The sequence below is a fragment of the Lemur catta genome, chromosome 14 (assembly GCF_020740605.2).
Source record: "Lemur catta isolate mLemCat1 chromosome 14, mLemCat1.pri, whole genome shotgun sequence".
NCBI lineage: Eukaryota > Metazoa > Chordata > Mammalia > Primates > Lemuridae > Lemur > Lemur catta.
Window position 1 is genome coordinate 48,804,541 of NC_059141.1, and position 71,211 is coordinate 48,875,751.

The 71,211-nt window shown below is 41.8% G+C and overlaps 2 protein-coding genes across 7 annotated transcripts; one reads left to right on the forward strand and one right to left on the reverse strand.

Moving 5' to 3' along the window:
- The first annotated feature begins 2,814 nt into the window (after positions 1 to 2,814).
- SGPL1 (sphingosine-1-phosphate lyase 1) lies at positions 2,815 to 59,585 on the forward strand. Of its 5 annotated transcripts, none has more exons than XM_045567993.1 (15): positions 2,815 to 2,948; positions 3,696 to 3,766; positions 26,415 to 26,580; positions 32,314 to 32,381; positions 36,817 to 36,964; positions 40,119 to 40,195; positions 41,604 to 41,732; positions 48,283 to 48,371; positions 50,091 to 50,196; positions 51,038 to 51,136; positions 51,816 to 51,965; positions 53,306 to 53,544; positions 54,704 to 54,850; positions 56,253 to 56,373; positions 56,926 to 59,585. In XM_045567993.1, exons 2-15 carry the CDS (start codon positions 3,740 to 3,742, stop codon positions 57,064 to 57,066), a joined length of 1,707 nt encoding a protein of 568 aa, XP_045423949.1. In that variant the 5' UTR covers positions 2,815 to 2,948; positions 3,696 to 3,739; the 3' UTR covers positions 57,067 to 59,585. The 5 variants fall into 5 exon arrangements, with proteins under 5 accessions (XP_045423949.1, XP_045423951.1, XP_045423952.1 ...); XM_045567995.1 differs by having other exon boundaries at positions 2,815 to 2,940; XM_045567996.1 differs by lacking the exons at positions 2,815 to 2,948; positions 3,696 to 3,766 and adding an exon at positions 5,572 to 5,592.
- A 3,051-nt stretch (positions 59,586 to 62,636) lies between these two features.
- Positions 62,637 to 67,592, reverse strand: PCBD1 (pterin-4 alpha-carbinolamine dehydratase 1). 2 transcript variants are annotated; one of them, XM_045568351.1, is made up of 4 exons: positions 67,490 to 67,592; positions 64,667 to 64,798; positions 64,018 to 64,098; positions 62,637 to 63,171 (listed from the first exon to the last, which is right to left on the reverse strand). In XM_045568351.1, the coding sequence occupies exons 1-4, from the start codon at positions 67,490 to 67,492 to the stop codon at positions 63,073 to 63,075; spliced, it is 315 nt and encodes a 104-aa protein (XP_045424307.1). In that variant the 5' UTR covers positions 67,493 to 67,592; the 3' UTR covers positions 62,637 to 63,072. The 2 variants fall into 2 exon arrangements, with proteins under 2 accessions (XP_045424307.1, XP_045424308.1); XM_045568352.1 differs by lacking the exon at positions 67,490 to 67,592 and adding an exon at positions 65,134 to 65,285.
- Between the last annotated feature and the right edge of the window lie 3,619 nt (positions 67,593 to 71,211).

Here is a 71,211-nt window from a genome sequence, read left to right on the forward strand (position 1 = left end):
TTGTTTTAACAATGCAGATGCAAGCACTGCAGAGAAATCCTCTCAGCCTAAATTAAAGAAACCACAGAGGAAAAAAATCCCAGACATCTTTCTCCACACTACCCCCCTCCAAGTCCTCTGTTATCAGCAGGAATTTCAGCACCGAGCTGGGTCCCATAGCCATTTCCAACCCCTCCCAATCTTTGTTTATCCTGGAAGGTGCCATGATATGGTGCCAAAGGACAACATAGGGAGCATTAGTTCATTCCCTCGCCCCACCCGCATCCATTTTCTTCATCAACTTCCTTAAATCATCCCAAACAAACACACAACATTAATAAAGCCATTGTGCTTTCTGGCTGGGCGTGGCAGTGCATACCTGCAGTCCCAGCTACTTAGGAGGCTGAGGCAGGAGAATTGCTTGAGCCCAGGTGTACGAAGCTGCAGTGAGCCATGGATCACGCCTGTGAATAGCTACTGCACTCTAGCCCGGGTAATGCAGGGAGACTCTGTCCTAAAAAAAAAAAAAGAGAGAGCCCATCTCCCCCCCGCCCCCCAAAAGAAACCATTGTGCCTTCTCTGTATACAGGTGTCTAGGGAATTACTCCTCAAGCTTTATTGTGCATATATTAATATATCACCTGAGGATCTTCTTGTTAAAATGTAGATTCTGATTCAGGAGATCTGGAGTGGGGTTCTAAGAACCTGTAGTTCTAACAAGCTCCCAGGAGATGTCAATGCTGCTCTCAGGAAACCGCACTTTGAGTATAGAAGCTCCATACAACCCCTCCTCTGCCTCCACCAGCCAGCTAAGTGCCTCCTGATGTTGTTCTGTGGTCAGAGGGAATATGGGGTAGGGGAGAAAGGCAGCCTGAAGTCTCTCTCCCTCTCTCTCTCTCACACACACACACTCACACACACCCCACAGCCTCATGAACTCAGAGTTGCAAGCCCAGACCCTTGTTCCAGTCTGAGCTCTGCTGGGACATGCAAGAGTCACATCCTTCTTTGGGCCTCTGTTTCTTCGTATGTATTCTCTGGGCTTGAGCTGGCAAATAGCTGAAGGCCCCTCTAGCTCTCACATTCTTTGATTGTAATTAACCAACAAGCATATTTGAGATCCTCCCTACCAAGTGCAAAGCCTCGGCTTCCCATCCAAACTCCATCCCGTCCTGCTTGTGTGTCTTTGGGAGGATCATTATCTTCTCTGGTCTTAGTGCCCTTGTTTACAAGTTGGGAGATGATGAGAGTCACCTGACCTGGGCAAGCGAGGACATAAATAGGGCCTGTATGAAAGGTACAGGCAAAGTAAGGATCAGTTGATATGGTTGAGTCGAATTGTGCATCTGGGAAGAACGAACAGACTGCACGCTGTGTGTCAGAGTGCTGGGAGGAATCAGATGTGACCCTGCCCTGCAGTCATGGGGTGCACAGATTCTAGATTAAAGGATGGGGGGTGGCAACTAAGAAGGGGTGTGTGTGTGCAGTTCCTAGGATCTGAAGAATTAAAGGAGATAAAGAATGTGGAGGGCACGCCTGAAATCCTAAAGTGTCAATAACTCTTGATAAGTAGGCATTGGCAGGAGGCTCCAGAACATTTTCTGACCCTTCAACACTGAGAAGCATGCTTGCTGGGGAACAGCAGTGAGGGTGGCCAGGATATGGGGGTGTCAGGGCCTGATTCAGGGGCTCCAGATGGTAGAGATGTCTGGGAGCTCTGATCGGGAGGTGAGGAAGTCCAAAGGAAGTTTGACTCCTTCAGGGCCTTAACCATCCTGGCAGGAAATTGGGAAGTGCTGATGGACCGTGCACAGGAGGACAGCTTGATAACAAGGAATCTCATCCCAAAAGCACTGTGTGAGGATAACCATGGTAGTGATGATGATGCCCTAATTCTAGTGTCATGACAATATTTTGCAAGGAGTAGAATTGGGTACCCTCATTAGTGTCACTTTTGTTTGAAAGATTTCAAGATTCCATCTAGGTGTCACTTAAAAAGTACATTGAAAAAATACTGTATTCAGGTCACTTATCAGTTAGTCACCGCGCTGCCTTCGGCTTTCACCAAATCAGTGTTGTGACATCACGGATTCCATGGCAAGTCATGGAAAACCTGAGATTTAGGGTTTTCATCTGGAAATGAAGGTGACCTTTGAGATCCTGGTGGGCCCTTTCACTTGAATAACAGAGAATTCCCAACATTGCTGGTGAAAATAAAGTAGTAGTGCATTGTCACCCGACACCTGCAGTTTCTGCTCCCCAATTTGGGGGTGGGGTGTGGAGAGGATGTGGATGGTATTTTCATTAAGTGAGCTGTCATACCGCCTTTCTTCAGGCTCCACGGACCTCGATGGAAAAACCAAGTTTCTGAACCCAGGAAGGAGCCAAAGGGCAAATAAATTTTAAGGGTCACCCAATAAAATCTCAAATCCCGCCTCTGGAGACCCATCTGGGTGGTTGTTTTGGATCAATTTGTACAATGATCTGCAGGCCGACTCTCTCACAGGCTCCAAGTGACCAAATGTGACCAGAAAGTTGGTTTTGTAAAAGGTAACCGGAAAGAGAAGTTGGTGACCCAGCGCAGACAGCAGCTCAACACCGGACAGGATGAGACACGCACAGGGGGGCCTGACTGCCGCCCCAGGCCGGGTCAGTAAGAGGGCGCGCATGCGCCGTGTGTGTGTGAGTGTGTGTAGGGGGGGCGGTGGAGGCGTGCGCGCGGCCGGCGACAGCGGGGCCGCGCACGCCGGGGTTTGGGAGCCTGGCCGGCGCCGCCGGAGCCATTTCCAGGAGGGGAGGGGCGGGGCCACCGGGGGCCGGGCCTCCAATCTCGGCTGCGGCAGGAGGAACCCGAACCCTGCGGCCGGCGAGTCGGTCGCGCGCGGAGGGAGGGACGCGGGAGGTGGAGCCGGGCCGGCGAGCCGGGGTGCCTGAGGAAAGGAGCGGGGAGCTGGTTCCGACGTGAGGAGGTGGAAGGGCCGCCCGGGGCTCCGGAGGAGCGGGGAGGGTCGGAGCTGGGGAGCGGAGGACAGGGGTCCGGGACCGGGAGGGTCGGGCGGGAGTCGGCGCCCCGGCGTGAGGAGAGGGCGAGGGCCAGGCGGGGTCAGGGGTGAGCAGATGCGGCCGGCGGTGCGGCCTGGGGCGGGCTCGGGCCGAGGGGGCGGGGCCTCGCCCGAGGTCGGAGGAGCGCGAGGCTCGCGAGTGCACGGAGGGAGGCCGCGGAGCGAGAGGGAGGCGGGCCTGGAAGCCCACTCCCACGGCGGGGTCGGAGTGGGCTCGGTCAGCCGGGACTTGCTGATCGTCCAGACGCAAGGGCAGGGTCCCGAGGAGGGAGCGGTGGAGACGAGAGCGAGGCCAGTCTCTCTCGAAGGGGAGTCCGGGGGAGGCCGGACCCGGGTCAGGTTGAGTGGGCTGGGCTGGAGGCTCGGACCCCGCTCTGGGGCGGGCCGGGCGTTCCCCGCAGTGTCTCCCGGGGTGGAATGCTTTGTGGGAGTCTGGGTCTGGATTCGTTTCATCAGCTGTGGGAGGGATACCTAGTTGCAGCCGGATTCCGATTCGCTGGGTTGGCTTGTAGGGGTTGAGTGTGATAGCTGCGAGTGAAATCTGAGCCTTCAAAGGAGGGAGAGAACCATAATTTGGCTGCTCTGGCGAACCGAGGCGGGCCGGCGAGACAGTTTAAAGCTTTAGAAGTAAACAAACCTGGTTACCTTTTACAGACACTGAAAAAGGGGAGGGCCGAAGGAACGGCTGGAAGAGGAAGATGCCCAGTACAGACCTTCTGACGTTGGTGAGTTTTTTCCAGACATCCTCCTGGCTAGAAGGCACCTGTCCCCTAAGTTTTATTTTTAGTCCAAAGGATCAGAATGAGTAGATTTCACCGCTGATGCTTACTTTTGGTAGCTTTGCACGTCTGCCACCTTTTATTTTGGATTACTGATCAGGATGAATAAATGACTGAATTAAATATATGAATACAGTATATGTAGGACTTAAACATTATTGAAGAAACGTTTTCAAAATTCCTTTTTTTTTTTTTCCTTCCCTGTGTTGCCAGGGCTAGAGTGCAGTGGGGCCATCACAGCACACTGCAGCCTGGAACTCGCTGCCTGCCTCAGGCAATCCTCCTGCCTCGGCCTCTGGAGTAGCTAGGACTGCACAGTCTTGTGCCACCTCCCCTGGCTTTGTTTTTCAAAATTCTTGCAGTTGGTTTTAATCTCTCCTTTCCCATACTACCAGAGCACTTTTAAAACCTCTATTATGTTTTATCAGGGTCTTTATTAAGTGCTCGTCTCCCAGACTAGAGTATGATTCCCTGGAAGGCAGATATCATGTCTTATTTGTTTAGAGATGAATAAACAGCTATCATGGTGCTCTGATTATAGTAAATGATTAACAAATGCTTGTTGGATTGAACTAGTCTGAATTTAAGTTCTTTTGCTGGGCTGAGAAGTATGCCTGCTTTGGTAGAGGCTGTTTTCTCCTCCCCTCCTGAGATCTTTCTGTGCTGTTTGTTCACCGAGCAGGGAGAATAGCATTGTCAAATGAGTGTTTACCAAAATGACATTTTATTCTTGAGACATTTGTGATTCTGTATGGGCTCTTCAGTGTGAGAATTGTGGCGAGCCCGTAGCTTTCGATTAGCAATATGGAAGAAGTGTTTGGGTTTAGTTTTGTTTAATAAGTTATTTCTGTGAGTCTGGTATATCTCTTTGTGCAAAATCAGTGATTAAAAAACAATTCCTTTCTCTTTCCTTATCTTACTATCCCCAGAGAGTTGGTTGTTGTCACAGGGAAATTGGCAAAAATTAGTAGTGATATTTTCTCATGCCTGGTGCTGCCTTCTTATAGTGGCAAAACCTGTCAGGTCTGTAGGAGGAATAAAGGAGAGGGAAACTAAGTTGTAATCCATTCTGATTTGAGGCGGGCAACAAGAATAATTTTAGGTTTTGTGTGAGAAACATAGATAAATACTTGGTTTATCCACAGATCCCAATGAAAAGTTTACCTAAAATAGTTTCTTGCCTCAAATTTGATGGATTTTCAGTGGATAAATAGCCGTATATAATTTTAAATTATTGTTACAAGAGCACTATGATCGAAACATTGGAGACTATGAATAAACAAAAGAAACAAATTCCCCAACCCCACTCCAATAATTCTATCACCCAGAGGTAACTACTCCTAGCATCTTGGAGGGTTAATGCAGAATGACTTGTAACAATTGGAAGTTTCTGTTTTTCCTCTTATAGCTCAGTATGTTTATGTAAATTATAGATTCCTGTATGTGTGTTGGATATTTCTTCATGCACAGAGGTGTGCTTATTCTTGGGCTTATGGGTTTACTTGAACAGTCTGAGCAGTTATTACTTTTATTCAGAATATGAACTTTGAAATCAGTTTTGTTTTGAGGTATTTCTCTAGCTGTTGCTACTACCTTTCACTTCTCACTTGATAATCTAGAATATTTAGGAGTGTTACTTTGCTTGTTGCTCTATAGATATGAGTGGCCCTTGGCAATTATTTCTGAAGATGACATTACATGTTACATGAAGCGCTTTCACTAGAAAAGTTGTCACCCTTCCTTGACTACAATGTGCTATTTGGGGCTAAATGGTAAGAAACCAATGACCAGGGCTGGGTTTTCAATGGGACACTAAACTGTCATGATCTGAGTTCAGGGTGTTTCTTTAACTATTTTATGTGGTGTGTAAGAGGAGTTCTTGGCCTTCCAACTGAGAAGAAGGCTTTCTGTTCTTTCTGTTCTCTAAATAACCTCAGTGCAGTGTAACATCTCATATAGTCTCAGAATCAGAAATAATCTTAGAAATCATATGCTGCAACTTCTTATGTTGTACACAGGTTTTTAAAAATGTTTCTGATACATGAATATCCAGTCACACATCCTTTCTGCTAGTGGAATAATTTGAACAAAAGCTAGGAAACAATGCAGGATAGACTCAGGAATAATTATTTAACTCTGGCAGCTAACATTGAGCATATGTTACATGTTAGGTGTAGGAATAGATACTCTACATACTCAGTTTTCACAAAAACCCTTTGGAAAATATGCTAGTATCTTCCTTTTATAGATAAAAAACTCGACTTATAGAGGGTAACCACAGCAATTAAGTGGTGGAGCCCTCCCTCTTACCTACTTTGTGACACTGCCTCTGGCAGGGGACAGAGGTTGCTGACCATTGCAATTGATGGGACAGGGTTTGTATGGAGCAGGAGGGGTGGGTGGCCCCTCATCTGAGGTGTACTTTGAAAGTGGGGGAAGAAAATCGTTTGTCTCCTAGTGTAGTCTTGTCTGAAAATATGTGTTTTATTATAAAATGTTCTTGTTTATTTTCCCTTATGTTACATTTAGAGAATTATATTGAAATTAAAAAAAGTTTGTAGCTCTAATGTGGCAGTGTTTTAATTTCACTTCAGAATAGTAAAAGGGCATTCATTACAAGATATTTGTAACAAGAAGAAGGCATTGGGTTATGGAGTTGAAAACCACCTGTGTGGACAGCATGTCATGAGGGAAAACTTGAAGATCATCTGGAGTCTTTTGATAACAAATTTCGAATCCAGACTGAGGAGCTCCGGCTGTCAGCCCTCAGTGCATTCCTTAATTTTGTCCACATTTGGTTAGGGTATTTAGCTGGCCTTTTCCCCTTTGCTCCTATCGGACATGTCATGGACTGTAATACTTTCTACCTAGGTCTCAGAGAGAGTGAAGTGAGTGCATGTGTTCCTCTGCTGAGAGTTGTGGTGCTTTCAGAGGGAATTCAAGTCTGAGGATTTTGTAGCCGACTTTCTCCACTGTGGTAACCATTCATTTTTATCCATGTTGTCATCCTCAGTCCCAGGGGGTGGGATCACTTTGCAAGTTGCCAAATACTTGTAGTTTTTAAGGAAAAGGTGCTTTATAAAGCCAAGTCTACCCCGTAGGTGGCTTTTCTCTTTCCCATCCAAAGATGATGAATAAATTAACTGGTATTCATAGATGAATCAAAGTTAGCATGTATAGGCTAGCAGTGCTGGATGGGGTTTGAGTGATACTTGTTTATCTAGGGCAGTGTTTCTCAACCAGGGGTGATTTTGCCCCACAGGGATATTAGGCAATGTCAAGAGACATTTTTGGTTGTCATAGCTGAGGAGTGCTGCTGGCATCTGGTGGGTAGGTGTCCAGCTAACATCCTATGATGCACATAGTCCTCCACAACCAAGAGTTATCTGGCCTAGAACGTCAGTAGTGCTGAAGTTGAGAAACCCTGTTCTAAAGTTCTTTAACATAGATAATTGGGTATCTTTGGAGTCTGTGCTTTCATATGGGTGGGGAATGAGTCATTCCTTGCAGTTTAATGGTTCTCTTGCAGTGTTACTTGGCATTATTTTGCCCAGGGATCAAGTCCTGCTGCTCTGGAATATGTATTAGGGCGTGGACAGCATGCCCTTCTGCAGCAGAGCAAAATTCTTAAGAAATGCTTTGCTTTGCAGTATTTCTATGGTCCTCTTTTCTTGTTTTGAAAGCAGCAAGCCTCTCTCAGTTTTGTTTTTTGGGTTCAGAAATCTAATCTTTCCAGGCCTTTGAGCTTTGTCTTTGACCCTGGAATCTTTTTGAGGGATGCTTTGTTTCTCAATAAACTGAAATACTGACATTAAAAGCTCATTTCTATTATTTCCACCTTTTGTCTTGTTTGTAGGATTAGCTAGAAGAAAGTGAAAATTCATTGGGACTGGTAGGTAGGACATTTAAAATTTTGTTGACATTTGAGTGACCATTATAGGATGAGCACTGTATTTGGCATTCTCCCAATCTTATAAATGAAAAAGTAATTTCTCCAGCCTTTGATCTAATGAAAAGGGGAGTTATAAATAGATAAAATCCAAATCCTAGTATTTGGCTTAGTTTTGCAGTTTGTGTCAGGAATTTTTAGTAACATTTACCTTCTTAATTAGGTTTTGCCCAATCTAATATTACATACAGTTTGTACACCTTGCTGGGAGAATTGAGAATCAGCCAGGGGTTAAGAATTTTCCATAGAGAATTGATTTGTAGTGAGTCATTATGTGTAAATATATGGAACCCAATTATCATGCTGTGGGGTGAGGGGAGCCATCTGGGAGGATGGAATAGTGAAGGCTGAAAGTCATTCGTTGGATATGTCAGTCATCTCCTGGTACACTTCACCAGTGTAATTGAGGAGATCTAGGGCCTATTTACAAAGGCTGGGCAGGGCTAAGGAAAACCAACAGGGGATGGTGAAACATCTCAGGGCTGGCCACAGGGGATTCGTTATTACTCTTAGGCCTGAGGGGGGGGGGGTGGGAGTGGTTTCTGGAATGCTGAGAGAGTTCTGCTGAAGCAGGGGGGACCCTGTAGGAACGTAGCCACTGCCCACCAGTGGCCAGCAGGAAGGGAATCAAAGGGAATGAATACTTCAAATCTCTTTCCACCCTCTGATCTCCTGCTGGAGACTTCCCTTGGTCCAGCCCAACTGGAGACCAGAGGTTAAGGAAGTCTGGTTGATTTAATTCATAGAGGGCAGGCTCCTGAGGCACACTGCAGAGTTAGGGAAGGTTGTATGGAGGATCTGGAGGAGAAAGGGAGAATACCCAGCATGCCAAAGTTGAGGTCAAGTTAGTTTTAAAAGGCACAAATGAAGAGAGCATTCAAGCAGAATCTTGAAGATGGTTAGGGTATTGATTTTTATAGAAAAGAAATGTTCTCACTGATACAGTAACAGAAGGATAGATTCAGAGGCAAAGAGTTGCCACAGCTTTGGCAAGCCCAGAGCTGCTTTGTTCTAGTAGTAGCCTTAGAATCTTAATTGCTTGAAGGGCATTTAGAAGCCCTGTAGTCTAGCTTTCTTGCTGGCTAGGAATCGCTTCCACAATGCCCGGTCAGGAGTGCATGCTGAATACTTCTCAGGGAGTTCTTTCCACCGTTGGACCGCTTGAATTTTTAGAAAGTTTTTCATTTGTCCAAATCAATGAACGGATCAGTTAGAATTAGGTTTGACTATATGTAACGGAAAAACTAAAGTAATAGAGATTTTTAAAAGATATAAATGTATTTCTTTCTTTCTTTTTTTTGCTTTTTTTGAGACAGGGTCTCACTCTGTTGCCCAGGCTAGAGTGCAGTGGCATCACCGTATAGTAGCTTCCAGTAACCTCAAACTCCCAGGCTCAAGCAATCCTACAGGTGCAGTGCCACCACGCCTGGTGAATTTTTCTTTTTTTTTTCTTTACCCCTGGCCTCAAGCAGTCTTCCTGCCTTTGCTGCCCAAAGTGCTAGGATTAGATTACAGGTGTAAGCTACTACACCTGTCCATATTTCTTTAAGTGAAATGTGGAGTAGACAGTTCCTCACTACCTATGAGGTTCATGTTTCATTCAGCAGGAAGAGGGAAGGGACGAAAAGGGCTTGCCCTCCTTTTTAATTAAAATGCTTTTGGAATTTATTATATGTACAGAAGAGTATATAAAGCACATATCTACATTTTAAAGAATCATAATAATGAAAACAACCATACCAGGTTAGGAAATAGAACATTTACCCCCAAACCCATATGCCCTATCCTGTTATAGACATCCCCTTCCCTTCCCTCTGGGGATAAACACTATCCTGATTTTTAGAATAGTTATTCCCTTGCTGGTTTTTTTTTTTTTTTTTCCCTCAATAGTGTTACCACCTATGTATGCATCCCTAAGTTTAGTTTTGTTTTTTAACTTGATGTAAATGGATTTATATGTATTTTTTGTGATTTTCCTTTGTTGCTCAGTATTTGTGAGATTCTTCCTTGTTGCATGTAGTTTAGTTCATTCATTTTCATTGCTGTATGGTACATTGTATTACTAAACTGCAATTTATTTATCCATTTTACTTATAAGAAACATTTGTGTTGTTTCCAATTCAGGGCTTTTTTGAACATTAGCACTACAAAATTTCTTGTATATAACAAGTGATCACAGGTGCAAGAGTTCTTCCGGGATTTATACCTAGGAGTGGAATTTGAGGATTGTAAAGGGCATACATCTCTAACTTCACCATACACTGCCAAAATTTTCTAAAGAGGCCTATACAATTTACACTACAGTCAACAGTACATGGGAGTTCTTGTTTCTACCCAACTTGACAGACATGGTATTTATAAGGCTTTTTGTACTTTGCCAGTCTGGTAGGTGGGTAAATCTAATTGTGGTTTCCCTATGCATTCTCTGATTACTAATGAGGTTAAGTATCCTTTTAACTGTTTGATGACCATTAACATCCTGTTTTGTGGCTGCCTCTTCAAGTCATATGCCTTATCAATTTTTTATCTTTTTCTCCTTGTTCTGTTAGCTTGTGTTGTGTATTTGCCGAGGTTTTGTTACTAGGTACATACAGATTTAAAATTGTTACATCTTATCTGGTAAGTTGAGCTTTTTATCTAGTGCTTTTTAACTTATATTATAATGTAGCTACCTTAGCTTTTTGTCATGAAATAGGCAAACCACAAATGTTTGATGAATGAATGAATTGCCTGTTGTATAGGCAGAAGCTGCAGAACAATCCTCCTAGTCCATTATTCTGGCACAGTCATTTATACATCAGTGATTTGTTCTGTTATACCATGAAGTGAATAAATCACTTTTTTTAATAAATCACTTTTGAATTAAAAAGAATCATAGGGCTTTCTTTTTTGAGGTATAGTTTGCATGCAGTAAAGGGCACAAACCTTAATTGTACAGGTCAATAAATGTTTACATATGGGTACACTGTGCTCACTACCTAGATCAAGATATAAGAAATTTCTAGCATTCCAGGAAGCTTCTCATGTTCCTTCCCAGTTGATATGTGCCAAAGGTAATCATTCTTTTCACCATAGATTTGTTTTGCTGATTTTGAACTTTATATAAATGGAAACACAGTATATTTTCTCTTCTGTGAGTGGCTGTTTTGCTCAACATTGTGTCTGTGAGATTCAGCCATGCTCTTATGTAGCAATAGTTTTTTTTCTTATTGCTGTAGTAGTATAATACAATGTTTAAATATTTCAATTGATTTATTCATTCTATAGTTGGTGAACATTTATGTTTCTAGTTTTTTGGCTATTACGGGTGACACAGCTACATTCTTGAACATATCTTTTGGTAAACATAAAACATAAATAAGTCCAGTGTAAGGCAGGAGGGTCATTTGAGTCCAGGAATTTGAATCCAGCCTGGGTAACTTAGCAAACTCCATTTCTAAAAACAAAAGACAAAACATAAATAAAATTGCTATGTCGCAATGTGTACTGCCAAACAGGTTTCCAAAGTGGTTGTACCAATTTATACTCCCATAGGGTTTTTCATAATAGATAACTTGTGGATTTAGCTTTGGGCAGCAAATGTTAAATTTCTTTTATCTGCACACTACACATTGGCAAGAGCACTGGGATCTCTTTCCTGAAGCTGTGTAGTCACTTTAAAAAATGTGAAATGCCCTTCCTTTTTTGTCATTTCCCAGAGAGTGAAGCCTACTGCATTCTTACTTCTCTGTAGTCTGTAAATATTGATAAACATTTGATGGGAAAAAAGTTTGGTTCTTTTTGAGTATTAAAAGGGCCCTGTTAAAGGCAGAATTTAGTTATAAAACAACATTTATAGTAGTTAATTCCGTTGCTAAAATCATAATAGTCTGTAACTCTTCAGAATCTAAGTAGCTGTTGTGATATATTTACACTTTATGCTCAGTATTGGAGAGACCGTGTTCTTTGGAGTCTTTCTCTGAAGAATTTAAGTTCATTCTTTTGAACTGCATTTTGGCAGGTGGGTCTAAAAAGGAATAGATCAGTTCTGTATTGAGTTCCAGTCTTAATGGCACAGAGTCTTTGAGACAATTGAGACAAATAGAAAATTCTATTTTCAAATTCTATTAGAAAGGGATTTAGGGCAACTGTGAGAATGCCATGGTAGGCCTGCTTCTTGTCCGGCTATTGGGCTAGGGTAGAAGAAAGCCTGGGACTATATTACACAGCCCTTTTTGAAATCATTTTCAAATGCCTTCCTAAGAGTCTTCGCCATAGCAGTCAACAGCAGTCTATTTGGATGACTGAAAACATAAGTTTATGATCTGTAAACACAGTAGGTAACTGATTTAATCTTGTTCTGTAGGTAGATAAGAGGGCACTGCAACCTTCTGATTGATTTAGTAGATTGTTGAAGGTTAAGAGTTGACTTAACATCTTTCTTACAAAACTGAGGAGCAGCTCATTACAAGATGTATTTTATTTCTACCATCTGTAAGAAAATACAACATGGGCATGGATATCAAGCAACTTACAGCCTCTCCCATCTCCTTTGTGACTTTGCTTGGACTTTGGGAAGGTTGCTTTTCCTTGCTATTTACTCAAGAGGAGAGGAAAATACATTTATTATCACAGAATTCAGATTCACTAAATATTAATAAATATTATCTGAATTGTCTATTACTTTATCTCATTTAATATTCACAACCACCCTGTGAGTGGATAGTGTTATCTTTTTTTCCTTGAAAACTTTGTTAAATTGTAGCAATGGCATCTATAATATTTTTGCAAATGAGCAAAATCCAGTTGCAAAGAAGTGCCAAAGGTCACACAGCTTCTAAGTGAGAGCTAAAATTTTTTGATTACCAATATAGACTTTCTAGGACACCACAGCTGCCTTTCTGTAGACCCATTAACATGACTCTCAGAGAGTCCACAGGAGTAGTGATGATGTGTCAGTTTATGGGAATTCTCAAAGGTGACTATCCTTTTCTGATATCTGGGTAGTTGCTGTAGTATATGCTTGGAATTGCCAAAGAAAAAATAGTGTTTTTTAAGAGTTTCATTATTTTAATTCTGTTTATAAATTCTTTAAAAATACACCTTTAGACAAGTTATGCTTAAATATTTATGATTGCTTTCATTTGGAATCCAGAGCTTTACTCTCTAATTCTGGAATTGAAGTTGCTGCTATCTTTGGCCCATTTAGAAGCTTTTTTAAAAGGCCTTTTTTTTTTTTTTTTTAAAGAAAACCTATGAATCCAAAGAATCTTTGGTGATTGGTCTTAGCTGAGAGAACATTTGGTGAACACAAATGGAAATAGAATTGCTAGGTCATGATGCATTTTTAAGTGTACGACACATTGTTTTTTTGTGTGTTAAGAATTGTTCAGCCATCACCAAAATCAATTTTAGAACATTTTCCAAAGAAACACAGTGCTCAGCAGTCACTTCCTTATTTCCCTCCAGTCTTTAGTTCTAGGCAATTCTCAGTCTACTCTCTGTAGATCTGCTTAGGACAGTAAATGAAATCATACAGTATGTGCTCTTTCATGATTAACTTTTTTCACTTATAATGTTTTCAAGTTTCATCACTGTTGTAGTGTGGATCAGAACTGCACTTTTTATTGCAGTTTAGGGCCTTTCCTACAGAATCTTAAGTAATGGATATATCCAGTAGTGTCTCTTTTGTTCTTGCCTACAGGAGATACAGGGATCTTGGGTTTACTTCACGTATAATAGGACCCTTTGTAATGCTAAAACTACTTCTCTGATTCATTGTAGAGCAGAGGTTATTAACTGGACAATATGGAGCCCAGTGACTGGCTTTCAGGATGTCTTGAACTCTTTGACTCTGTAATTATTTACGAAATTTTATGTTTGCAAGCATTTTTGCGATTGGAGGGAGTTTGGGGAACTGTGAAGATCTCTAGCTTTTGTTAAAAGATAATTTTAACAGGCCAGGCACAGTGGCTCACGCCTGTAATCCTAGCACTTTGGGAGGCCGAGGCGGATGGATCGCTCGAGGTCAGGAGTTCGAGACCAGCCTGAGCAAGAGCAAGACCCCGTCTCTACTAAAAATAGAAAGAAGTTATATGGACATCTAAAAATATATATAGAAAAAAAATTAGCCGGGCATGGTGGCGCATGCCTGTAGTCCCAGCTATTCAGGAGGCTGAGGCAGAAGGATTGCTTGAGCCCAGGAGTTTGAGGTTGCTGTGAGCTAGGCTAACGCCACGGCACTCTGGCCAGGGTGACAGAGCAAGACTCTGTCTCAAAAAAAAAAAAAAAAAAAAAAGATAATTTTAACAAAATAAAATCCTGACTCTTGTACAGATATAAAACGAACACACGTGAAAGATCATAATGAGGAAACCAGGCAGCTATTGTAACTGGTTCAAAGGACAAGTCCAAAGAACAGATACGTGTATAGATCAGGAATATTGAAATTAATGTACAAGTGGAGGCAAAACTACTTTCTTTCCTACGGGGAGGGAGGTCAGTTGAACCTTTACTGGACCTCACAGAATTTGCATATTTATAGATGAAGATTAGTTTGCATTGCTATCTACTTTTAGAATTGTAGATAGCTTCCTTATAATCAGAATCAGGTAACCTGGAGGGGTGTCCTAGATAATGTGTAATTTTCCATTGGAAGCATACATTTCCCTCTGCACTTTAAACATATTATCAAAAAGGCTGAAACTCTTCCAAATATTAATTTTAAATTAAATTCGCTCAGCTGTTTACTTCAGTTTTTAAAAGCAGCTCCTTGGTGATTTCAAAGGTAGACTTTCCAAAGGGTGTTTATATAGGTTAAGGGTCAGTCAGAGACCCAGGCATAAAACAGGTCCCTGTTTCATTCTTTATGTTAGAAATCTCTAGAGAAGTAGCTTTTGCAATTTGGTTAAGCTGAGTTGCCAGCCGTGAGAAGGGAGGTCAAACATGCCTAAGTATGCCCTGTTCCTTTTGGAGTTATTTTTTTAACAATAAGATACAAAATCATTAATAAACCTAAGACCGTGTAAGACAAAGGTTAAACCATACCTGCAGGTCATCAATTTACTTAACAGATCACTTAAGTCTTGGAATATGTATGGTGTCTTGTCTCTGATTAACAGACTTGCTTAACTTAAAACATTCCAAGCCTTTAGACAAAGCTTCATTTCTTTAACCAATTACAAATCAAAGAATCTTTAACCCACCCATAACCTGTAATCCCCTGCTTTGAGTGTCCTGCCTTTTTGGGCCAAACCAGTGGATGCCTACTTATGCGTAATTCCTGTCTCCCTAAAATGTATAAAACCAAGCTGTGACCTAACCATGGCAAGACCTCTTGCTCAAGACTTTTTGGGCATGGCTCTCTGGGCCATGGTTGCATATATTCTTCTCAGGATAAACCTCTTTAAATTATTTTACAGACTTTAGGTTCTTTTCTGTTGGCAGGTTATACTTCTCAGTATATATTATATTCAGTATTTCTCATCTCTTATAGCAGTGTGACTATTATAGGGAAAGGATTTCTACAAATGGTTATAAATTTGGAAAGTCTAGGTATCTTAACTCCATGACAATGATGGATAATCCTATTAACATAGTAAGATAAGTATGAGAAGGGAGAAGCTCAGATTACTTCTCCAATTGTGATATGCTTAGGGAAGTCAAGACTTCTCCTTTCTGTGTGAAGAATATGGAATTATTTGACTAGATCTTGTAATCCAAGAAATTCTTCTAGTCTTCAAAGGATGATGATCTTCATTTATACTTTGGAATACCTTTGTATATGTGCACAGTAAGTTATTTAGCTAGTAATTGTCAGAGACTCTGGAAGTTCATAGCAAATTTAGCAACATACCATGTACAAATTTGCATATAAGTTTTCTTCCCTTGCCTCCTTGCCTTATTCTGAGAGTGTATTTGCCTACAAAATCTGTAATTGCTCTTACCTCTATCCCTCAGCATGTTCCTCTGATTATTAGACGTAGGTTTGTGTTTTACTTTTCTAAGTTCCTGCTCGTACTTTTTTTTGATGTATTTCAGAAAAGAGGTGCTCAGAATTGTTACATGACAGAATCAGCATCTGTCTTTATGTGATGCCTTGTCCTGACTACAAGTGAATAAAATAACCATTTAGCAATGCTGAAGGCTGTCATCTTTTATGAGCTTAGAAGCTTTGATTTTCTGTGAATGCACTCCTCATGATTTGGGAACATTTCATGTACATCTTTTTGTGGCCAGGATTGTTTTGTACCTCAGGGATGGAAAGGTGCTTTGCCTGAATACTCCAGGGCTAAGTCTATAGCAGTTAGACTTCGTAGTGCTGTGGAACAGTACTAAGCATACAACATCTGACTCTTGACAAGGCGTGGCTGGAAGGGGAAATGTGCAGTGTTAAGCTTTTGAAATGAACTTCTTAAGATCTGGATCACTTGACTCACACAGTGGGATTTTGGGTGAAGTATATGGTTTGCTCTTTATCTTCTAAGAAACGATGATTCAGCCTCTTCAAACAATTCTGTATCATAGTCATTACTGGTTACTTGGAATGGCTGTTTGGTCTTGTTGCTCAATTCTTACTTCTTCTTTAATGACCCAAGGGAGTTTTCCCTTTGGGGTTGTGATCTGGTTTTGATGATAAACTTTAGTGCCTTTTGAGGCTTTAAGGACAATAGTGTTTTCTTACCTTTTTGCTTTGCACTTTGAAGTTCTGCAGAATGTGATATGAAAGAGAATCAGATTCAGTTAGCTTTGTTTTCTGTTTTTAGGATTTAGGACAGAAATCAAGTAAGAATAAATACACTAACCTTTTGGGTCTCTCTGTATTTTAACTTCATTCCCTAACCTGAGTCTCAGTCCTTAGAGTACCCTTTGATCTTAAGACTCTAAGGCAGTGGTTGAACTGGATAAAACCAGTTTTTCTTTTCCTCAACAGCCCATTCCTGCTTTAAAGCTCAGATTTCTGGTTCTTCTGGAACCAAAGTATTGGGTGCAGTTATATTAGAGGTGAAGGAAGGAAAAGGAAGACACATACTTTGTTCTTTGCAGGATTGCAGGGTGGAAGATTTTGATTTTCATTAATGTCTGGCCAAAGAATAAATATTAACCAGGAACCATTAGTTGATCTCTAGTGGATTGACATGACTGGGCCCTACTTTAACACTTCCCAGGAAAGCTTGCTGGATACCTTTTTCCCCTTGTCTGAATGCTGGGTAGCCGCTAAGTTTGGTGTCTAGGTCTCAGTAGTGTGTTAAGTCAGCTATTGGATAATTCTTTTATAAAAGAAAGGGATGGGAAGAGAAGAGGTTCTTAACCAGGGATGCCTGTCAGAATCACCTGGGGGGGGGGGTTATGAAATACACATTTCTGGGCTCCATCCTGCACCAAATGAACTTCTGAGTGGGGTGTTCTGAAACATGATCCTTGGGTGATGCTAATGTACCCCATTGGTTTAATGGAAAGAGTATTGAACAAGAACTTAGATTCTCTTTGCCTTTAGTTTGACCCCAGGGAAGGCACATTTTGGTATTAGTCTTTGTGCCTCAGTTTCTTCATCATTGAAATGGGATTGGACAAGGTGCTCTCTGAGGTTCCTTTGAACAGTGGCATTTTGTGATTTTGGAGACAACTCTCCGAAGTACTTTTCAAAATAATTTCTTTTAGTCTTTCTTTTGGAAGCAGAATAAGTAATATGAGTGTAAGTCTTCAGCTGAGAGAAGAATGAAGTTTGCAGTTTGAGAAAGTCACTTAATAGCAGTCCACATGCTAAAAGTGCTTAGCCTTTGTAGGACATTGTTCAGGTAATTTGGCAGTGTTGTCTGTCTTAGTTGGGAGAATAGTAATTAATCGCTTCTCTGAGAACCGTCTGTTTAGAACCTGTTGATCGTATGATTTGTACCACTGATAGTTTGGTTCTAGAAAACTGGGCTGTGGAAAATATGGAAAAAACAATGTATTTTGAGCCAGAAGATTTGAATCCTGGCTCTGCCATTTCTGAGCGTGTGATCTTTGGGTCTCAGTGTCTTCATCTGTAAAGGATGGATTCAGCTCTGATGGCCTGTGATGTGGCGTATCTTGTGAGTTTGTCACAAGAGTGCTAGTGTGTGCAGAGTCTGGTTATAGATAACCAGCCATTCCCCTCTGCAGATTCAGTCTTGCCACTGTGTCTTGTTAAGCTTGAATGGGAGAAATGTGGGAGACGGGAGGCAGAAACTTCCTAGGAGCTTGCAAAACAAAACTGTCAGAAGTATATACAGTATTGTAATTATTTTACTTTATTTGAATAAATGTTGAGTTCCTATTATGTTGGAGACACCTGTTTTAGGCAGCATAGGAGATATAGGTAAGAGGGAGGTATGCTCCCTCTTATTTGTATTCTTATCAGCTTATGCTACTGTAAGGGAGTTCATATATTACAGTTTGATTATTCTCTCTCACCAGGGTTGAATGCTTTGCCTCTGGGACAAGTTAACTCACCGTGCAGTTGGCTAAGCAGTTTGGCCCTGGTTGACTTTTGAGAAATAACCTGAATTGAGGCCTAGTGGATAATTGTCACATTAGAGATACAAAAAAGACATTGTACTATGTTGTGAAAGTAAACCTTCTGTAGGAAAGTAGCTTTCCCAGAACCTTGATTTTATAGTGAATCTCCAGAGAGCAATAAAATCGTTAAGGCATTGCTGTTTTGAATGCTTCCGGCCCAAGGCCTCTGTTGTGGCCAGTAATGCATATTCAGACAAGCAGGTAGTTTGAGAGGTACAAGTTGTTATAGGAGCCTAAGGAAACTAGCTTGTGTTTACTTTAGTTTTGACCATACAACAGTCGCTTACTTGGTGCTGTAGTAATCCACTGAGCAAAATTGCTACATTTTCCTTGGCAGGAACTAGCTGTCTCTGTAGGGAAGTTCAGACATTATTAGTGGAGCGGATCAGCCTGACAGTGGGAATGTTTTTCTTTAATCTTCAGCCTGATTTTCTTTAATGTGAGCAGAGCAGTAAGGAGAAAATACATTGGAATATCTTGTTGGTTTCTCTGCTTTATAGCTCTTTACTTTTCTTTGGTACTCTTCTTTTAGGTCATACTTTTCTGGTTAATGTTTGGATATTAATAGTGTTTTGAAGCCCTGAGAGATAGTTCCGGACATCTCTTGGAATTCAACTCGGAGTGTCCCGACTCTGCTGCTTTCTATCAGTTTTGCAGAGCAAATCACTTAACCTTTCTTGACTTCAGTTTTCCTAGTCTATATAGTGATACTGTGTGTTCTTAATCTAAGAGCCTCGTGAGTTTATAAAATGCAAATAAAATAACATGAAAGTCATTTAAAATTTTAAGTTGTGTGAATGTTACCATGTATTCTCTCCAAATAAGTTAATGCTTTTTAAGTGCTCCACCCTTTTCTGGGCATGTTGTCATGGCCGGTTGAGCCTTCTCTTTCTAAGTTAGTTTTAGTCTCTCTGTAGTCAGGTGGTCACCTAATCTTTGAGTTTTAAAGAGAAAAGAAAGTTTTCAGTGAAACAAATGGGTGAACTCTCTGATCCCTGTAAAATAGTTCCTGCACAGAATAGGCACTAAGGAAATAATTGTTGAATGACTGAAACTCTTAAATAGCAGTAGGCATGTCTATACCAGTGACAGTGTTACAGGGTAGAGCTCTTTCTAGGTTGGCATGGCTGAGGGGCTGCCTGAATGGAGATGCCATTGCTTTTTAATAAAACAAATACAGGTGGTGTCTTAGTCCATTTTCTGTTGCTATAACACAGTACCACAGACTGGGTAATTAAGTTTATTTGACTCACGGTTCTAGAGGCTGAAAAGTCCAAGAGCATGGTGCCAGCGTCTGGTGAGGGTGTTCTTACTGCATAATAACATGGCAGAAGGACAAATGAGCATGTGAGCCAGAGAGGATAGGGCCAGAACTTCATCCCTTTATTAGGAGCCCACTCCTATGATAATGGTATTAATCCATTCATGAGAGCAGAGCCTTCCTGATCTAAACGCCTCTTAAAGGTCTGGTCTCTCAACACTGTTATCATGGCAGTTAAATTTCTACATGAGTTTTGGAGGGGACATTCAAACCAAAGCAAGTAGTTAGGCCTATTGCTTAATGGAGAAAGGACTGTATTAGCTCCAAGGAAAGACACATCATGCAATGTGAGTCTGGAAATGTTTGCCAGATGGCTTTTCTCTTTCAGTCGTATTCATTTGTAGAATGTCTCTTTAGGTATAACTTTGTAATGAAGAAATTTAATGAGAAAGAAATATCACTGCCTAATTGTCAGTTGGTCAAGAGCTACATCAGTTGTCAAAGTAGGTTTTTAGGAGGGGTGAGTAGGGAGTGGATAGTGTTACAATGGGATATTTCCTTAAGGAATCTTTTGCTCTTTTGAAGCGATTTGGGGACTGAAAGAGTTTAGTATCATTGGGTATAGCTGTGGGATAGTATCGAAAGGAAAGTAACTCATGACTGGCTGGAATGATTTATCTCCTGGGCTTATTACTTCATATCATAATCTTGGCCTCACAAAAATGTTAAAAGAATAAGTCATAAGTGTGAAATGCACTGAGATTGCGTAGAGTGGAAAATAACGTTAGTATTATCTTCCTTACAGCATTACACAATCACATTCTAAATTTAAGGAAGCCAGAAGTGAAATCACTCTGAGGCACTGGTTTAAAGAGTGCAGGTCATGATCCATTTAGAGGGACACAAAATCAATTTAGTGGGCCAAGCATTGGAAAAAAGGAAGAAATACAAAAGGATGTGAGTGTATCACAAGTAACGAGGTGTTAGGTATTATTTGGTTTTGTATTTTTCTGTTTCTGTGTGTCCTGGGTTATGTTGTAAATACATTTCTGTGGGGCTGTATTGGAACAATTTGAAACTCAATGGTCTAACAAGTATCATGCCCTAGATTTACAGTATTTGTAGACTTCTGCTGTTGTGTACATTCATGAAAGTGTCTTGCTCCCTTGAAGTGATTTGAGGGCTGAAAGAGTTCCTTGTCATTGAGTGTCATAAATTCTAGCAGCTGCCTTTTGTCTAATAATGACTAGGAATATTGAGTAGTATTTTGATGTCTTTTAGGCATGAGTTGAAACCTAGTCATTAGATTGGAAATGGAAATAACAAGAGAAAGGCAGGTTACTTATCATTTGACAATATCTTCTTTAAGTAGTTAATATTTTGAATCTTCATACTACTAAGATTATCAGAGGTTTTTTTTCATTTAATACTATACTTTTAAAAAGATTTATGGTATTCTGTACTGTCATTCATTGAGCAAGGTGTGTTTTGTGTTTTTGTTCTAGAGGCACATTTCCAGTTTTATAACAGTGAAGGAAGGAATGCTTTACTTGTGGAAGCTTTACTGAAACTACTGTTCTGTTAACCAGTAGCTGGAGATATATACCCACCCCCTCCCGCAGGACAGGCATATATATATAGACAGACACAATTTATTTGTTTTGTGACTGTATTTTTCCTGTGTTTCTTCTTCTAAATAAAGAAGTAGAAGCACAGACTAGTGAAATAATTTGCCTGGAGTTACACAGTAAACTAATGGCCTTTGTGGATGACCATTCATATTTCTTATATTTCCAGAGACATACATAGATTAAGTTGAAATAAACAGAAGTCTAAGAATTGTGATTATATTATAAATATATGTGCAGATAGATGTATTGTTATAAGCAAAATGTATAGTTATAAGCAAAAAGACATGATGAGAAATAATAATTATAACCATATAAGATTCTTGTGCCATCTCTATCTAGATGTTTATCTGTAGTCATGACCTAACTATACAATTTTAGTTTGTTATCAACAGTACCATATATCCAAGGTAGATTCTTCCAGGAATATAAATTGAACAGAAAACGCGTGGGATGCTGCTGGATTATAATATGTTAAGTGATCCTCTGCCCATGAGTACTGAAAATCAGGAATTGAAACAGAGTACTTAGTACTGAGTCAGAAGGCTTTGGTTTTTAGTCACCACTCTGTCACATGCGTGTCTGTATGAGCTTAGACACACCATTTCACTTTGGACCCTCTGCTCGTAAAGTGAAAATGTTGCCCTTGACCTTCCAGGTTCCCTTCAGCTCCTAGATTCTGTGCTTCCCAAGGGCTGGAGTATTGCATCATGACCCAGCCTGGGGTTTGTGCTGTTTTCAAGGCCCAGAGGAACTGCCTCATCCTTTTTTCCAAAGAGATAGAATACATTACCCCATAGAGCCTAATGATGCATAAGCTGTCAGTGTTGTGAGATGCTTCTTAGGGACTGAGCCTAGGTTGTTTGTAGTAACCTAGAAGAACTTTAGGATGATGCCAGGAGATGTAATTTCTGTAATCAACTAGTTGCTTACTCAATAATCTTGTCGGGACCCATCCAACTACAGTGTCATTCTGTCTTTGGAGGTGGAGCATTTACAGATATGTCTCCTCTTAAAGTATCCTCTTTGAATTCAAAGATTCCCTTTATCCTCTTAAGAATCGAAACAATTACCAAGAAAATATATTGTTGCTGAATACAATTTTATAAATGTTAGTGAGGATTGTCTTTATATCTTAATTTTAAGGCTTTTTAAAAAATTAGTTTACATTTACTGGGTTTTTTCTGTCTCCTGATACTAGTTATATTACTTTTTGTTCAGCGCTGTGAAGAGTTGGTACTGTCGATAGTCATCTTTTGACATTGGTGACCTCTGTTTTCTGGGTAAATTAGGAATTAGTATCACCAGAAGAAAAGCTGATCTGAATGATTGTTCTTTCATCATTCCATTCATTACACACCGTTCAACCACATGGTTTGACCACAGTGGTAACACTAGAAGATTCTTTTTTTAATTTTTTTTCATAAGAGAACATGGTCTTGCTCTGTCCTCCAGCCTGGAGTGCAGTGGCACAGTCATAGCACACTGTAACCTTGAACTCCTGGTCTCAAGTGATCTTCCTGCTTCAGCCTCCCAAGTACCTAGGACTATAGGTATGCAACACCATGCCCAGATAATTTTTAAATTTATTTGTGGAGTCAAGGTCTTGTTATGTTGCCCAGGTTGGTCATGAACTCCTGGCCTCAAGTGATCCTCCTGCCTCAGCCTCCCAAATTGCTGGGATTACAGGTATGAGCTAGAAGATTCTTTATAATGATGGAAATCATGACATATCTTTGATGATAGACTCCTGTAGTCTTTCGCAGGTTTTGACTCCTACTGCGACTGTTTTGTAGGGTTGAAGTTGTTGATGCAACAGTGGGCTCTGGGGAATGGCCACCAAGAACTATTGGAGGGGTTGCAGATAAACTGTTTCCATGGATAGCCCTCTAAGGAACCCTATGTTAATTAGCTTATACCACAGTCTAATTACTAAGGGTATTGTCTTAGTCTGTTCAGGCTGCTGTAACAAAATGCCATAAACTGGGTGGCTTATAAACAACAGAAATTGATTTCTCAGTTCCCAGAGGAGGCTGGAAAGCCCAAGATCAAGGCAGCAGCAAGCAGATTTGGTGTCTGATGAGGCCCACTTTGTAAAAGGTGGACCTCATAGAAGTTGCTCATAGACAGTGCATTCTCACCATGTCCTCAAGTGGTGGAAGGGGTGAATTAGCCCTCTGAGGTCTCTTTAGTAAGGGCTCTAATCCTATTCCTGAGGGCTCTGTCTTCATGATCTAATCACCTCCCAAAGGCTTCCACCTCCTAATATGATCAGCTTGCAGGTCAGGTTTTAACATAGGAATTTTCGGGGGACATAAACATTCACTTCATTGGAGGTATAAATGTTTTCAGCAAACATTTGTTGAGTACCTGTCCTCCTAAGCTTTCACACTACCATTATAACATTACATATGGATATTCAATAGGAACATAACTCAAACCAGTGTCATTATCTTTTTCTCAAAGTATCTACTACCTTCTTCAGCTTCCCTTCCTCTTCTAGTCTTACCATGGTTAATAGTGGCACCATTTAACCAGTCTCTCAAACTTGAACTTGAAAATCTGGAATTATCCAAATTTCTCCCACTCCGTATTTCCCATATCTATTAATAATAAGTTACCAAATCCTGTTTGCTCCACCTCCAGAAATGTCTTTCATATCTATAGTACTTATTTATCCCCAATGTTGTATTGCTTAAGCTCAAACCCAATTTATTTCTCCCCTGGACTGTTTCAGCAATCTCTTAAGTAAAATTATTGTCTCTAACCTCTGTATTCCTCCTACTTGTCTCTCAAGTTATCATTAAAAAAAAAAATTATTCTCATGTTCAACAGTTCATGCCTTTTATTGTTTTTGCTTCTTTTTACTCAATATTATGTTCTGGAAATTTTTCCATGTAGTTCATGTAAATCTGTCTTTTTAATGTTTCATAGTAGGGGTACATAAAATGTATGTATTATAGTTTAACCATTCCTTTATGGATGGACATTTACATTATTTATATATTTTTTTCTGCTGTTACAAAGAATACTGAAATGAGTGTTCTTGGATATGTCTCTTTGTACACATGTGTAAGTATGTAGATTTCAAAAAGTGGAATTGCTAGGTCAAGATCAATATGCATTTAAAATGTTAATAGATGCCAACAAATTACAAAATGTTCCTATCAATTTATACTTCTACTTTGCATGCTTTTTTTCTCCCCCAGTCCATTTTTAATATGGACCTAGTGTACTTCTCCCAGACTCAGTCCTCTGTTGTGTTCACTCATTTACTTGGGCACTGTCAGCCACTGTCCAAGTGTGTATTCAGTACCGATTGTATGCCAGGCACTCTGCCTTGTGTTTTGGGGAATTAGCACTGGATAAGACAGATACGGTCCCTGCTGTCAAGTGGCTTATACTTACAACACATAGAATTGTGGCTATGCCCAGATCCTTTTTATGTATTTGCAGCTAGCTACTATTTCTTTCTTCCTGGTGTGACTTTTTTTCCTTTTAACTTTTCTGCCTAGAGAATTTTCTTTTCCATTTTAACTATCTTACATTTTATCCTCTGTCATTGTCATTCTCTCGGATAGTTAGATGGGCCTTCCTCAGTGTTCTCTCTTAGCATGCATTTTTTATAGCTATTTCCCTGAAGAGTTTGAATTATTTCTTTATGTATGTGTGTGTCTGTGTATTTATGTATAGACACACATACATCCCTCCCATTAGACTGTAAGCTCAGTGAGGACAAGGAAATACATTTACCTGAATACTTTCCCAACTTAATGCCTTAAACATTGGAGATGTTTTCATTTTATCACAGCCATTTTTGTTGGAGATGCTTAATAAATGTTGAATAATTGAACAAATAACAAACTATCAAATGACCTTATTTTGTGCAGGGCACTATGGGGCATTGTTAATATGACTGTGAACTGGTCTGTCTTTGAGGACCTAACCATGTAGTCAGGGAGATAAGAAACAGATGAGTAGACTGCAAGGCAAGTTGAGATAAGCTCTTTGCAGGGCTTATCACAAATGAATACTGGAGTAGAATTTAAAGGGAGAGATGAATTCTCATGAATGAGATACTCTGGTGTGTTTATAGATGAGAGGATTTTTTGTTTCTTTTGCCCTTGTATTTTGAAGGATACACATGATGATAAGATACTATCCCTGACTTTAAGAGATTTATAGTCAAGTAGGGCCTTAGAGTAGGGATTGGTAAACAAACCATGGCCCACAGGCCAGATCTGGCCCTGTGCCTGCTTTTGTGTGGTCCATGAGCTAAGAATAATTTTTGCATTTAAAAAAAAATTTTTATTTATTTATTTTTTGAGACAGAGTCTTGCTCTGTTGCCCAGGCTAGAGTGCCATGGTGTCAGCCTAGCTCACAGCAACTTCAAACTCCTGGGCTCAAGCAATCCTCCTGCCTCAGCCTCCCAAGTAGCTGGGACTACAGGCATGTGCCACCACGTCCGGCTAATTTTTCTATATATATTTTTAGCTGTCCATATAATTTCTTTCTATTTTTAGTGGAGACAGGGTATCGTTCTTGCTCACGCTGGTCTCGAACTCCTGAGCTCAAACAATCCACCCGCCTCGGCCTCCCAGAATGCTAGGATTACAGTTGTGAGCCACTGCCCCTGGCAGCATTTTTTAACTTAAAAAAAAATATGTAAGAATATGTTGTGACACGTGGAAATTATGTGAAATTCAGATTTCAGGGTTCATAATTAAATTGTGTCTGAATACAGCCATTTTCATTTGTTTACGCACTACGACTGCATTTGCAGCACAGTTGAGTAGTTGTAACAGAATGGTTACATAATCAGGTTGCTTACCACTGGGTTAGAGAAGGGGAAAGATTCAAATAAAATAGAGAAAAAGAGAAATGACATTCATTTTGAGAGGATTAGTTTGCATTAAGAGAATGGGACAGTGAATACTGGCATTCATATAGAAACTTTAGGTCTGAAATGATGATCTAGCTTAGCTCTCTTATTGTATAAAATAGACAGAAGATCAAAGGTCTCATCAAAGTCCACATGGCTCATAAGTGGCAGTATTACACTGGAGTGACTGGTGCACAAGTTCTGAGGGCTGTAGAGGATGATAAGATTATTGCTGAGATGGGGCCAGATTGGGAATGAACTTGCCCTTGAAAAATGAGAGTTGTAGTACAAACTAAGAACAGACTTCCTTTATCTCACTGAACATAATGTTTCTATTTTTCTGTTGTATTTCTAGAAGGCCTTTGAGCCCTACTTAGAGATTTTGGAAGTATACTCTACGAAAGCCAAGAATTATGTAAATGGGCATTGCACAAAGTATGAGCCCTGGCAGCTAATTGCATGGAGTGTCTTGTGGACCCTGCTGATTGTCTGGGTATATGACTTTGTCTTCCAGCCAGAGAGTAAGTACGTTCTCTCTGTAAAGGTATGGTGTAGTGTTACTAGCTTTGGAACCTATTGCTGACAGATGGGACTAATTTCTTGCCTTTTGCTTTGGTTTTGATTTTTAAAATATTTAAATGGAAAGTGGTACATTGTCTTCTGATTGGTGAAGTTATAGTAAGACTCTTGTGTAACTGTTACTGCTTATGTTGGTTTTGTAGTTTTCGTAAACACTCCTCAGAAATTAGTCATTGTAAGGATCCACAGATATCTCAGAGTATGGCTTAAACCTTAAACTGGTAAAAGTACCAGTTTCTTACCTAGAACATAATTGTGTCATGCGGAATTCCTATAGCAGGAATTTATTGATTTCATTTTGGGCCATCCTTTTCAATAAAGATCAGGTGAGATTGGAATAGCACTTATATGGTGGGCATTTGAGTACCTGCTATGTGCCAGTCTCTGGGGATATCTGCACAAGTAGTACAAGGTCCCTGTCCTCTTGGAGCTGAACTTCTTGTCAGGGGACAGTGCACCTTGAACTTCCTGATAGTGACTTGGAGCCACATGGAGAAGAAGGAGACCACTCCACAGGGTGCAGAAGATCAAAAGTCTCTTAGTGATCTGCCGTAAATCCTCCACCCTTCCTTAGGTGTAAGCCCCTCTCCTGCCCACCCACCTTTTCCCCACCTAGAAACCTGGATGAATGTTGCCTTCGTGAGTTGTTTTCCCCTATGCTGTGCTTGGTAAGTTTTGTTTACACCTAAATACAAAGTAGGTTTGGTGGTGGGTGTTCTGTAACACTCCCCTGCATCCCTTTTCCACTCTTAGCAGGGTATCTGAGTTAACTTCCTTAGGATGAGAAACCAGTAGCATTGAAGAAAATCATTAGTCATTTCTCATTTGTTTGAACTTTCCACAAAGCCTTGCTTCCCTGATAATATCTGTTTGAAGGAGCTCTTAAACTGTACTTTTTTTCCTTTTCTTCCTCTTCCCCCAGGAAAGGCAATTTAGAAGCCAGATTCTGTTTTTCTCTTTTTACCATGCACTTAGCCATTGAGTAGTAAACATTATGGCGTAGTAAATATTGCAAAACATGACAACCAAGAAGCAAGTTTGGCTGTCTAGAGCTTTTTAATTCAAGTGGAAATGAGATGTCACTGTCCTAGCTAAAAGTTTTAGTTTGTTCCAGCTTTAAAAACGCTGTCTTCAGTTGCTGCTCCTAGTCCTTGCAGGATTTTCTCATAAACTCTGACAAGTTAGACTGACTGGCCCTTCTGCTGCATGTGTTCCGTGGATTAGGTATGGACACAGCCCATGTCATTCTGCTCAGGCTCACTCCTTTCCTAGGAAGCGTGCGGTTCAGGGGCATCATTCTGGCAGGTGAAGTGCCCCATTTCAGAGGACTCTAAGGAATAGCAATAAATGTACTTTTCTTTCTTTTTATTGTGATAAAATGTATACAACATAAAATTTACTATTTACCCATTTTGAAGTGTACAGTTCTGCGGCATTAAGTGTATTGACATTGTTGTGCAGCTGTCACTACCATCTGTTCCCAGATCTTTTTCATCATCCCAAACTGAAACTCCATTTTAATAAACATTAAATAATAACTCCTTATTACTGTCTCCCCCAACCCTTGGCAACCACCCTTCTGTGTACTTTTCTTCTTAAGGTGGAACATTTGTGAAACAAGACTAAAGTTAGAGATCTTGAGGTTTTTTTTGGCTATGATTAGTATTAATTTTGTCTATTTACTTCTTTTAAAAATGATTTTAAAAATTAACTTATTTTAATTGACAAATAAAAATTGTTTATATTTATCATGTACAACATGTTTTGAAATATGTATACATTGTGGAATGGCTAAATTGAGCTAGTTAACGTACACAGTACATCACATATTTTTCATTTTTTGTGGTTAGGTATTTACTTCTGTGTTTAGTTCTGCAGCTTACTGTGCCAGGCATGTTGCTTAACTCGTAGTGGGACATGGCCATCTTAGGTCCTTGCTTGTCTGCTTTTAGTGTTTAAAAGGAATATGCTGGCCTCTGTGCATTCCATGAGAGAATTATTAGTAGCAGTATATTAATGAGATATGCCATCTAAATCTTCATGGGCTGAAGTACAAACCATTTTAGTTGTTTTGTTTCTAATAACATTTTTTTTTTTTTTTTTTTGAGACAGTCTTGCTCTGTTGCCTGGGCTAGATTGAGTGCTGTGACGTCAGCCTAGCTCACAGCAACCTCAAACTCCTGGGCTCAAGCAGTCCTTCTGCCTCAGCCTCCCAAATAGCTGGGACTACAGGCATGTGCCACCATGCCTGGCTAATCTTTTCTATATATATTTTTAATTGTCCAGCTAATTTGATTCTATTTTTTTTGGTAGTGACGGGGTCTCGCTCTTGCTCAGGCTGGTCTCGAACTCCTGAGCTAAAACAATCCACCCGCCTTGATCTCCCAGAGTGCGAGGATTACAGGCGTGAGCCACCACGCGCTGCCCCTCTAATAACATTTTTTAAATTACAAAAGCAGTACATGTTCACTGTAGAAAATTTGGAGAATATGGATAAGCAATAAGAACAAAATTAAAATCTTGCTATGGAAGAATGCCATTATTTGTATATCTCTATTTCTACATCTGAATAAGTTTGAACCATACACAATGTCATTGTTGTAGCTCAAGAATTGTTGAATGTTGACAATTTCATATAGTTCAGCACACACATACAATATACTTTTTATTTTATATCTTCCAACTTGAATTATAGACACACATAAGAATGTCTTTCCTCCAGAGATCATGGGTAATTTTGATAGAATTGCCATTTTTTTAGCACCTTGCTCAGGTAGAAGTATGCTGTATATTGCTGACGTTGTTTTTAGTGTATTGCACTAGAGGAGTTTGAAGTCTGCACTAGTGATAAATTTTGCTGATCTTCAAACTCTCAGTCCCTTCCTAAGGTGAGAGGATAGTTCTAGAATAAAGGATGGAGAGAACTATGGCGTGGTTAGCAGCTCTCCAGGGTGTTATCTCTCCCTTAATTCTGCTCTGATTATCAGCTCAAAGCTTACTGCTTTTTACTGTGATGTTGATTTTAACTGTGGGTTGTCCATAGTTCATCAACAGAAATCAGCTTTATGTGGTAGGAGGAGATGATAAATTCTCAGTTTCTTTCCGGGGCACCTAGGGCAGCACTCTTAAGCTCTCTTAGCCTATTTCCTCACAATAAAAGGAACATAATTACACCTGCCTCACCTAGTCACAGAGTGATAAGAAGATCAAGTGGTATCATTGTCATGAAAGGAATTTGTATAATAAACTATCAAGAGCCTTGCATTGTTTTTCTTACACTGGCATTTCCTATTTTGTTATCTTAAAAATTCTTTTTTAAATCTATATGAGTAAAAATTATATATATTTGTGGTATACAGCATGATGTCTTGAAAAATGTATACATTGTAGAATGGCTAAATCAAACTAATTAACATATGTATTACCTCACTTTTTTTTGTGGTGAGAACACTTAAAATCTACTCTCTTGGCAATGTTTAAGTGTACAGTATATTGCTATTTATTTATTTACTATATCACCGTGATCTCTTGAACTTGTTCCTCCCATCTAACTGGAATTTTGTATCTTTTGACCAACATCTCCCCAGTGCTCCCACCCCCCAGACCCTGATAACTACCACTAAAACATTCTAATTACTTTTATTTCTCTGCCTCTGGGGACTTTTGAGATAATCTTTTTAGGTCATGACCACATAATTTTTTAATTTTAAATTTCTCCACCTCTGATCCTGTATTCTGTTCTTTTCATCCTGTGCCATTTTTTTTTTTACAACTTTTCACAGAATTAGTCTATTCTTTTATCGTCCATCTAGTCACATTATTATACTTTTGGACAGCTGGCCCAGTTTGCTGATTTTTAGACCTCTTTCCACTTCATTAATTACTTCATCTATTAAATAAGGAAGCAGTTCTGAATCTTTACAGTTTTAACATTGTTAGAAATAGGTGAATAACAATCAGCTAAAATATCCAACATTAGGATATAGTCATTTAATGGACCATTATGATAACATTTAAAAATATGTTTAGGAAGAATTTTTAATAATATAGAAAATGAGAAGAGAATACAGTTATTTTACATAAAACAAGATCTCAGCTATATATTACAATGTGTGGAACCTAGGACTGGAAGGAAATACTCTAAAATTCAGACAAAAAAAATACTATAAACAAGTGGTTTCAGTCCCTTTGTCTTAGTTACCTGGTTTTGTCCTAGGCATTTACAGAATCGTGGCTGTAGGATGAGGTAGAAAGAGACAGATGCAGCCTAAGCAAAAACAACTAGCAAAGATGCCAAGCATCAGGTAATGAGTGGGAAAACGGAGGGCAGACACATCTTGTGGTTGTTGAGTGGCAAGGGAGCTCCCTCTGGCCCCAAAGTTGGAATGCCCAGATCTCCTAGGAATGCAGTTAAGGTTCATATTCAGTTTATGCCTTGGATAAATGCTCGATCTAGATTCTTATTGGGATAACAGAAAATTCCTAGTGTGCATTTGAAGCAATGTAGAGTCCTGGACTAAAAAACTGAAGACTTCAGTTAAATCTCTACTCCATCTCTGATTTGATCTGTGGCCTTGAGCAAATTTTGATGCTCTGACCTGCCACTGCCCTTTATGTCACTTGTGGATAATATATAATGCCTTCTGTACTGACATCAGAATACTGTTGTCACAGTCAGTTGAGATACATTGAATCTGAATGCATTAAAGGGCATATCAGTCTATTTACATGCCATGTATTTATAATTATTATAATCAACAGGATTGGAGTTTCCTGTTTGTCCTATGTACTGCCTGACAGAATGGACTCTGATTTGCATCCACGATTTTGAAGGCCTTTTTAGATCCAGAAAATATTGCCAGGATCTTTGTTGTATGAGAGACTGGAGCATAGATTATGAAAAAAACCATGGGCTGTCCATTTGTTTTGGGGGAAGGAAGAGAAATGTTGGGCATCTGGAAACTTTGGCAAGGTCAAGAATTCTACAATACATACATCATTTGACCCCACAGTTCTGCTTCTGGAAGTTTATCCTGCAGGTATACTTGCATGTATGCAGAATGGTTTGTGTTACAAGGTTATTTATATCAGCATGGTTTGTAATAGCAAATATTAGAAACAACCTATATGGACATCAGTAAGGGGCAGATTAAATAAATTATGGTACATCCATATAAAGGAATACTCTGCAGCTATAAAAATGAATGAGGAAGCTCTGATCTTTAAGATAATATTCCTAAATAGAAAAATAAGGTTTAGTACAGTGCTAGAGTATGCTACCTTTTGTGTAAAAAGGGGAGACAAATAGGAATATATCTTTACTCTTGCTCCTGTATGCATAAAGAAACTCTGGAAGGGTATACCAGAAACTAACAGTAGTGTTTACCTGAAAGTGGGATGAGGGTCTGGGAGACAGGTGAGAGAGGAAAACTTTTCTCTAGGTGTGTGTTTATTTTAAATTTTGAACCATGTAAATATATAACTTATTCAAAAATTTAAATTTAAAAGGTTTTTGTTTTGTTTTATTTTTGTTTTTTTAAAGGAAAGAAACTCTACCTTGGCAGTCTGAAGGCAAGTGAGGTTGTGGGAGATACATTGAATGGTTGCTACATTAGGACTAGCAGGTCATATGCATGGAAATCTATTTGAATAATGGAAGCATTTGTTTCTTTTAGGTTTATGGTCAAGGTTTAAAAGGAAGTATTTTAAGCTCATCAGGAAGATGCCTATTATTGGCCGCAAGGTAAGTGGAATCTGTATAGGTCTTTTTTCCCCTCTTGATAATCATACTTCTTTCTTTCTATTAACTAGACCTAATATTCTCAAGGGGGAAGGATGATTTTGTCCCCAACCTCCAGGAGTCATTTGGCAATACTTGGAGACATTTTAGGTTGTCACAACTCAGGCGAAGTGCTATTGGCACTAGCAGGTAGTGGCCAAGGATGTTGCTTAACATCTTACAAAGCACGGGACAACCCCACAACAGAGAATTATCTGGCTCAAAATGTCAAAAGGGCCAAGGTGGAAAAACTCTGACTTAACTCTTTCTTAAGTATATTTGGCCAAAGGTGAGATGAGAAGCCTGTTAAGGAAGAAGAATTTGAAATTAGAAAACCTGCTTGTAGTGTTATGGTGCTTTGGAACAATATTTGGCTGGCTGAATTTAGATATTAGGTTATTAAATATGAAATATATAATTTTGAATCAAAAGTGTAGTTTATTATATCTCAAACAAGAAGCAGTACAATTAATCAAAGTATGTGCGTAAACTATTGACACAGTTTTGCCATCTTAATGGTAGCTTGTTTATGCCAGCAGCAAAGAAGCCTAAAGAGTGAATGGTGATGAAATCATGAAAGGCGTTTTCCACAGCTTGTTGAGAATTGAATATTTTTCCTTGGAAGAAGTGGTCCAAAGCCTGGAAGAAGTGGTAGTCAGTTGGGGCGAGGTCTGGTGAATATGATGGATGACAGAGAGTTTCCAAGTCCAGCTTCTGTGGTTTGAGCAGTGTTGTTTTTTGTGATATGTGGTCTTGCAAGAGGATTGGCTTGTCTCTAGTAAACAATCTCAGCTGCTTAATCACAAGCATCCTCATCATTTCGTCCAACTGGGTGCAGCAGACATCTGCTGTAATCGATTGAGCAGGTTTCATGAAGCTGTAGTGGATAATACCAGCACTGGACCACCGAACAGACACCATTAGCTTTTTTTTGATGAATATTCAGTTTTGTACTGTGTTTTGACACTTCATCTTTATCCAACCATTGTGGCAAACACTTGAGATTATCAAAAAGAATCCATTTTTCATCACATTAACAATACAGTATAGAAATAGTTTGCCTTCATGTCGTGACAGCAAAGAAAGGCAAGCTTCAAAATGATTTCTCTTCTGATGTTCATTTAATTCATGTGGTACCCATCTATCCAGCTTCTTTACCCTGCCCATTTGTTTCAATTGGTCCAATATTGTTGGAATAGAAACGTCAGACCTTGCCACTAATTCACGAGTAGGCTGAGATAGATTTGCTTCCCCTATAGCTTTCAGCTCATAATTATCCACTATGGTTTCAGGTCACCCACATGGTTCATTTTCAGAATTAAAATCACCAGAATGGAACTTCTCAAACCATCGACATACTGTGCGTTCATTAGCCACATCCTTCCCAAATACTTTGTTGATATTTTGAGCTGTGTGCGCTGTATTGGTTCCACAACGGAACTCATATTAAAAAATAACATGAAATTTTGACGTATCCATGGTTTCACAAAAATTGCTGTAAAAAAAATTGAAAGATAGTCACAAGCCAAAAATGTGTGTTTGAAAGAATGAGGATGTACCTTCACAACAACAAAAAAAACCCAAGAAGGGCTAAAGTGAAATGTCAGAGATATCAACTGTCAAACTTCAGTACTTAAGGAAATCGGACATTCCATACCCAGTAACCTATTTTTATCTAGAGGTTGGTTTAGGTCAGGGGTTGGTACAGGTTTTCTATAAAGGGCTAGATATGAAGCATTTGGGGCTCTATAAGTTATACTGTGTCTGTTGCAGCTCCTCACCTCTGCCCTTGTGGAGGGAAAGCAGCAAGAGGATAGGTTAAGCAATAGGCCTGGCTGTGTTCCAATGAAACTTTCTTTATAAATGCAGGTAGGCCAGAGCACAGGTGGGCCCTGGCTGTAGTTTGCTCATCCCAGATTTAGAAACTTAAAGAGATAACAGAACTATTTTCTTGTTCTCTGCGCCTCTCCATGGGATAGTATGTCCCCTTTATTGTATCCTCTTTACCCTCACCCACGTTGAGGATAAGGTAGTCACCTTATTACCCTTTTTCTTTGTCACAGGTGAAGATAAACAGGACAGTCCCCTTTGTAAGCTTCGAAGGCAAATGAGTCCTTAATGTCTTCATCTCCTCCACTACTCTGCCCCTGCCCCTCAACTTTACTTTGGTCTTTCCCAACTTCACCTGCTTTCGAGTTTTCTTTCAATTCTGTTTCCCCTTTCCTGGCCAAAGCAGAAGAGATGGCAGTTTTCTTTAGCCTTTGGCTAAAATCCATTCAGACCACTGTGCTAACTCTCCTAGAAATATGTATTTTCAGATTCACATCCTGTAGAGAAGTAGAAGCAATAACTGAGGTGGTGAAGGGGAATGAGAGGAGATGGGCTTCTGTTTGTTCTCCAAATTATATTAAGCCCTAAAAGCAAATCTGCTTTAGTCCTCACAGAGTAAGGGGAGGGGACAGGGGGGATGTTAAGATGTTACAAAGGATGGGCTGTAGTGCAAAGAATAAGAGAATTTCCCTTATTCCCTGCATTGTTTCTGTCCTTATTCTTCTTACTCTTCCCCTTTGATTTCCAGATTTTGAGACAAATAAATGCTAGGGTTCCAGAACCCGTTCTTAAATTTATAAAATAACAAAATTAGAAGATCCTTAGAGACTAATCCTCCATTTTCCAGGAGCAAATTCTGAGACTTAGAGACAAAAAGCTGTTTGTTCTCTCTGTGTGTGTGTCCCTCTCTCATTCATTCACTTACATTCACTTAGTCAACACATATTTACTGAGCACCTGCTCAATGTCAAGTGCTTTTCTGGGTGCTGGGGATATAGTGGTGAATGAGACCAAGTCCTTCCTCTCATGGAACTTATATTTTAGTAGGAAAGATAGAAGATAAACGAGTAAATAAACACATAAGAATTTCATTTTGAAATAAATGCTATGAAGAAATTGGGTAATGTGCAGGCTCTGAGGCAAGAATTGGGGCTGAGGAAGTATTTGCTGTGCTTTCTTATAAACTTCTCGTTGTTTTCTGTCTGTTTCATTTTATTACAACAGCATCTTCTATGCATGGAAGCTCAGCTTTCATAGTTTGTTCCTGCTACGTGGTCACCATTTATGTGGCATAATTTTTTACTTACAACTTTAAAAATGTCTCCATGTCCACAACATGCCCTGCCATTGCCCAAGAGTGTGGACTCTGCTTCCTGCCAGTGCTGACCTGCTTGACTACGCAGACCTCTTTTAATGGAGTGGTTTTCCCTGTGGTTTCACTGAGGGCCATAGCTAAGCAGATCTTCTTGTGTTCTAATCAAACATGGCTAGAGAAGAGAAAATCTAAACAGTTTGGAGTGAGATCTTGGGCAGCAAACTTTAACAAGTATATTGCTGAAACCATAGCCCCGCAACACACACAAATTATGACATGTAGCCTCTCTCCCCAAACCTACCCCTCGAGAGCCTCTTGTCATAAATAGCAGCCCCTGCCATTCTGTCTCCTTACTCTGCTCTGGTTTTTTCCCCGTAGTCCCTGACTTTTATTTTCTGTCTCTCCCACTAAAAATAAGCTTCATGGCAATAGGAGTTATTTTCTTTCACTGTGTACCCCCCTGCCTAAGCTTGTTTTATTTGCTGTGTATCCCTGGTCTGCAGTAGTCAACAGGTATTTGTTGAGTGAGTGAGTGAGCAAGGGTATGAAAGAAAATGTCTCAGAAACTATGGCTATGAGGATGGAAAAGAAATAACATTAGTTGATAAATTGCACAGCAGAAAGGACCTTAATTCCTCCATAGCATTTTAGAGACAGACCGTGCAAGCTGTCGACAGCAGCTTAAGGAGATAAAATGCAGTCTTCTTCAGTGAATTCTTAAAATGCCTCGAGCTTGTATGTGGGGAATTGTATGGGGCCTCCAAATTCCTGGTATGCTCTGTGCATGTCTGTTGCAGGAGCTCATCACTTGTACAAACACCAGAATCCCTTTTACTGCAGCATGGCCGGTTTTCTGGCTGCTGTTCATAATTCTACCTTTGACTCTTTGCACATACACTGTAGCTGCTGCCAAGGTAGGATCAAGGTCCAAATATTGCCCTCAGGGAAGTGCTGGCTTTTGGGAATCCAAACCAAGTGAAGTAGGGGCGATGTCTACATGGCAGAGAAAAGAGGTATGGGGAAATTGAGAGAAGGTTGGCTTTTCAGACTTTAAAGAGGCTGTTGCACATGTCAGAAAATAGCTGATCAATCAAAATATCACCACATCGCTTTAAGAAAATATATCATCCTAGTTTAATAGTACCACTTGTGCAGTGCCCAGCGTTGAGCAGCCAATTGTCATAACTGGTGCTTCTACTCTCTCTTCTATACTCTTGTATATTCTTGTTAACTTTGTCTGTCTTACCTTTCGAGATCCAAGACAAGGTGAACAAGGCTAAGGATGATATTCACAAGAACATGTCATTCCTGAAAGTGGACAAAGAGTATGTGAAAGCTTTGCCCTCCCAGGGTCTGAGCTCGTCTGCAGTTCTGGAGAAACTCAAGGACTACAGCTCCATGGGTATGATGCTTGGCATATGCATGCTATCTACTTCCTTAAAGTAGCTGGTTTTGTCACTGTTTAATGTTCATAGAGGTTAAGAATAACTCACCTTTGGTACTTGTATGTTCAGGCGGGCCTACTTCCTATTTCAAAGGCTGAATTTCATATTTTAAAAATTATGTTTGGCGGGTGCGGTGGCTTATGCCTGTAATCCTAGCCCTCTGGGAGGCTAAGGTGGGAGGATTGCTTGAGCTCAGGAGTTCGAGACCAGCCTGAGCAAGAGCGAGACCTCGTCTCTACTAAAAATAGAAAAGTTAGCTGAGCATTGTGGTGTGCGCCCATAGTCCCAGCTACTCAGGAGGCTGAGGCAGGAGGGTCGCTTGAGCCCAGGAGTTTGAGGTTGCAGTGAGCTATGATGATGCCACTGCACTCCACCTGGGCAACAGAGTGAGACTGTCTCAAAAAAAAAAAAAAAAAGTTTAGATTTATATTCTTCATCCATAAAGCTAGCAAATCTCAGAGACAGTGGAACTTGGTTCCATCTGCTTTTCTAAGCACAAATAAAATAAATGCATTTATGCTTTTACAAAGAGAATGTATCATATGTAATACAAATGAAATACAGATTCATGTAAAAATTGTTATATCTGTATAAAGACACAAAAGGAAATATAAAGTCACTATAATTCCATCATGAAAATATAATTCCATCATCTGTATCTATTTATATCTGTATGTCTATATCTGTTTATATCTCAGAATGTTAATAGTGTTTATATACACACATATGTGTGTGAGCAAATATGGACAGGCTAAATACACCAAACAACTTAATGCTTAAGCATGTAACCTGTGGAATCAGCCCTGATTCACATCATGGTTTTGCCACTTGTATGGTCTTGAGTAAGTTACTTAACTTCTGCGTGCCCCAGTTTCTATATCTCTACGATGGGGATAGTAATAATAGTGCAGTAATTACCTGAAAGGATGATTATGGGATTAAATGAGATCGTACGTGTAAGTGTTGTGTAGTGCCTGGCATAAAGTAAGTGTTCAGTAAGTGTTAACTATTATTGCTATTATTATTAACACGAACACATGCACATTTTTACAGATTAAGATCATATTACAAGTACTATTTAAAAATAAGCTTTTTACTTTGGCATAATTTTAGATTCATAGAAAAGTAGCAAAGATGATAACAGGGATTTCTGTATGCCCCTCACTCAGCTTCTCCTGGTGTTAACATCTTATATAACCATGGTACATTTGTCAAAACTGTAAAATTAACTTTGGTACTGTACTATTAACTACACTTCAAATGCTATTTCATTAATTTTCTACTAATGTCCCTTTTCCTATTCTAGGATCCAGTCTAGGATTCCATGTTGCGTTTTGACAAATAACCTTTAAAATATCTAAGTGACATGTGTTGAGATCTTGACATTAGATGTTACAAAATTAGGTTTAGCCTAGGGTGTAGAAGATATAAAGCAGGAGTTAGCAACCTGACACCTTTGTATTGAAGAGTTCCATGATTATGAGGGCTGGTTGCTGCCAACATATTGCCTTTCCCTTCAGTTTTTAAGTCACTGTCTGTTGATGGCCATACTTTGTAGCTCTAGTAAAAGAACAGGAAATGAAACCACATACTCTACTTTTGAAAGGCTGGTGACCACTGGTCTGAAGATGTGTATGGTACAGAGCAATGTCCTTGAAGGAAAGAGTGAAAGTCAAATTGGCAATAAGCCAGAGCTTGGCAGATTGCTGTGAGAATGGGAATTTGTCTGTATATTTACTTACCCAGCCTTCTGCTCTCATTAGAGCAGGAGATCTTTGCTTTGGAGAACCATGGCTATGTGCAGTTTAATAGGGCACAGCCACATCACAGCAAAAGGACCTGAGACACCCACATTAACAAATTTATTAGTACAATGTAGAGCATCTCTGGGGAGCATCTCAGGAAGTAGAAAATCTGACCTTATATTCTGGTTGGGAACCTTTCTTCTCTTTCAGCATTGGGATAAAGGAGCTTTATCCCAGGGTTGACTGTGTTCCTGATCTTGGATGCTACAGCATATGCTGCTGGAAGCAGGTGGCTAGTACTGCGTGGGTTTCCAGGCTTGGCTGAAGGAAGAGGCCCCTGAGACCAGATGTTCATAGTTCATACCTGATAATGGCTTGTTCCCCGGCTCCAGCTCTAATGATCGTGTACTGAAATTTCACACTTTTGTCTTGCTCTTTTCTGCTAATTCTGCTCATAACAGTTCCCACACTTCGTATGACTGAATAGGAAGGGAGAGAAGGAGGAAGCTATGGCAGAAAAAGGTCACACTAAAGCCATACAGAAAACAGAAAATAAGTATAGACAAAGGAAAATTTCTCTGCTGTTAGAAGACAGTTGCGGATGAGGATAGTATTGTTATTGGACTGTCTTTATTGTACCTAGATGCTGTTAATATCTTTTCTATGCTGTTGATAATAATTGAGGATTTTTCATCTTTATTTTACTGTGATAGCTCTTTACTGAAATTCTTTCTTGATTTAATATAAGAATGCCATTGAGTTTCTTCTTAATTCTTTTTTCTTTTGTACCCAGAGGGGTTTCTTCCGATTTCTTCTTTTTTTTTCCCCCCTATATTTGGTAGAGACGGGGTCTCACTCTTGCTCAGGCCATTCTTGAACTCCTGGCCTCAAGTCCTCCTGCCTCAGCCTCCCAGAGTGATAGGATTACAGGCATTAGCCACCATGCCCGGCCTTCCTGTTTCTTTTTTTTGAGACAGAGTCTCACTCTGTTCCCTGGGCTAGAGTGCCATGGCATCAGCCTAGCTCACAGCAACCTCAAACTCCTGGGCTCAGGTGATCCTTCTGCCTCAGCCTCCCGAGTAGCTGGGACTACAGGCATGCACCACCATGCCCGGCTAATTTTTTTGTGTATATTTTAGTTGTTTGGCTAATTTCTTTCTATTTTTAGTACAGACGGGGTCTTGCTCTTGCTCAGTCTGGTCTCGAACTCCTGACCTCGAGCGATCCACCCGCCTCGGCCTCCCAGAGTGCTAGGATTACAGGCGTGAGCCACCGCGCCCGGCCTCCTGTTTCTTCTTTATTAGAGCCTAGTTGTCTTCCCAGGGGTTCCTGCTTACTGACCCAGTGACCTACACTTTCTCTGCAGATGTCTTCTGGCAAGAAGGGAGAGCCTCCGGAGCAGTGTACAGTGGGGAGGAGCAGCTTACCCAGCTCCTCGTGAAGGTGAGTGTCCAGTTCTTGCGGGAAGCGTGGGAGGCCTATGCCAGTATACATGACCTCATTTTTTTCTCTTTCCTTTTGTAGTTAGAGAAATTACTTGAGGAAAGCTTATTGTTTAAAAAAAAAAAAAAACATAGATGTTTAGGAAGTTTCTCTTCACCCAAACATAGGCAAATATGCATAATGTTGTCAAAGACATCTTCAGTCTATGCAATAGTAAAATGTTATTTATGTTTCTAGGCTTTATGGATGTCCTGTGTAGAAGGCAGATTACTAGGGAAGGGAGTCTGGTCATCTGAGATTTTTAATGTAAGCGATTTTGTTTGATAAGGAGAGACAAGATAGGGAAACTCAGTCATAATTTCCTCAAATCACATGGCCTGAGATGAGCAGTAGTCTCACTTATACTTCAGATAATTCTCATCCTTAGCTTCTTCCATTTCTAATCAGATTTATTTTTGAAATCCCACTTCATCATATGAAATTGAGGTTGGACTGAGGATCTCTAAGATCTTTGTGTTTGATTATTATAATTATGAAACCACTCACACCTTACTAAGTATTACTATTACAGGTTTTGCTTAGCTGTGTATTGATGTAATGCCCTGATCTTACTTCTGTGCTTAAAATCTTTTGGTAGCTTCCCGTTACCAACAGGATGAAACAAAGCCACGTTCTTTATGTAGCAGAGAATACAAGTCTCTTCATGAGCCAGCTCCCATCTATATTTTCTTAACCATTCCTGTTAGTTTCCCATGTAAACACTAATCCTGCCTTTTCTCTTTACTAAATATGCCATGTGCTTATGTTGTTTTCCTTCCCGTTTTTAATTCTGCCTGTTCCAAACGATGCATTCCTAGTCATCTCTCCAGGTTCCACTCAACAGACACCTCCAGACCACTCAGGATGTTAGTTATTTCCTCTTCAGAGTCCCTTAGCACTCTGTACATAAACTTGGTATTGCACTCAATAACAATAGCCCCTTTGTGCCACACACTCTACTAAGTGCTTTGCATACATGATGTTATTTAATTATTCCTAAAACCCTGTCAGGTAGGTACCCCAACCATCTCTTATTGCATGTGAAGAAACTAAATCTTAATGACGTTTATTGACCTGCATGGCTAAGAGTGATAGGCAAAGCTAAGACTTCAAACGGGGTCTGTTTGGTGTTATGGTCTGTGCTTTTAATTAAATTTATGCTTCCTTTTTTACCACATTGTAAAATTATTTATTTGCATGTCTGTCTCCTCCACTATATTTTGATCTTCTTTAGGTTAGGGATCATATCTTACCTTTTTTCCAGTTCCTGGTGTTGTACGTAATACCTAGAAACTGTTGTTTGTTGCATGATTCTTTGTCGTATATAGTAAAATAGTCTTATTTCACATCTGCTTGCATTTCTTTGCAGGCTTATGGAGATTTTGCATGGAGTAACCCCCTGCATCCAGATATCTTCCCAGGACTACGTAAAATAGAGGCAGAAATTGTGAAGATGACTTGTTCTCTGTTCAATGGGGGACCAGACTCCTGTGGATGCGTAAGTATATGCAAATAGCATCCAAAAGTGTTATATTTTAGCTTAAAATAGAAGAGTTTATTAAAAATATTTTATTATACAAGTAATATTTGATTACTATAGAAAGATCCAGATTAACTGCAGTTTTAAAATGTTACTTGTAATTTTGTAATCCATAGAGTATCAATATTTTGGTATATATTCTTCTAGACATTTTTCTCTTCACTTTTTTATTTGGAAAAACTTTGAATTTACATAAAGTTGCTAGGACAGTTGAAAGAACACCCTAGAGTCTCTAAATGTAAATATGTTGCCACTGCTCTCTCTACTCCTTCCCTCCCTTCCTCTCTCTTCCCTCACGCTCACCTGTACGCCTACTACCCATGCATTTATCTATGTACACTTTTGTTGAAACTATCCTATAGTCTTTTTGATACACTTCTCATTTTATTTCAGCCAGAAGTTCACTTTATCATTTTTCTATAAACTGAATCTCATTTATTTCATACTAGGAATAAAGAAGGGGGAGTATCATCATATTTAAAGACATGTTTCCTTGTTTTACCTGTTCTTTCAAGTAGGTGGTGGTTTTCCTAAACTGTGATGAATATTCTATTTAGATTTGTCACTAGAAACTGACGTTGTCTACTCTAGAAAAAAACAAAATCTCAGCTTATGTAGGATAGATAGATTTCATTCAATATGCCGTAATGGTAACCTAGAGGTGCTAATCCTGTCAGATACTCTTACAGTCATCATAAAGCCTTCAAATTTAATTACTGAAGGGCCCATTTGAAGACAAGAACACTTCATAGTTTCTTTTTTGTTTTTTTCCAGCAAACAGTGTTTTTTGTTTTTTATTAATACTAATATGTTGGCATCATGAAAATTGACATGTTCAGATATTTAGTAGCTAACAAAAGTGGTATTCCTGGCATTCATTTTCAAAACAAAATTTCAAAACTGTTAAAAAACTGAACCAAACATAATATAGCAACGGGTTCCCATATGGTATTAGGATGAATGGGGTGACCAGTAGAGGGGAGATGATGATGTACTTACAATTGGTAGGTATTCTCCTGTGCTTTAGACTCTTTATGAACTTTCAAGAGACCACAGGTTAAACAGCCACAAAACAGTTTGGCCTTGTCTGGTAAATCTGAAGATACACATATCTTATGACCCAGAAATTCTGCTATTCAGGACGTACCCTAGAAAAACTAGTACACGTATGTATCAGGATATATGTACATGAATATTCATAGCAACATTATTCATGATAGTTAAAAACCGGAAATAATCTAAATGTCTATCAACAGTACACATTTAGATGGATAAATTATAGAATACTGTATGTGCCTCAATCCATTGTAGTTGTTATAGAGATTGATGCTCAGATTGCTTCATCTTTGGCTGGTAGGAGCATCTTCATTTTGGTTCCTGGGTCTTTTTACGTGACCAGGAAGCTTTGAAAGCTTCCTTTCTCTTTCTTTCCTTTTTCTTTTTTTTTAAACAAAATATTCCAGGTTCAGCTTGTACATTTCCTACTCCAGACCTAGAATCCATTTGTCCAAGGAGCCCTGGTTCAATTAAAACTATATAAAATAATTACATGATTTCAAAGTCACGTTTATGGAACAAGACAGAGCCAATAGAATTAACCGGAATACAGTCCAGAGAGACAAAGAAATAGAAAGTATGAAAGAGAGGTTAAGAGACATGAAGGATAGAATGAAAAGGGCCAACACACATTTGATTGGGGTTTGAGAGCAGCCAGAGGAAGTAGACGACATGTAAAGGTGTAACTGTTAGAACAACTGATACTCTCAATAGCAACTGTGGCTGGGGCAGGTGGGGGTAGATGAAAGATTTGCTGTGAGTTGAAATTGTTGAGCTGGGTGATAAGTAAAAGGGTTTTACTGATTCTGTCTTTAGCTGTCTCTGATCCATTTTTTATTAATAGCTCTTCCATTGTGCTTTTAAATTTCATTTACTGTATTTTTCATTCTTGAGAATTGTTTGGTTCTTCTTTTTTTTAAATATACTTGGTTGTTCTTCATAGTCCCTTTCCTTGGCTTATATTTTGTTTATTTAAATACATGGCACATAAATATTTTATATTCTTCTGATAATTCCAATATCTATGAGCCTTACCTGTCTGATTCTGCTGGTTTCACTCATGGTGTCTTGTTTCCTTATATAATATTTATGATGTTTTTTTTTTAACCATAGGAGCCACTCATTTTTCTGGGAACTTATAGGGATTCTTTGAGGCCTAGATTGAAGTTAAGTTTTTCCAGAGAAGATTTGTAATTCCTTTTGTCAGTTGCTGGGCATTGCCACTATATTGGAACCAATTTAAGTCAGATTCTCAGCTTATCATTTTTGTACCACAGAGCAAGTATGGATTTAGACCACAAACTCACATAAGGGCTGTCTTGTTACACATTCTTAAGAGATTCTTATTTTTCTTTAATTGAGTATCAGGACTTAGAAAAGCAATTTTCCTTGCTAATTCTGTGCTAGTGGGTTTTCTTTCTCATACACTTGAAAGTGTGTGTTTTTTCAGCCATCTCCCATTGGACTTCTTACCTTGGGCAGGCCCTAAATTTATCTCCTGACCCATACTTCTGTTCATTGGTCATTGTGGGAGTTTGAGATCTCTAGGGGTGGCACCACCCTCAGGGTGAAAGCTAGCTTTAGCACTCACTGATCTTGCAGGATTCTTGATTTTGCTTTGTTTTGAGGTTTCATATATTTCTTTATTTTACTCAGTTACGGATCTAAAAAAGTTTTTTTCTGATGTTTTATCAAGCTTTTTAGTTATTTCAGGAGTGTTGCTTGAGGTTTATAATCTATATTGCTGGAAATAGACATTCCATAATTTTTTTCCACATGACAGACCTTGTATATTTGAAAGCCACTTTCCCCCCTGAATCTCTCTTCCCCACATTTTTTTTCTAGATTACGCAGCTATTCATAAGATCTCACAGATTTCCATCCATCCCAGTCATTCTCTGAATGCCTTTTGTTGTCTCTGACTGGCCAGATGAACGCGGTTCTCCAGGTTAGGAGTGGCATTGATCTCTCATTCTCCATCTTTTTTTCTCTGATTCACTAAGCTTATCTCAGACCTTGTCCTCAAAGTCAGTATTTTTATTCTCAGCAGTGTTTATTCTGTTCTTACTATTCCTAATGTAGGTATTACTTCTTTATGGGTGCTGTTTGCTGGCTCATTCTGTTGTTTCATTGTCCAGTTTTTGAACTTTTGTTTTCTTGAGTTCATGTTCTTATGATATTGTCCTATAGTGAGAAACAGTTATGAGAAGTTTCCTTCTGTCCCTTAGCTGGTTTCCATCTAAATTGGGCTTTCATTTTGCACACAACATACTACCTTTCTTCCCTTTTAGTGGGTTCGCATAGTTGCAGTGCCATTTTCTTCCATCCTGGCTCATCCTGAGGTGGCTCTCTCCAGAGGTTCTACTTTTTCTCGTGCATGGTCGGTGGCGTCTTGTCTGACACCCTTTGGTTAGGGGCAGGGCTCAGCTAAAGCTTTGGTCTGCCTCTATTAGAATATCTAGTTCTGTTCTTCTGAGATTCTATTGATAAGTTACCTATCAGCGTTCACTCTGCCTACTTGGAAAAGAATAATTACCTTTGGGCTTTGATTATTTCTTTAATCAATCTTGCGAAGTCTGTGAAGTCTTCACTCTGAGTCAGTCCTGATGTTCTTTCCTCATTTTGCTCCTTTTTCCCTAGCAGCCATGCTACCACTTGCTGATGAGAAGAGGAAGAAGAAACCCCCCCTCCCCCTCCGCTTGCTTCTCTGCAGATTTGGGGACTATAAATGAGAATTCTAAGATTTTGCTGACTCCCTACTACAATTTCCAGGGCTGATTAGGAACTACTAATACATTTTGTTGTACCTCTGCTCTCTGCTGTGCCTCACTCTTTCTTTCTTTCTTTTCTTTCTTTCCTTTTTTTGATTGCCAGTATTTGACATTTATTGTATTAGATTATCTCTCTCTCTCTTTGTTTTTATTGCAGGTTTTGACTTTTTTCTTCCCTTCCTCCCCCCTCCGCCCCCACCTTACTCTTTCAGGTATTTGGGGAGAGAAAATCTGTGAAGTAGTTTCAGTTTTCCATCTTAATCCAGAAGTCCAATCCTAGGAGTCTTTTGCATTGCTACAATTAAACCATGTCTCTGCCATCATGATCTTCTTCACAGGATATGTCAGGGAACAGGAGAAGGACAGAATCTGATTCCCAGTCTCTTCTAATATTTAGACTTTATGACTAATTAGCTCTGCTATTATGTGTCTCTCTCTTTCTCTCTCTCACTCTCCCCCTTTAGTCTCTGTCTCTCTTTCTTTCTCTTCATATATCTCTCTGTCTCTCTCTCAATGGGCTGCTTTTGGTGAAGAAAGAGTTCGGTGTTCAGAGGTAGGAAGCAAGAAGACAGGGCCAAATGGCTGGGCAGTCATTAGACTGTTCCTAACCAAGGGTCCTAAGCTCTTGTTCTCTGTTCATCAGCCTTAAACTATCTTTCCTTCTGTTCATTTGCCTCAGTTGCAGTGGCTGAGAGGTGACTTCATATACTAAAAGAAATTAGGTTACCATGTGAAACATTCTTGGCTTGTGCTAATATCATATGTTAGAGTGAGAGTTTTTATACATGTTGAAAGAAGCTGAATAATGTAACAAGTAGTTACTAAGGCCTCCGTTTTCTCACTTCACAATTTTTGTTTTTCTTTGGTTAGTGGGGGTAGAGGGAAGTGGGAGAGGAACAGCATCGTTAAGACACAGAATTTGGGGATCAGGAATAAGAATTAAAAGTAGAATTTAGGTATTCCTGCCTTTACAGTACACTGGTGTTTACCTAACAAATAATGGCATTGTTTTGATTAGTTATTGGACTAAAAATAGCACACATGCAGTGGATGACTAGGAATTTAGAAATATTTTTGCTTCGGTCATTACTGGACCTTAGTGAGAGATTGACGCCCTGGAGACTTAGACTTTGCTGGTCCTTTCCTGACTTTCTTCACAGCTGGTCTGGCTCCTCATGTGACATTCTGAGGTGTTTTGCTAGATCACAGGACATGCTGCGGATTCGCACAGCTGACCTCAACCTCAACTATAAGCACTTTGTCTTCTCCAGCACAGAAATGAAGAGACCTACAAACAAGTGTCCCATGCCCAAGTTCAGTGCATTATTTTGTGGGTGATGGTCATGTGTTTCATAAAGACTTCTTGAGTCAAGAAATAAATTAATTTTTCTCAGCTGATCTTTCATATAACTCCTGACCACTGGAAATTCGTATCTAATAGTATTTTTTGCCCTATATGTGGATATTATTTTAGGAAAGTTCAGTAATCATCCCCTTCTCATTTCTACCCTATATCAAACTACACTAACATAAAAAGTTTTGTTTATCAGCAGATGCTAATGTATGACATTGAGTGAACTGCTTTAATCTCTCAGGGGCTCAGTTTTCTCACCTGTTAAACAAAAAGCCTATGTAAGATTGTATGAATCTGCAGAGATGGTAAATCTAAGATGTCCTGCTAGCTTAGTGGTATGGCTTTTTGTTTGTTTTGAAATTATTCGTTTTCATATATTATAAAAATTAGCCAGGTGGCCATGATGTGCCTATGTTGGTCACAGTTTACTGAGAGTCAAGTTGTCAAGAAATGTGGATTGAGGGTCTGTTAGGTGTCAGCTGCGATTATAAGCAGTAGGAATGTCGTCATGAACAGATTGGTCCCCACCTTAATGAGTCTGTAGTCCAGTGAGAAAAATAGGATGAATGAAAAGATCTCTGTATCTTTTTGTTTGAGCTGTGGTAAAGAAATTTGTTTATCAGAAGGGCTAAGCCTAGCTTCAGGGCAGCAAACATCTAAGTAGAAACTTCTGCCTGGTTCTGTCTTTCAAACTCATTAAACCACAAGTTTACTTTGGAAAGTCTGAATGTTTCTTTTTGATCTTCTAATGTATTGCACACTTTACTAGAATTGTAACTTCACAGTTTCACTTTCCTCAACAGACATTGAAAATTTAAATTAAAATCAATTATCCTGATCCTTTTTGAATGGCATAAAATGTCGTATCTGAAAATGGATGAATTAATGTGGAAATGTAAATAGATTATGAACAGGTGGGATCTGGGCAAATGCACACTTGTGCAGATAGTGCTGAGTTTCTGCTCATTTTTTTTTTTAAATGGGGATGGAGTGTTGCTGTGTTGCCCAAGCTGGTCTTGAACTCCTGGGTTCGAGTGATCCTCCCACCTTAGCCTCCCGGGTAGCTGGGACTTCAGGCACACCCCACTGCACCTGGATCTGCTCATTCTCTTGTTTAGTAATTTTTATTTCTCTCTTGAACCAAGATTGGGTTTAGCCAACGAAGCCAGATTTTCCTTCTGGAAGACACAGCAGGATCTGCCCTGCAGCATGCATCCAAGTCCTTATCTGTTTCTTCATCACACATTGTCAAGATGAGGGCAGGAAGCACATGCTGATACCTATCTTTGACCCTCTTCCAACAGATGGCATCTCTTCTTTATTATAGGTGACCTCCGGGGGTACAGAGAGCATACTAATGGCCTGCAAAGCTTATCGGGGCCTGGCCTTTGAGAAGGGGATCAAAACTCCAGAAATGTACGTATGTGTAGCTGTTTTTTCCCCTTTTAGATTTGTCTATCTGGAGTACTGCTGTATGAAACTGAGCCTGGTAATTTGTTCAGTTTCCTGCTGCTTCTCTTCCTCTAGCAATTCCAGTCCTCTTTCCCCTGTCCTGGCCCCTCTACCCTGATCCTTTCACATTCAGCAAAATTCTAAATGGATCAGCCAGTTATTTTTAAAGGTCATTCCTAAGCCCCCACATTTGTACATGGCATATACTACAAGCAAGAATGAGATCCTTTCCCCAAAAGTGACAGAGTTAGAGGACTACATCTTTGAATCCTGTGATATTTACTGTAAATTGTCTGGAGCCTGAGGAAAGCTCTCTACTTCCTTAATTCAGTGAAAGTCACTTAAGTTTTATAGGCTGCCTCAGGGTGCTCTCTAGGAATATTTTTCTGAGGGCTGTTTTCTGGGGAGAAAAATAAAAAAAAATAGCCTTTCGAGATTTACCCACATTGCCACTGTGAACATAATTTTGATGTTTGGTTACATTTTTTTCTCTAGACTCTCTATCCTTGTACAGTGTGTTTATGCTACATCTTTTGGGTTAATGTCTTCCCCACAAGCATCAGTGACTAAGGGTTTTGTTGCACATGGTCTCATGCTATGATTCATACTTAGCCTAAGAGAATATGTCAGGCTGCCATTCTTTCTTCTTACGAAATCTTCAGTTCATGGTATTTACTTAGCAATAGAGATTTTTCTCTACCTTTAGGGGAACAGATGAATTGTAAGAGTGGAGAAATTGAGAGAAGTCTGAAAGCAAATATTTACCTATGACCCCATTTCCTCTTTCAACAGTATTTGCAACACTACTCCCAATGTGTAGGAGAAATGGGGATTTTAGTTTCTTGCAGGTCCACGGTCTTTCAGAGTTGGAAGGGTCCACTGATCTGAAGCTTGCCTGCTCCTTTAATGTGCTTGCCAGCAGTTGTACGTTTCCGCCTGAACATACGCTGTGTTGGGAAGCTTGCTTCTCATCGAAGCGCCTTTCTTTGGATAGCCAGCCATTAGAAAGCTCTACCTTATGTTGCTCTTATCCAAATTCTCTGTCCTTTAACTTTCACCTGCTTTGGATCCTTTGATGTGGGATTACTTCTGAGTTCTCCTTCATGTTTTCAAAATGATTTCCTAAATACTAGGGAGAAGGTTTCTACAGTAAAATCAGTTGGCTTCTTTTTGTTTATGGTTAAAAAGAAAAGTGGTATAAACAGTTAAAATAATTTGAGGAAAAACAATCAGAAGTTTACTTTTGAGGCCGGGCGCGGTGGCTCACGCCTGTAATCCTAGTACTCTGGGAGGCCGAGGCGGGTGGATCGCTTGAGGTCAGGAGTTCGAGACCAGCCTGAGCAAGAGTGAGACCCCGTCTCTACTAAAAATAGAAAGAAATTATATGGCCAACTAAAACTCTATATAGAAAAAATTAGCCGGGCATAGTGGCGCATGCCTGTAGTCCCAGCTACTCGGGAGGCTGAGGCAGTAGGATCCCTTAAGCCCAGGAGTCTGAGGTTGCTGTGAGCTAGGCTGATGCCACGGCACTCATTCAAGCCTGGGCAACAAAGCGAGACTCTGTCTCAAAAAAAAAAAAAAAAAAAAAAAGAAGTTTACTTTTGGTGATTTAGACTAGCTACTATGTTCTCTCTTGAATCCTATTTTGGCCTGAATTTCATTTTCCTCTTCCCTGTCATCTAGTGTGGCTCCCCAAAGTGCCCATGCTGCATTTGACAAAGCAGCCAATTATTTTGGGATGAAGATTGTGCGGGTCCCATTGAACAAGATGATGGAGGTGGATGTGCGGGTGAGTCCCCCCGCCCCCCACACCAAGGGCCTGCTGTCTGTCCCCATCTCTGAGAGTGGGAAGTGCATCTCACTGACTGGCTTCTTCCAGTCACACTCAGGCTGGCTCTGAGCAGCCAGAATATCAAAAACTGCCACTGGCAGTGGTGATCGACTCCAGCTTCAGTGTTTTCATAGATTCACAAAATCTAAAAGGGAAGTGACTTCGTCCCTAACTTGGGACTTGAAAGACCTGGGTTTTGCTATCAATACCATCACTTTCCTTTCTTTTCTCTGTTTGTAAAATAAGCATGGCCTAACTTGCCCTAAGACTCTCAGTGTGATTTTAATTGGCCTGAATTAGTATCATTGTCATTCTGATAGTAATTATTTTTATTTCTTGCATTTGTGTAGAGGAACTTTCGAGTCTCACAGTGCTATCAGAATCACATTTGAGCCTTATGACAGTCCAGGGAGGTTGAGGAAGCTATTATATTGTTGCAGTTCACAGATGAGGAAACAGAGTGTGAAGTAAAGTAGTTTACTCAGGGTTTCACTGCTAGTGGGTTGCGGGGCGGGGGTCACATTTAACTCTTTTGCCTCTTAGCTCATATTGTTTCCACCCCCGCAGTGATTGTATTGTTCTTGTTTTGTGCTCTCAGACTGTTTGCCCCAAATGGACCTATCTGGATTTGTGTGCGTCCTGCTGCCACAGTGGGGAGGCAGTCTTCTCCCTGGTTGGAGTGCTGAAGGCATTAGTGGAACTGGAACTCTGAGCTGGTAGCCCAGATTGTTCTTGGCAGCAGAGGAGAAGAGCAATTGTGACATAGATTCTCATTTTCCTTTAAACTTTAAATCCCTAGGCAATGAGAAGAGCCATCACCAGTAACACTGCCATGCTCGTCTGTTCTGTCCCTCAATATCCTCATGGTGTGATAGATCCTGTCCCTGAAGTGGCCAAGGTACATGGGCGAAATGGGCTACCCTGGCAGTCAAATTGAGATTTTAAAAGTAAAAGCTAATGGTGCAGTACTTGGCAAATAGAAGTGAGTTTGATTCTAGGTTTGACCACAATAGTGATGTGTAGCTCTCATCAGCCCTAGGGAAAGCTGTACAACTCTGTTTGGAACCTCTGAAAGTTGCTAGCCTCTGCTCTGCAGGAGGGATAATACAAGGCCTTGGCCTTTCTTTAAGCTGGATATTCTGAAATAGTATTCCTTTTAGATTGAGGTCAGGAAATAATCTGCATGTGGGAACGTGCCCACCAGAGGGTAGTAGTCCACAGGCTGCCCCTCAGCACCTCCACCCTCCCTCTGCACCCACAAAGACTAAAGCAGGACTGTTTCCCCTACTCCAGAGGCAGCTTCAATCAGAGCTCTACCCATTTCCTGCTTGATTTTGCAAGGAGTTTGAAGTCATACATATTTAAAAATAAAATAGGTATCACATTGCAGATGAATTATTTTGAAGACAAAATAAATACATTTGAAAGATAAATTTTGTTAGGATGTCAAAAATAGCCAGTTCTTTAAATCATTGGGGGCGTAGCCTGTGTTTATAGCCCATGTTTTCACTTTTGGAACGTTTTTGTTATGGGGTTCTAAATGAAATTCTCTTATGTTCTTTGTTTTTTGGAACAAGCTGGCTGTCAAATACAAAATACCTCTTCATGTAGACGCTTGTCTGGGAGGCTTCCTCATTGTCTTTATGGAGAAAGCAGGATACCCGCTGGAGCAACCATTTGATTTCCGGGTGAAAGGTGTGACCAGCATTTCAGCTGATACCCATAAGGTGAGCTAAGGAGGAGATCAAGTGTTAACAGTTGGTTATTTTGATTATTATTGACAAATTAATTGACTAAAGCATTAGCTTCCCCCAGAGTGTGAAGTTAAATCTAGCTCTTTGCTCTCACCAGGCCAGCTGGTTCAGGTGATGGGGTATGGGAGCACAGGTGACAAGCAAGAATGAAAAGGAACCTATTACCTTGATCTCATTGGCTAAGAGAATTACTGTATCCACTGATCTTATGTAACTGTAGCACACTAGTGTTGTGGCCCTTGTTTAAAAAAAAAAGTTCCCAGAAGCCTTGAAAGTATTTGAGGTGGAGGGTGGAAGAGGTGAGGGTTGATGTTGGAGTTCCTAAGAAGGTGGATGTTAATACTGCAGCTCCTATGCCACTGGACTCCTGAGCCTACGTGACAGGAGGATGTTGGTGGAAGAGTCCCTTGGGAGAGGGGAGGAAACCTGTGAGCTCAAAAGCATTCATCTTAAAGTGTTGGAGATGTCCATGCCTGCCACCCTTGGGGGACCAAGACGAAGTCTACATCGGCTGGGAACTCTTTTGAACGTATATTCAGATGTGGAAGAAGTATTAGCAACTTCAGGAATATGTGCCTTGTTTTGATTGCGTTTTCAGAGTTTATTTCAAACATAAGTATAGTGAAGACTTGTTTTTCAAACTCTAAATGATCTGCAAACAGATAGATTGTTAGTCAGAATCTGGTTTTGCCTTCTACCCAGATAGCTCCTTTGCCATTTTTCATTAACCATCCATTTCTGTGTGGTTTATGGAATGAAATTCCATGTGAGAGTTAATTAGGCAGGTACGTTTTCTATAAGGAAGCCAATTACATAGTTAATTTTAAAGCTGGATGAAGTAGCTTTTATAGTCTGAGTATCATGATGTTCTTAAAAAGGAGGTGTATTAGTAAGCAAAACACATGGGAAGGGGATCAGATGGTGAGTTTAAAAGTTGCTCCAGGTTACTTAAATTCTATCGTTTCCTGGCTTCTACTGAAAATATACCTTTGTTTCCATCCTGACCTACTGCCTCAGAGAAGTATTTTAAATAAGGAAGACCACATGCTAGGCAAGAGCTGGAGTAAATCCATTAACTAGGGCAAGACACTGTTCTTCCCTGGGCCTCAGATTCCTCATCCCTAACAGAGAATTTAAACTCTGTGCCTTAAATTCCTTCTACCCTCTACCATTTTAAGTCTGAACCCTTAAAGTCAGTGGGAAACATTACAGGGGAACTGACAAGTGAGTAGGAATTCCTTTGCATGCTGAGAGTTTTGGGACAAGGTCTGCCAGACAGAACTGCACTCTCACCTCTCTGTTTTCCTCCTCAGTATGGCTATGCCCCCAAAGGCTCTTCAGTGGTGTTATACAGTGACAAGAAGTACAGGAACTATCAATTCTTCGTTGCTACAGATTGGCCAGGGGGCATCTATGCTTCCCCAACCGTGGCAGGCTCACGGCCTGGTGGCATTAGTGCAGCCTGTTGGGCTGCCTTGATGTACTTCGGTGAGAACGGCTATGTTGAAGCTACCAAACAGATCATCAAAACTGCTCGCTTCCTCAAGTCAGAGTATGTGTGGAAGATTGGGATTCTGCCTTGTCTCTTGCTTTTTCTACTAGTAGGCTCAAGGCATCTGCCTGGCTAAGTACCCATACCCTCACCCATTTGCCATCTCTCGGGAGAGCAGGGGTTTAGGACAGCAGCTTAAGAGTGTGGTGCTGGCCTGGGAGAAGCTCCTTTTCTCTGCTGTGACTTTTGGAGGGTCTTCAGAGACACGGGCTTCATTTGAAGGTTGTCTCATCTCTAAGGATGTCTTAACAATTGGCATCTCTTTGCCTAATGCTTATGTACAGTTGAATGGTTAAGATAGAGGTTCCCAAACTTGTGCATGCATCCCAATCACTGGAGGGCTTGGTGAGCACAGATAGCTGGGCCCCACTCCTAGAGTTTCTGATTTAGTAGATCTGGGATGGTGTGTGAGGATTTCCATTTCTAGTAAGTTCCCAGGAGACACTGATGCTACTACTGGTCCAGGAATCATACTTGAAGACTCATTGGAATAAGAAAAGAATTGGAAATAGGTCAGAAGGAAAGGGGAAGGGAGGGTGATAAAATCTAGGGTTAAGCCAAGGCCAGAACTGGCTGCTTGCTCTGTCTAATGGATCTATTCCTGTATGACCTGCCTGTCTGTCTGTCACCAGGACTGCGAGGCTTTTTCAGAATCTGGAGGGGGAAGGAAAGCTGCCAATAGGCATTTCTCATTTGAAAAAGGTCCTCATATGGTTCTGATAGGGCCGTCTGTTGAGAACTGCTGTACCATTTCTTGCTTTAGGAATTAAATATAATTTCTTAGAACTGTAGAGATGGAGGGATTATTTTTCCAGAAATTTTTTTTAGTATATCTTTTATGCTTCAGATGCCCCTAAGGGGAATATAATTGGGCATTGTGTAGACAGGTTAGAAGTCAGTGATTCTGATTTATTAGATCCAGATGGGGTTTGGGCCTTGGAATATTTTCGTGTTCTGTCTGTGATTCTGATCTCCATAAAAACCACTAATCACAGTCTGACCTTATTTTAGAAGATAAGAAGACTAAAGCCCCAAAAGGTTAGGCAGTGTTCATTACAAGGGAGACTTTGGATGATTTAAGAGATGATGAACAGAGGAGTATGTGTGGCTGAATTTCCTTTTTCTTCTTCTTCTTTTTTTTTTTTGTATTTGTTTTAAGACTAGAAAATATCAAAGGCATCTTTGTTTTGGGGAATCCCCAAGTATCAGTCATTGCTTTGGGCTCCCGTGATTTTGACATTTACCGACTATATAACCTGATGACTGCTAAGGGGTGGAGCCTGAACCAGTTGCAGTTCCCACCCAGGTAAGCATGAAGAAGCCTCTTCCCCTTCTTTTGCTCCATGACTTTGGAAGAACTTGAGTAGCAAAGTGACCTGAGGTACCTGAGAGTTTGACTGCTCGAGCCTAGCACTTTGGTAGCAACTGTAGGATCTAAAGGATTTCTGTCTTGCCACCCGGAGTTATTAGATATAAAGAACAAGACCATTAATTTTAAATTCTGGCAGAATTAGGTGACAGTCTCTGAGACCAGTGGCCGCTCATGAGGTTTTCCTCCCACTCTCTAGCCTCTGTACTCTCCAGTCTGCCTTGTACACAGCCATCAGACTGCTCTTGTAAAATACTTGCTACCTGGATAATATATAGTTCAAAACCCTCCAGAGGGTCTCTAATCATTCAGGCCTGCTACTTCTTCTTTAATATGCTTTTCTTTTTTTTTTTTTTTTTTGAGACAGAGTCTCACTGTGTTGCCCGGGCTAGAGTGAGTGCCGTGGCGTCAGCCTAGCTCACAGCAACCTCAAACTCCTGGGCTTAAGTGATCCTACTGCCTCAGCCTCCTGAGTAGCTGGGACTACAGGCATGCGCCACCATGCCTGGCTCATTTTTTCTATATATATTTTTAGTTGGCCAGATAATTTCTTTCTATTTTTAGTAGAGACGGGGTCTCGCTCTTGCTGAGGCTGGTCTCGAACTCCTGACCTCGAGCGATCCACCCGCCTTGGCCTCCCAGAGTGCTAGGATTACAGGCGTGAGTCACCGCGCCCGGCCTAATATGCTTTTCTAACCTCATCTTCCATGATGCCTTCAAGTAAATACTCCACTCCACCTAAATAGGTCTGTGCCCGTCTCCTACATACAGCTTCCCTTTCACTTATTGGTGTGTTGCCAATCCCATCTAGACTATCACTTTTCCTCTTCACAACTCCACTAAACGCTGTCCTCCCTCCAGGGTGAGTTAGAGAGTTTCTTCTTTGCCCTGAAGTCCCTCTAGACCCCAGCCGTATGGCCGTGTCCCCACAAGGGCCCATGAGTGCCGACCATCCAAGGTTACAGGTGTCCCATTGATGGTCCTACATTGCAGGAATGGTGATGGGGAGGGGAGGGACAGACAACCAGCTGTGCTCATTCTAGCAGGATGGTTCTCAGTCATGCTGAGAAGTACCAGCTCATGCTTGGCAGCCCACATATTTGACAGCCCTGACTCCCAGGGCTGGGAGCAGCTTGGATGACTACACTTGTCAGAAGTAATGCAAAGAGGCAACCAGTACATTCCTGTATTGGGGTTGCTTTGTTTCAGAACATTATTTTTTCAAGGTTCATCCATCTCTCTCTCTCTCTCTCTCTCTCTCTCTCTCTCTCTCTCTCTCTCCCCCCCCCCTCTTTCCTCCCTCCCCTCCCCCTCTCTCCCTCTCTTTCTTCTCCCATAGTATTCATTTCTGTGTCACATCAGTACACACCCGGAAGCGAGTAGCCATACAGTTCCTAAAGGACATCCGGGAATCTGTCACCCAAATCATGAAGAATCCTAAAGCGAAGACCACAGGCCTGGTAGGGACACTTGGAGTTTTTTCTTCCCTTGGAAACTCAGGTGTTGATAGCGGGTCTGAAAGAATCAGGTGACCTGGAGTCTGTTCCTGCCTCTGCCCTTTTAGCCACAAACTCTTTTTATCTGTTAATTGGAGCCCATGATCTCTGCCTCACCTATTCCCAGGGTTTTTGGGAGTCTCAAATGAGACACACTATATATAAAGCACGCTGGAAATTAGAAATGGCTTTACAAAACCAGGTGGTGGTATTGTCCATTTGAAAAGAAAATTTTGACACAGGGAAGGCAATAAACATGTTTTCTCTGGAATTTTCTACAGCAAATCCCATAGGATAGTTCCCTTATGCAGAAAGACAGACTGGAAAGTACCTATGAAAAATTTACTATACCAGCTGTTTTTCTGACAGAATGATGGGATTCCCTGGGTGGAAATGGGCAGTGGGTAGGGGCAGTGCATGCGGAAAGCTGGGACTAGGGGAGGAGGGGAGTGTCACCACAGCCTTGTCCTTTCCTGTACCCATCCTCACTAACAGTGCCATTGATTGGATTTGTAGGGTGCCATCTACGGCATGGTCCAGACAACCGTTGACAGGGATCTGATTGCGGAATTGTCCTCTGATTTCCTGGACTGCCTGTACAGCACAGACACTCTCCCCCAGGGCAGCCAAATGAATGGCTCTCAAAAGCCCCGCTGAGCTTGGACCCTTGCTAGTCCCTGAGGGGCTTCTGGCCTTCAGAAGGTTCTGGAGTATGGAACAGGTCACGCACAACTTTGACGTCTGGTCTTGCTCGCTCCATAGAGGACAAAATAGACCACGAGACAGCTTCATCCTCAGGAATCTTGTTCCTCCTTTTGTCACCTGTTTGTAGTTTTTAATTTGAAGACTCAGAAGGATTCCATTATGTAATGATTTTGCCCTTGTTAGAAATGTTACCCTAGGAATTATTTTAACCATTTCCTCCTCTAACTTCTCTAGCTTTTAGCTTCACTTAATCATTGTGTGGCGGCTCTGACCTGTCTTGATTCCTTAGGGAAGCTGGGGTACAGTTGATGAGATAGCAAAAGAGTTGGTTACCTCAGGCAGATGTTTTGGCTGGTCAGATAGGAAGATTTATGTAACAGACATTTCCCCAGGTGGGTGTTAGGTATACTTTAAGCAGGAGGCTTATTCAGTTCTCCTCTTAGGTTAGTTGTCTTTCTTAGAATCACTTTTAGCGCAACTTGTTTTATTTTTCCAGGACACAGATCCACCAGGCCATCGTTCCCTATTATGCAGGATTGGAGCGGTTGAGTCTGTCTGCTCAGTCTACCAAGGCAGGGTTTGGGCTGGTCCATTTGGAGTGGTCCCTTCTGTGCTTTCAGTCCATGTTTGACACTTGATTGTCACCATCTTTGGAGATTCTTGTGTGAGGTGATGCTCCCACTGGTCTGTCCTGGTTTCCATGGACTTGGAAGAGAACATGGTTTCCACAGAATCTAGGACCTTCTCACTGTGGTGCTGCCTCCCTGAATTGGCAGTAGTCAGAACAAACATGTGCCCTCTTCTGGACTGGTGATGAGCAGAAACCAGACCCTTTTCTATACTCTGAATATCAGAGCAGGATGACACCCAGATTCAAATACATGTCACCAAAGTTGGTGGTGGTCCTCCCCTCCCCCGTTGCTTTAAGCCATCATGTAATGTGAATATGTTTGCTTGAAGGCAAAGCACCTTCACAAGTTGCCTTGACTTACCCCAGGTGGGTGTGAGAGGTTTTTCTCTGTTAGTGTGTTCTTCCTGCCCCCTCTGCTTTATTCAGCTCCCAAAAGTACTGTGGCAGATTAGTCTCAGGTACTGGGCGCCTCTCAGCTCTGAAAAGGGAGCAGCAGAGGGACATAAACATTTGGGCAGGCAGCCATTGTGGCCTAGGGCCCGCAATTCCTTCATAAGACTAGTTGCTCAGGGTGGTGCAGGGTCAGGACCAAACCCTGTGCCCACTTCCTATCCTCCTCTCCCCTGTAGGGGACCCTGATCTAGGTTGAGCCACTTCCTGCTCTAATGACATCATATCATGTGCCTTTCTGCTCAGCAGTGAGCAGTGAGCTATTCCTGGCCCGGGCCCCAGGGGGAATGGATCATCAGTCTTTGAGGTTTCTATTTGGGTAGGGGAGACTTAGGACAAGTCAGGAGAAACTTTCTTCTGCTCCATTCCCTATCTCAGGGACTCCTGAATATACAGCCTAACCAGGCTGGTGTCCTCTAGCCGTCCCCACTGGGAATGCTGGCTGGGAGGGCCAAGACTACCAGACTGTTCCTCAAGCTCCTTAGCATGTTTGTCTGAAGTGCTCTTTAGCACTGTACTTACCCAACGTCTGTGACTAGCTGGCCATGTTACTGCAGGGCCAATATGGTATGTACTTGTGTGCTTCCTTCCTGTTTGTTCCGCAGTACATTGTGGGTTCCAAAAGTGGTTGATGTTTGTGTGCATGTGTGTCAGAGGAAGAAGCTGAGATCCGCAGGACATGGGAGTCACATGTTTCCTCCCAGTTGCTGAACTGGCGGGCACCTTCTTGAGAGAGTAGTTGTGGTTGGAGCTGTGCATGAATCATCTTGGGTCTCCAGTGCACTATGTTAGAGGAAGTCCAGGGACCCAGAACCTCAATGCTGGGTGCAGCAGGCATCACTGTGGCTTGCCAGCTGCTACAGTGGAGAAGTGTGTGTCCTACAACGTGTGCAGATGCTTGTAGTGCCTCCCCAGGACCAGACCCCCGAGCCACTCACTTCCTCTGTGCCGGGACAACGTTGGTGCCAGGGGGACATGGTATTTTTCAAAGGGACCTACTGTAGCCACTTTAATTTATGGTTAAGAGCCTTAGTTAGACTTAACACTTTTGTAGGCTTTTCATCTTGTGTGTATTTGTGCATCTGTGTCCGTAGTAATATCTAGTCTGTGGCAGAGGTGGGTTGAGAGTCTTTAATAGTATCACGTTGCTTGCAGATGTCACCGTGGCCTCTGCAAACACTGTACTGTCTTGTTTCTGCATTAGAAGTAGTTGTGTGAATATACTGCCATGTGACTTTTAATATTACCAGTTTTATACTTTGAAAATGGTACTTCTTTTAAATCTTTCCATCTTTTCTAACCTCCTCCCTTCCCATCTCAATGCTCCCTTCCTAACTGCAGCAATAATCTCTTAAAAAGCAATTAAGTAATTAAATGACCCAAACTGTAATCACTGTGGATGGCTGCATTCATTGCATTGCTTGGGCACACACGTGAGATCACAAATGGGGCGCTAGCTGCGCTTGAATGGGCTGCTGGTGAGAGATCGCCCCCTGGTGGTGAGATGGGTGTGCGAGACCACTGATATTAGGGCCAAGAAACAGACACAGGAGAGCAGCAATCTGGCTAATTTCCAGGCACTCTCATAGGTGGCTGTTTGGTCTCTACCTGAGGAATGGTGGTCAGACTTGTTTCAGGAAGGTCTAGAATTCAGGTCCTTAGTTCCCTGGGGCCAGGGCCCTGTCATGTTTTCTGCCATCTTCATCCGCGTCTGCTTACACCTTCATGATGGATTGAGCCCATCTTGGTGGTCTCCAGCCAGCTGGGCAGTGTGGCTCTGTCTAACCAAAGGACACCGGCCTGAAGCCCTGCATTTGGTTTAGGAGCTGATAGTGCTCCTCAGATGATCTTCACACATGCAGCCACTGGGCATCTTGTGCCATGATAAATAGAAAGTCTTTCCAAAGTCTCAGGGTCTGAAGTCTGTCATTCAGGTAACCCACCTTTCCGTTTTGGCTTTTGGCCCATTCAGACTTTGCCAGAATCAAGACAAGGAGTGCTGTCTTTGCTATAGTTTTCTGCCAAGTGGCCTCCTTCCCTTGAGCACCTATATACCCTAGCAGGGGTGGAGAACTTGCAGCCTCTGCGCCACGTGGAGCCACGTGTGGCCTTCTGGGTCCTTGAGTGAGGCTTTTTGACTGAATCCAAATTTTACAGAACAAATCCTTAATAAAGGGATTTGTTCTGTGAAGTTTGGATTCAGTCGGGGCGCCACACTTGGGGATCTGGAGGGCCACGTGTGGCCTTGCAGGCACAGGTTCCCCACCCCTGCACGGGGAAGGAGGGGCAGGACATGCTTGGATGAGGAGCCCTGGTCCATCCGAGGAGCCCTATCTGGGATGCTTATGGTGCTCCATGCAGCTGTAGGCCCCCTCTGCCTTCTCTGTGGGATCTTGGTAGCAATGAGAGCTTTCAGCTCCACTCAGTAATGACAGAAATAATGACTGAGGTCTAATTTGGTAGCCACCGACAATAAGCCTGGGTAGGCAGAAGTCAGGTTTTTGAGAGTCTTTTCTTGATTTGGCACAAATGAAAGTTTTGCCTTTCTCTTGTGCTTTCCTTTTTATCATAATCTCTCCCTAATATCCTCTCCTATAGTTTCAATTATTTGGATTCATTTTAGAATAAACTTGTTTATTTCTAAAAAGTGTTGCCTGTGTCTTTGTTCCATGTGAAAGTGCTTCATGGAACTGTAGTGCCACCTAGGTTGGCATTTCTCAACCCTTGATCCATGATAATAAGCAGAGGCAGGAATGCAGCGTAATGCAGTCCATACCACCACGTCTGGCGTCTTCTAATCCTCAGTCATCAGATCAAAACACACTTAGAAAAATTTAAGTCAAAAGTGGAGCAGATGGGAGACCACTGTCAGGATCTTATGTCTTGATGTTCAGCTTTGCAGACAAAGTGATGTCAACATAGGTACCGATAATCCTTTACTAGCATATAGGCTAAGAAGGGAGTCCTACCAAGCCCTCTTACAACAATATGCTTATTTCTCAACCAACAACTTCTGCCTCTTTTCTGGCTCTTAGGGGACTGACTCATCCAAGCTGACTGGGTTGTGACATTGCTATATGCCTGCTCCAAGTGACCCTGGCATTTGCAAGTCAGCTTAATACCCAGGCAGTGCTTCAGGTTAGGAGTCTAGGTGAGAACTATTTGGAAAAGGGCTTCCCCGGTCTCTCTGCATCATGGCATATGTGAGGTGGTATTTGTGTGGCATGCACACACGGGTAGAGATGAGACTGCTCTTGGCGCCCTTCTCCCAGTCCTGGCAACTAACCTGTGAAAACCAGCTCCTTAACTGCTCCCATGATACATAGCTCCTAAGCTGTGCCTGTGTCTTCTCTCTTGTACAGTAAAAGCAGGCAAGCCTTGAGACCTTTGCCAAGGTTCTAAGAAACTACAGAGACCATCAGGATTAGAAATCTCCCCATCTGATGTTATAGGCCAGTCAGGGCTCTCCAGAGAAACAGAACCAACATACACATCAAGAAAGACTATAAGGAATCAGCCCATGTGATTATGGAGACTGACAAGTCCCAAGATCTGCACTTGGCAAGCTGGAGACCCAGGAAAGCTGACGGTAAGAGTTCCAGTACGGAGGCCTGCCGGCTTGGGACCCAGTAAGAGTGGATGTTTCAGTTTGAGTCCAAAAGTAGGAAAAGACTAACATCCCAGCTCAAAGCAGTCAGGAGTTCCTTATTTCGGGGAGAGTCAGTCCTTTTAGTCTACACAGGCCTTCAACTGATTGGATTAGGTCCACCCACATTAGGGAGGGAAACCTGCTTTACCCCAGTCTACAGATTCAAATGTTAATCTCATTCAGAAACACCCTCAATAATGTTTGACCAAATGTCTGGGCAGCCCATGGCCCAGTCGAGTTGACGCATAAAATGATCCATCACAGGCAGGAAGAAGATGCAGGTAGAGTATCCCTTACCTGAAAGCCTTGGGACCAGAAATGTTAGCTTTTTGATTTGACTATATTTCCATTATACTTACCGGCTGAGCATCCCTAATACGAAAATCTGAACTCTAAAATGTCCCAATGAGCATTTCCTTTGAGTGCCATGTTGGTGTTCAAAAAGTATCTGTGTTCCTGACACTCCCTCAGCCATCTCTGTCTCTCCCCTACTGAGGTCTTCGAAGCATAACTCAAATGGAAGCCTCCAGATTTCCCTTTGGAATAAATCGTTTGTATTCCCCTTACCTCATTTCTTACCCTGCCATCTAGCATTAACTTCATTCATCCTGTCTAGTCATAGTTAATTGTTTTCCTGATTCCCCTAGATGATAATGAACCTGAAGGCAGGTTGGTCTGGTCCCTCTCTTTCCCCCAGTACCTCGAACAGTGTCCTGCATGGAGTAAGTGCTTTAAGTGCCTACTGGCTCCAATTTGGATTGACCTATGGAAAAGAATTTTCTAGAGCTGAGACCAAGTGATACAATAATTTTATTTGATACATAAAAGCACATGTGTTTCTGTCACATAGGACAGGGTTTACTTTAGGGTGCTGGTTCTAAGGTAAGACTTTATTTCACCCTCTATCACAGCTTCTTGAGAAATGAATTATAAAGCGAGTAAGACACAGCCTAGAAAGAAAATCACTACTGTTGCTGAGACGTTGCAAAGAAAGGGGCGAGCTTATTCAAATTAGTGTAATGTAACAGAGCCCCAAGGACAGAGAGTGGCACAAGGAAAAGGTCTAAATTCCTGGTGTTGGCAGGGATGCCGGATCCTCTTCCCGCATCAAGGACTCGCCCCTCAACAGAGGCAGCAGGGTCTCAGGGCCAAGGGCGCTCAGCTCCCGCCCTGGGTCCCCAGTTTAGTCACGCCTTTCCCTGAGCAATTCAAAGAGGAAGGGCAGGGTCTACGTCATGGACGCTGCTACTTGTTCGATGAAGTGGGCCAGGTTTATGTCCCGTTCTGAAAGGCCTGCACACTCATGGGTGCTCAGGGTGATGTGGACCTGAAACGAAACCAGAAATTCAGGGCTGTCTGATTCCACTGACTTCACTTAGGGGCAGGAGAGAGTCACTAGCTGTTGGGCCCAGCCCTGCTAGACCCCGGTAATAACCACCAGTCCTGTAATCTCTCCTGGGGACTCTCTGACATGCCTGTACAACAGTGCAAAACTGAAAGACATCTCTCCTTTGATGTCTTTCAAAAATAACAGTGGCCTCAGGTATAGGGTAAAAATTTAACATCCAAATGTCAAGAGCAACCTAAAACCTAAAGATGAAACTAAAAACCAACGCCAACTCCTAAACACTATCCATTAACAGACTGCCTCTTCCACCTTTAATATTTTTATATAAACAGAGTCCAGCAGAGCCCTTGGCAGATGGTAGCATTTCACGATTATTTCTATTCATTCATCAGCCAATCTGATAGGTTGGCTATACATAGGTATTCTTAATTCAAGTCTATTACTTTTTCATCCTGCCATACCTCCAGAAAGATGAAAGCCATTTAGAGCTATTAACGATGAATAAGTATGCCTGATTCCCACAGCTCTTCCTTTCTTAGGTTTTGCTGCTTAGTGTCTACTTTAATCACAAGTATCTCAGTGTTTTAATTTGCATTTCTTTAAATTGTAGTGAGACATTATTTTCCAGTGGTATTCATGTTGACTCTAGGCATGTGCAATCTTAGTGAGAATAGGAATGAGATGAATGGAACAGACTGAGTGGACAGCCAACCTATGGGCAAGGAGGGCCCACAGGGAAGTCCGGGGAAGAGATGTTTAGAGTGAGTTGAGTTCTCGGGATTTGGACAGGGGCACAGCACGCTAGAGTTGCAGGACACCACTCACCTTGTTGTATACGTTAAACCATTCTGGATGATGGTCCAGTTTCTCAGCCTGCAGGGCCACTCTTGTCATGAACCCAAAAGCCTATGTAAGTGAAGTGAGACCCAGGTTAGTGTTGCGAGAGAAAGGACTCCTGCACGCCTTTTAATGGCCAGTTCCAGGGCGCAGAGCATTGACTAGCTGCACACAGGGAGAATGCTCCTGCTTTAGTCATTTCCCCCTTGACATCCTGCCACTGGCTCTCAGGTTTGAGTTAGAGGTTGTCCCTGCAGTAGGAAGACAGTCCTGTTACTGGGATCCCTAACAAGGTAGAAATACCACAACAGGCATTTGGCCTTGGCCAGTCTTTTGACTGTAAAATGCCTTCCAGATGTACACCTGTTTCTTACCTGAACTATCTCCTCTGAGGATTGTTTCTAAAAGTTCTAGGTAGGGAGAGCCCAAGACCCATCTTCCTACTCTGCAATCCCCAAGGATAATACTTTCCAAGTTATGCAGGAAAATTAATTTCCCCACTGGCACAGTGCCCAAAAACTGATTTAGTGTAGTATCTGAGAGTCTTTGATATCAGAACATTAAGGGAGAGAACAAGTTCTAGATTGTGACACCATCAGCTCCAGTCTCAGCAAACTGTCCCACTCCGGTGCCATACCCTGTTGAAGTCTTTGAAATGGAACTGCTTGAAGATGGCATCACGGCCTTCCACCTCGTTCCACCCCACGGCTCTCAGGTTCGGCAGCAGCTGTTCCCTCTCCTCAGCACTCAGCCTGTGTGCTTTGCCAGCCTAGAAGAGGAAAAAAAAGAGGCCCAAGGGCATTTCTCTCTACAGCTCAAAAGAGAAGTCCCCAGACCTTTGGGGACTCTAGCCAGCTTCTACTGGCTGCTTTGGACATGGCTGACCAGTCAAAGGGTAGCGAGTCTTTAAGCAGTAGGCTGGGAGTTCTCAAGGTTAGGGCCCTGCCCAGGAGGAGGGGTCCGGGCTTGATCACTGATAGGTTCTCCGTGAACCTTGGGTTTTATACTCAGAGAAAGAAAATCCCAAAAGAAGTGTCATGCATATGACTCGCACTGAGAAGCACTCCTCCCCCACCCTGCCCCCAACCCCTTACATGCCGCTACCATAGCTTTCGTGTGTCCTGAAGAAACTGGCCTAGAGAGGAGAGACGACTTGGCCACTGTTCTCCCGCCCCTGCCCCTGGTCTGTGGCAGCACAGGCAGCGTTCTCAAAGTGTGGTCTGTGCATCAGCATCCCTGGGGCCTGGCAGAGGAACCGCATTTAAAGAAAGCATCCAGGCCATTCTCAGCCACACTGCAGGTGACAGCCACTGGCACTACCTCTGGTGGGTACCCACCCACACTCCCATGCAGCCTCTGGTCCCGAGCTGCCAGGCCTAGAGTTCTCATGTTTTCCATCTCTTCTCTTCTGGCTGTTTGGGAAGCCTGGGCCACAGAGCACAGTGCCAGAAGTAAAAGTAACTTGGCCAAGAGCAACTGGCAAACCCAGTGCCCCATCCTATTTACCTGTTGTGCAAGGTGCCCTCAAGACAGCCCAGACTGGCACAACTCGGCTGTGAATGGAGTGTCAGCAAATACAAGGAAACAAGGAGGATCCAGGTCTAGGAGTTCAAGGGACCCTTCGGCTTCTAAAACAGCACGACCGCAGGGCAGACGTGGATACAGTGCCAAATTGAAAATTTGGTCTGGGAGACAATGTGAGGGAAGTTAATCTAGCTTTTATGAGGAAGCCCGCTGACTGGATGCCCTGGGTCGAGTCTGGCAGGCCTGGTTCAAGCTCCGGTCTCACCATTTGCCAGCCAGGTGGCTGTACCTCTCTAGGCAGAACCTCCAGCTCACAGATCATCACACCAATGGAACACTTCAGGAGGCTGCATTGTTATTAAGCAAATATCATCTGTATTTAAAAAACACTTCCTTGGCAGGGCGCAAATTTTAGCACTCTGGGAGGCCGAGGAGGGTGGATCTCTTGAGGTCAGGAGTTCGAGACCAGACTGAGCAAGAGCAAGACCCCATCTCTACTAAAAATAGAAAGAAATTAGCTGGCCAACTAAAAATATATATAGAAAAAATTAGCGGGGCATGGTGGCACATGCCTGTAGTCCTAGCTACTCAGGAGGCTGAGGCAGAAGGATCGCTTAAGCCCAGGAGTTTGAGGTTGCTGTGAGCTAGGCTGACGCCATGGCACTCACTGTAGCCTGGGCAACAGAGCGAGACTCTGTCTCAAAAAAATAAAATAAAACAAAATAAATAAAAAACACTTCCTGGGACAACCAGGCTTGTGATGGGCCTTGCAGCATTTGGGTAGCATATAGTTGAAGCATCAGGTGCTCTTAAAGTCTGTGCTTTCCTCCCTCCTAAAAACGTGCTCTCTCTGACTGGTCAGGCTTGGCCCTCTCCTCCCCTCCACTCTGGGTGGCTATAGAGCTGGCAGCGGTGATTTGCATCATCTGCCCAACAGGCCCCTACTCCGGATACCTGGTCCGTGTATCCCTGCAACCACAAGTCAGCCCAGCCACCAGAACCCACTGTTTACTTCCTGGGATCTGAAAGGGGTGGGTGGGTACAGGTGAGCTTCTAGGAGGTTCCCCTTTCTTTGTAGAGTCTTCTGGAACCCCCCCCCCCCCAAGTCGCACAGCCTGGGGCTGAAGTGACAAACCCTCTGAGCTCTGGGGACAGAGAGGGGGAAGGGACTGTGTGTGCTTAGTAAACAGCCGGCCAGGCCCAGCCTCCTCTCCCAGCGTGCAGAGGGGTTACTGATTACCCAAGCCTGCATCCCTGGGGCCTGGGCGCCCTCACAACCATTCCCACTCACCCTCCCTCCCCGAAGCCACAACCCATCAAAACACCCTCCCAGCCTTGACTGCTTCTAAGGCCTCTGGGCCAGAAATGGGCTGTTTGGCAAAGCTTCCGGGGCTTCCTAGCACAGCAGAGCAAAGAGATGCGCCCCCCACCCCCTAGCGTCGGGGGAAGCTCAGCTTGGAGGAGGGGTCATCCTGAGCCACTACGTCCACACTGCGCGGCACAGGCCTCAAACGAGGCGCAGGGGCACAGCACAAGGGGGCAGAGGCTCAGTTCCAGCCAGACCCCGTGCCCAGATGAACGAGCGAACAGGGACACGCAAACTTAGTCTCTCCCTCGGTCTCACCCATGCCCCCAAGGCTCACAAACGCGGGATCCCAGTGATGCCCCACCCCCGCGCCCAGGAAGGCCGTAAGCCCTGCCCCCAGCGCAGGTCGCAGAGCGAGCCCTGGCCTGGGAATCAGGGGCAGCCCTGGCCTCCCGCCTCGCTGGGACCCGGTCTCGCCACCGCGCCTCTGCGGCCTCCCACTCCCCTCCGCACCACCGGCGACAGGGAGCGGGGCAGCGGCGGCTCCGCAGGGGGCCCGGAGGGACCCTCCGCCACCGCTTCCCGCTCCCCGACCCCGCACGGCGCCCGATCCCTACCCGCCCCACTCACCATGTCGCGGACCGGGGGCAGCAGGTGGCCGGGCGGGCAGCAGGTGGCCGGCCGAGAGGGCGAGCGCGGCGGCCGGGCGCACAGGCCGCCTCCCGGGGGCGGAGCCGCGCTCGGGCCGCCCACCGGCTAATGACCCACGTCCCTGGCCGGCCGCGCTCGCCCTGCTTCCTTCCAGCACTTTCCTGGCCGCGCAGGGCCAGCGTCTGTGCGTAGCAGAGCGGCCAACGCGGGAAGTACACGGGCTCCTGACGCGACTTCTGGGTTTAAATCGCCCGCCGCTTCCCAGCTGGGTGACCCTCGGAGCGAGATTACCTTTTTCTTTTTAAAAAACGCTTTTTGGCCTGGCGCGGTGGCTCACGCCTGTAATCCTAGCTCTCTGGGAGGCCGAGGCGGGAGGGTCGCTTGAGGTCAGGAGTTTGACACCAGCCTGAGCAAAAGCAAGACCCGTATCTACCAAAAATAGAAAAAAATTAGCTGGGCGTGGTGTTGCACGCCTATAGTTCCAGCCACAGGGGAGGCTGAGACGGGAGGATCGCATGAGCCCAGGAGTTCGAGGCTGCAGTGAGCTATGATTGCACCACTGCACTCTAGCCTCGGCAACAGAGCCAGGCACTATCTCAAAAAACAAAACAAATCACAACGTTTTATTCGTATGTAATTGACATAAAGTAAATTGCACACATTTAAAGTGTACAGTTTGATAAGGTTTGACATGTTTCCCTGTGAAACCATCACCACTATCACGATTACGAACATACCCATCACCCCTGAAAGTTTCCTCCTGCCGTTTGCTAATCTCTCCCTCCCCAACACCCCTCCCCAGGCAACCATTGATCTGCTTTCAGTCACTATAGATTGGTTTGCATTTTCTAGAATTTTATGTAAATGAGCCATACAGTATATACTCTGCATAATTATTTTAATGTTCATCCATGTCGTTGCATGTATTAGTAGTTCCTTTTCATGGATAGGTAAAATTTATAGTATAATATTGTACGGATATAGCACAATTTTTTAGCAATTTACTGTTGATGGACGTTGGGTTGTTCCTAGTTTTGGCTGTTACAAATAAAGCTGCTCTGAATATTCCTGTGCACGTCTTTGTATGGATATAAGCTTTCATTTTTCTTGAGTAAGTACCTAGGAATGGAATGTCTGGGTCATATGACAGGTGTCTGTTTATAACTTGTTAGGAAACTGCCACATTGTTTTCCAAAGTGTTTGTATCATTTTATGTTCCCAAAAGCAGTGTATGGGAGTTCCAATTCTACATCCTCACCAACACTTGGTATACTCTTTTTAATTTTAGCCGTTCTAATTGGTGTGTGGTGGCTCATTGTGGTTTCAATCTGAGTTTCCTTAATGACCAGTGATATGACATCTTTTCATGTGCTTATGTGCAACAGGTAAGTCTTTAATGGATTGTCTATTGGAATTTCTGCCCCATTAAAAAAGAGTTGAATTGTTTGTTTCCTTATTGGGTTTTGGGAGTGTTTCATTCTGGATAAGAACGTTATCAAATATATGACTTGTAAATATTATCTTTGCATTCTTACAGTTTTTTTTTCAAAGAACAAGCATCCTTAATTTTGATGAAATCCAATTTATCAAATGTTTCTTTTCTGGGTTGCTATTTTAGTGCTATATATGTATTTTTATATATGTGTTTATATATAATTTATATGTGCACACACACACACACACACACACACACACAAATCTTTGCCTAACCCAAGATCCCAAGATCACCAAGATATTCTTCTATATTTTATAGTTTTTGATTTTACATTTAGGTCTATGATCTACTTTGAGTAAATTTTTTGTGTGCTTCAAGTTATGGATCCAAATTCACTTTTTGCATATGAATATCACAGTTATCCTTTCTCCACTGAATTGCCTTTGCACCTTTGTAAAAAAAAAATCAGTTGGCTGTATGTTTGTAGGTTTATTTCTGAGCCCCTTCTTCTGTTCCATTGATCTGTTTGTCCATCTTGACACCAATACCACACTCTCTTGATTATCGTAGCTTTATAAGAAGTCTTAGAGCCAAGTAATAAAAGTCCTATAACATTTGAACAGTTTTTCTATTAACTTTTGTTTCTATACTCCACTTTCATCCTTCTTCCCCTAATAGCAACCTTTCAGACATGTTAATGTGTTTTTGTTTGTATGTGTTCTTGCAAAATGTATGTTGTTATTTCATTTATATGTATTTTCTAATTTGTGTAAATAGTGTTTTGTAAATGTATTACATTTCTCAATCTGTTTCTTACAAAACAGAATAGTTGGTGGTAAGGTAAGATCTACTCATGTTGCTGTATGTATACTCAATCTGTAACATCTATAATAACTGTTGCTTAGTATTCTCTGATGAGAGTCCACCAGGGTTTCTTGTTCTACCAGTGATGGACACTCAGGTTGCCCCCAGGCCCCTGCCACTACCACCACCACCTCCCAAGCATGTGAGCATATGGGGGGACACACACACACACACACACAAAGACATACTCTCATAGCAAAACAAAGAATGATGCTGCAATGAACATCTCCAATAGCTCTCTGGACTGTGGGCAGTTTCCTAGGCAACTTAAATACACGCATACCCTATAAATCCCACAATTCCCCTCTTGGGAACGTATCTCAAAATAGTTCCAGGTGTTGTCCAGAATGGCTCCACCAGTCCTCATTCTCACCTTCACTGTGTGAGGGTTGCTATTTCCACATGCACCTTACATATACATACACACATTTAGCATTACCCAGCTTTTTACATTTTGTCAGGCTAATAGCTATAAAATGAGAGCTCACTGTTCTACTCTGCATTTTTTTCTGATGACTAATGATTTTGAATACTTCTTCATATTCTCCTTAGCATTTGGCTTACTGTTTGTGAATTGCTCTCTAATATCCTTTGCCAATTTTTTAGAATTTACAGTGCTCTCTTTTTTTAGTTGCGTTGTGGGTGTATATATCTAGATATTAATTGCTTGTGAGTTTTAGATACTGCAAATATCTCCTCCCATTTTGCCATCTGCATACTAACTTCTTCCATGATGTTCTTTGTGGGCAGAAATCTTATATTTTGGTGTAGTAGGATATATAATTTTTTTCTCTGCCTTATAATTTTGTGCTTTTGAAATTTATCTGATAAGTCCTCTCCTACCTTGACACAAAAATATTCTCCCTTTTGTTCTGTTAACTTTAGAGTTAGATAGAGTTAAGACCTAATATGAAAGGTCTCTTTTTGTGTGTGGTGCTAGGCCGGGTGTTAGCTTGTCTCCAAAGGTAGCCCCAATGAAGACTGACTCCCAATATTTATGCTCCATGTGGTTCTCTCCCATGTTGAGTCTGAGCTGGCCCTGTATGACCAATTGAATGTGGTAGAAAGTCACCATGTAACTTCTCAGGCTAGGTCAAAAGAATCCCTGGGCTTAGACTAATCATCCGCCAGCTTCGTGAGTGAGTCTTCTTGGATGTCCCAACCTGCCAAACCTTCAGATGACTTCAGCCCCAGCAGACATCTGACCTCAATCCCACGTGAGACCCCAAGCGAGACTAGTCACCCCACAGAACCATGAGAAATAATAATTTTCATTTTAAGCCACCAAATGTTGGGGTGGTTGGTTCTGCAGCAAGAGATGGTGGGAACAAAAATTGGTGCTTGGAGTGTTGCCATTAGAACGACCCATGACATGTAGCATTATGTTGGGAGCAGGTGGTGG

Bases quoted from the DNA above. Each gene is read 5' to 3' on its own strand.
- PCBD1 (XM_045568351.1), bottom strand. The intron at 64,099-64,666 runs GTATGGCACCGG...TCACTTACATAG, and splicing joins ATTTCAAAGACTTCAACAGG to GCTTTTGGGTTCATGACAAG. The intron at 63,172-64,017 runs GTGAGTGGTGTC...GTTTCGTTTCAG, and splicing joins GGTTTAACGTATACAACAAG to GTCCACATCACCCTGAGCAC.
- SGPL1 (XM_045567993.1), top strand. From the start codon at position 3,740: ATGCCCAGTACAGACCTTCTGACGTTG. The intron at 26,581-32,313 runs GTAAGTACGTTC...TGTTTCTTTTAG, and splicing joins CTTTGTCTTCCAGCCAGAGA to GTTTATGGTCAAGGTTTAAA. The intron at 41,733-48,282 runs GTAAGTATATGC...TCTTTATTATAG, and splicing joins GACCAGACTCCTGTGGATGC to GTGACCTCCGGGGGTACAGA.